Genomic DNA, 72,089 nt, shown 5'->3' with positions numbered 1-72,089 from the left:
TGATATGTGTGAAATGCTAATAATCTTTCTTTGAAATATGTTTTACATCTATTTTTTTTCTATCTGACGACCAATTCCCCAATGTAATATTTTGTGGGTTTTTTCAGAGAATGTGGAGGTTCTATATAAACACTGTAGATTTGACTGCTATGATTTCGGAGTTAGCAGGAAAGGTGTATGGAATGTGATGGTGTTTACTAAAGGATCCCTTGTTGGAAGTGTGCATGTTTTTCCAATTCCGCCGGTTTTTGCCATTTTCTATGGGCGAGACAGCGGATTTGCAAGCGGTATTCAAAAAAAAATTGACCCAAAATCGCGCTGGCGAAATTTTTTGAGCCAATTTGACGTTGCGCATGCGCACATTCGCGAGTTCGCAGCTCGCGGCTGGAGGAGCTGTTTAACCTTTCCACACTTTCGCAGATATCTCTCTTTCTAAGTCAGTTTTTGAGATTTTTTAAACGCAAGTCATCTCCAAATTGACTTCCACACCTTCCACAGTGATTTGGGATTTTTGGGGGTACAGGGGGAAAATTTGGCTAAACTTTAGTCGAGCTTTTAGCTGGCGTGGTTTTAAGTCGCGCTCTGACCATATTGCATCTTAATGAATCTCACACTAGGCGCTATTTTCCGCCCGCCGTTCTTTGAATGCCAATTTCAGACTTAAATAATCGCCGCTTCGCAAAATCACGCCGATAGTGTTAGCTTGTGTTCACATTGGTGTTTTTTTTTTGTATCTGATTGTGGCTGCAGCATCATCTGCAATAAATGCTATAAATTACATCCCATGACCTGAGACCGAATCCCTGAAAGAACTGGGTGGGGAGGTTTGAGAGATGGGTTAACGTTTTCCTAACATCTCAATGGCAGCCTTCCTAAAATAAAGTATCCAGGTGGCATGAAAACAGATGAGTGCGCTTCAGGATTCTATTTTGCCCATAGCTTGTAGGGAAGTTCATGCTTTGCTTATAGTGTACCTTTAAAAAGACTTCAAGAATTGTGAGTACTTACATGATTGATGCAATTTGGTGTTAAACTTACCTCCTCTTCCTGTGTTAACTCAAAAACTCTGGATTTCCCCTCACTTTCTGTAGTGGAGACAATGGTCACAAAACAAATAGAGAGAGGGTGGACCTCCCATGCCATTTATTTGCCTAGACTATTAGCCTAGAAAATGGCCATTACAGGTTTTTTTTTAACATTTGGCTCCAATTAACTTCAGTGGTGTTCGGATTTGGCACCCAACTTCAGTCATGTTTGATGAACCCAAACCAAACCCAGGTACATTCGGCTCATCACTACTGCTGAGAGACCATAGCAATACTGGTGTCTAGTCTTTTTCCTTCTTTTTGCCTTTTTTTAGGCACAGTTTCCAGTGTTCAGTTCCTTTTTCAGCTACTGTGCAGGACCCCTGAATTGTATTCTTTAAAAAATAAAGTGGCCTCTTTTTTTTTTTTTTTTTCAAGACCCTGTGGCTTTTAATTACGCCTCTAAATATGGGTGCTCTTTTATCAGCCGCCATTAACTGCTAATTGATCTTGATCAATAGTAAAGTCTTTGTTTCTGTGGAGTGTTGCAGGTCTCCTGTATCTATCCCAGATTATAAAGTCTAAGTTTGACGAGTACACATAATTTATTTCTCCAGCTTTGCCGTAATGGAACGTTGTTCTCATGCTAAGTGTTCTCTCTGGCGAGATCTAATCACACTTTACAATGTAAAAATGTATGTCTTATGCCAGTGACACAGCACATGCTGTCCTTCCAGCCAGGACTGGTGGAATCAGTCCCTTCACGTGACAATAATTATTTTAGACAAAGTTTGTCCAAGTTCTACCCTTGCTGGTGCCCAGTATTCGCCCTTTCCTCTTCCTTACTGCTTAACATATGTTCTCATAAAGTCGCCTGCTGAGAGGTCTGCTTTTGGTTTACAGAACTGTACATGAACCAGAGTCTGCTTGAGTGCATTCATCTGACTGTTGGGCCTGCTGGATACAGTTTCTATTTGTGCACTATATGAACATATCTCACCCACCCCATGTCCTAGCAGGGATCCTCAAACAACGGCCCTCCAGCTGTTGCAGAACTACACATCCCATGAGGCATTGTAAAACTCTGACATTCACAGACATGACTAGGCATGATGGGATCTGTAGTCCCTGAACAATTGGAGGGCCATAGTTTTTTGAACAGTTGAGTGGAGCCTAGTAAAACACTGGTCCGGTGAATTTTTCTATATTCTGGGCACAGTATTTTGTCCATAGGAAATCTTATTAAAAAAAAAAAAAAATGTTTCTATAAGCTGCTCATACCTTCCCTGCTTCTAAATCTTTTTTATTTATGTGTTGTCAGAGTTTTCTTTATGTAACTAGTCTCATCTTATTAATTTTTGGTAAGGTGAGGGTTAGCAGAGATGTTTTTTTAAAATAACAAGCATTTCATACTTAGTGCCGGTTCACACTACCGCAGCACGACTTCGGGGGCGACCTGTGAAGTCGCGTGCACCGCGACTTCGGCGCGACTTGCACGGACTTCATATAATGAATGTCAATGCAAGTCGATTCGATGTCGCCCCGAAGTAGTACAGGAACTATTTTCTAAGTCGGAGCGACTTGAGTCGCTCCTATTAGAACGGTTCCCGTAACACTGCATGGACCGCGACTTGTCAGGCTGACCAGTCGCCTGACAAGTCGCGGTAGTGTGAATGGGCACTTACCTGCCTTGTGCAGCGGTTTTGCACAGAGCAGCCCCAATCCTCCTTGTCTCGGGTCCCTTGCTGGCGCTCCTGGCTCCTCCCTCCTGCCCAGTGCCCCCAGGGCAAGTAGCTTGCAATGGGGGCACACTCGCTCCCAAGCCACGGCTCTGCGTGTCCATTCGCACACAGGGCCACAGCCCCGCCCCCTTTCTCTCCTCATTGGCTCGCTGGCTGTGATTGACAGAAGCGGGTTCTCATACACATTGTTGGATTGCGATGGGGTTTAGGTAAGTATTGGGGGAGACTGCACAGAGGAGGTTTTTTTACCTTCATGCATAGAATGCATGAAGGTAAAAAACCTTGAGTTTTAGAATCACCTAACGTTTTTGGAAGAGAGAGAAAGAGTTTAGATTTTTTATTTCTGTCTCTGACCCCACTGAGAAGATTTTACCTCACTTCCTACACCACCTGTGTACCAGAAATGAAGGTGGGGTGTTGTTGTCACAGGGTCAGAAAGGTACAGCAAAACCAACATAAGAGTTTTTTTATTTACCCCTACTTGTTCTGATAAAAATGTGTTTTTTCTTAGTCCCCTTGGAGAGATTTCCTACCACTTCCTGTCTTGGCAGGACAAGACGGCAAACCTTCCTATAGGGGACACAGACAGCAATGAAAACCTTAAATGAAAACAGATCCAGATGGTAACATTTACTGAAGTCCCATATCAGTAGAACAAATACACAGATGTTTCAGCGACAAGGCAGCCCCTTTATCAAGGTGACAAACAGAGACCTGTAAGATATGTCTTGCTTGTCTCCTTGATAAAGGGGCTGCCATGTCTCTGAAACATTGGTGTATTTGTTCTTCATGTAGCACCCTCCTTGGGTTAGGTAAGTTTGGTAGGTAAGTTTATTTTGACTCCACCGTAATCAGTAGAGCCGGGATTGATTGGTTAGGGCTGCTCAGGTTTTCATAGGCTGCTGCTCTGCTACTTCCCCCTGTATTCTGAAGAATTCCAGAACATAGCGGGAGCGGAGGGCAGGGAATGCAGTCTGAATATTTATGGGACTTCCGCAAATCCTTAGGAAGGTGTGCCTAGGAGGTGGGGGAGAGCCCATAAATAGTTTGGGCCTTAGTAGCAATGGGGATTGCAGCATGCTGGTGTGAGGCAACATTTCAGGGTCCAGCCTGGAGGGGACCTCTGCTGAGGAACCTTGCCACCCTCGGAAAAAGCCAGGGAAGAAGCCAAAGAAAGACACTGAGGTCCTAGCTAGGTTGAGCTGGGGGGGGGGGGGGGCAAAGCAAAGAGCATCCCAGGGATCCGGGGGACTTAAGAGAGTTCACAGGAGGAAAGCCGGGAAGGAAGCTGTGGGAGAGAACCCAAGTACAGCCTGAAGTGTGCCGATACAGCCAAGCAGTGGTGCAATACCATCGGGTGTTGTACAGGTGCAGCTTTTTTAGTCTAAATCCTGCACCTAATTCTAGACCTTCATTTTTTTTTTGATTGTTTTAATTTATACATTTTTTTTTTTGCAAATGTACTCAAATTGTAGTAACACGTTCACTTTTTTTTTTTTTTTTTTTCCGTACTTGCCTATGCATTTGAAATGCCTCAAAAATGCAGGAATTAGGTTTTTTTGTAGCAAAAAGGATATTTAATGGCATGTAGAAACTGGTAACAAAAGAAAAATTGGAAAATATACATAAATTCTACTTCATTGTACAAACATTAAAAAGGACACAAACGTGTGGCAATAAAATGAGGTTTGTATATTATATGACATAGCTACATGACTAGTCTACATAAAAACACTCTTTCTTCATCAGGAGCACATGTGAACATAATATGTTTCCGCAATATGGAAAGATTGTTTAGGAACAATGGTCTTTTGTAACTTTCTACTACTCCAACCTCCTAGTGAGCCAATTTCTCCATGGGGCAGGGAGAAACATATCATGGATCACCAGTCATTAAAAGCAGCACAAGGGATGCCAAAAGTACCACCAATACAAGCAGGGTATTTATACCTAAATTGACATCCAGTCCAAGAATTTCCCCAAATGAGGGAAACCCTCAGCAAGTATATATATTTTCAGATATCAAAAACATCCATTCAAAAAATCCAAATGGCCAAAGTCTCTAGAGAAGGTAGCCCACAAGGAGTGCAAAGACTTGTGATCCATGATATGTTCCTCCTTGCCCCATGGAGAAATTGGTTTACTAGGAGGTTGATGTAGAATACAGTTACCTAACACCATTGTGCTCCTGATGAAGAAAGAGTGTTTTCGAAATGCGGCAAGTTATAATGTGGACTAGTTATGTAATTAGAAGCACTATGTGATGAAATGTTATTGCCACATATGGATACGGTCACATTTGGGTCCTTTTTAATGTTTGTACAATAAAGTGGATTTTTATGTATATTTTATAATTTTTCTTATTTTACCAGTTTCTATATGCCCTTCAAAAACCTATTTTAATTTATGATATAGGATGTGGGCATATTAGCACGGCATTCCTTTCCTCTTTAAACATGTTGCATTGCAGCTGATGGTTTCTCCTTCCTTTTCCCGTACCTCTTTGTTATTATGAAAAACTATGGTGCTCAGATACAGCTGAGTTCTGATTTAGGCCAGTAAAGAAAAACATTCTTTAGAATGGATTCCGGTAAATAAATAGTTTAGTTTATTTTGATAGTTTTGCTTATTTTATGCCATCATAATTTTCTCTACACTATCCATCCCTTTTCTCTTTTTATGATTTTAAATTTGATCTTGTTGAAAGAAATATTAAATGTGGCACAAGCAATTTTTAAGGGGTCTATAGGGAGCATAAATGTGGAAGCAGTGATTTGTAAAGGGCTGTGATAACAGAGAACTTTACCAGTCTTATGATATGTATTTCCAGTTTATGACTGTCTCATGAAGCATATTCCAGTCTCCAAGATCTCCTATAGCATATCGGTCATGTATGGTCTCTGACCAGAAGCGTAACTAGAACTTTCAGGGCCCCCCTGGCCCCCTTCCCACAGATCACAGGGCCATTTTACTCCCATCGTGGGAACCTTTATTATGATCCCACAGCGAGCCACCATTCTGCCGTTTTGGGGTCCCCCCACAGTGGCAGAACACTAGAGCCCAGTCACAAGTGGGACCTTTGCGACCCTGGTAGTTCTGCCACTGGTGTCAGCAGTTTTTTTTTACATTTTTGTTGTTTTATTATTTATTATTTGTTATCATTTTGTTTTATTTTATTTTTTACAATTTTTTTATTGTTTACATATTTTTTAGGACCCCTGTTGAGGGGCTTTGGTGAAATTTTAGAGGTCCAAACAGACCCCTGATGTCTCACTTTTGAGACAGAGAAAGGGATTGAGTACAGATTCATCAGTCCCTTTCTCTGCAGCCTCAGCTGCACAGAATACATGAACAGGAATAGCTGTGTACAGCGCTTCCCGTTCACTCATAAACTGAAGCATAGTAAACACAGTTAACTATGCCTCAGTTATGAATGAATAAAAGAAAGAAAAAGAGTCAGTGATTAGTACTGATCACTGACTCTATTCATTAGACAAGGAAGGAGCTGGCGAATGACACATTTACTAGCCCCATTCCCTGCTCTCCATCTTGATAGATCACCTGGGGAAAGAGGGGGGGCTGGTGTCAGGGAAGCATACAGGGGCCCAGGGCAGCAGGAGAAGAATAGGAAGGCAGCAGGAGTGCGGTGTAGAGGAAACAATGTCTTCTATTTGGAATAAGTCCTGCGAGCGACCCTGAGGCTCTAAATTGATCAGTTATTTGCCGCAGACACTCCACTTCTCATAATAGTGTGCTTAATTGAAATAAATATATAGTGTTGCGCAAATAAAAAATTATTAAATTAATTAATTTGTGCTTAAATTATTAAAAACCCCAAATATTTATATGTGACATATTATTAAAGTGCCAATAGTGCTAATAAAGTGATAAATATAATATAATATAATATAATATAATATAATATAATATAATATAATACTCATAGAAAAGAGAAAATATAAAATATATAGATATACAAGTCCAGTGTGCAAAGTGCAAAAAGCCAATAAACAAAGTCCAAAATGTAATCCTAAAGTGATCTGTGCTCCCAGAGAGAAGTGGCCAGAGTGTCACAGTGGACAGCCAGGCGTGCACCCCCTTGTGAATGGGTGCTCAGCTCACCTCAAATCCTTAAAAAGAGCGCATAGTATGTTATCCCAAAAAGATCATCCATCCATATCCTTCAGGGCTCCTCTCATTCACAGGAGTTGCAGCGTCAATCAATGCAGTATATATGCAAACAAAAAGACTTGCAATAGTGTATGAAATCCTTAAACAATCAGCTTTTATTAAATAAAGGTGGATAAATCTCACTCACATTTGAAGGTGCAACACATGCACTTGGACAATAGCATCAAATAAATGGTGGAAATTGTGATGGTATAGTGGGAGTGCACAGCGCCGCCAGTCTCCATAGCGTGCACCGATAGCTGACAGCCTCACCTAGACAATAGTGTATCGCTCCGTCCATCCTGTCCCCTCCCCTACGCGTGACGACACAGGGATCACGTGTCTTCCTCAGGCAGATATCCCCGCTGAAGAAGTCTCTGACGCAACGCGTACGGGGAGGAGCCTGCTTGTCACTACGTTGATTCCCTGAGGCTACAGGCAATGGTTTTGATGCGCTTAAAGTCTGCACTGCTTTGAAGTGCTTTTTATGTGAGTGTATTTTATCTGTTTTTGTGAGAATAAATAGCCTATTTGAAACAGAGAGCACTAGATTTTCTTTTCTTTTCACACCGGATCCCTTACATACGTGGAGAATGTTTGGAAGCGGTGTTAGGAAGGAACATCAGGCGGCTGTGATTATCCCAAAGTGTGTTTGACTCCCAGGAGTCTGATCTCAAGGTGAGTTGCTAATCTTACACCAGTCACTAGGAGCACTTGGATTGAAGCATGCAGCACCTTTGATCACGTTCACAGAGGAAGATTTTCATTTACCTTATGTCACTTTTACATTCACTGTGAATTGAGACTATTAATATGATTATCACTTGATGTCACAGTTTATACATTTGTTTTGATATTATTTATTGTATATTATGTACTTTGATTGATTTATTCACTTGGCGCAGCAATATTATTTACAAATATATCACAGGTGTTTTTGTGTTTGGCACTAATTGTTTGCAGCCTTGTGCACATTATATTATTTTATTATATTGTTTTATTATTTTTTGGGTTGCGCTGATTATCATCACTATATTTTTGTTACATTCACTATAACTCTGTTGGCCATCATAATGAAAAAATATCAAATTGTAGCTGGGTAGCCTAAGACGTACAGGAGTAGTTAAAATTAAATTAAACTAAATAAAATAAATATTCAAGTATGTATTCCCAAAGTTGTACTAAACCAACAACAGTAAAATCAGTCTGTATATGCAGCAAAGCATGCTTGTTATACTCACTGTGGAACCTAAGGAGTTAATCCTCTATACTGTGTAAAAAAAAAGCTGCTTGATTCTATATGCACAGATTCTCTTGCATTGACCCCAAAACATGTCTGGATAAGACAGAGTTAGTGGAGTCAGTCTGCACATGCTCAGTTTGGTGTATTGCTAGGCTAGAGTGTTTTTTTTTTCTTGGGAGAGTGCATGTGATCAGCACAGGGCCAATCAGCACTGTCCATACAGAGGGTCCGGGGTCCTGCATCCTGATAGAACAGCTCAGTGCAGTATGAAAACTCCTCCTATGAGCTTTAACAAGACACTGATACAAGTCACAAGACTGCTATATACTGCTGATGAGAAAAGGTATTTAGCAGTTTAAATTTACTAAAATAAGAGCATTTCCATGCTCTGTGTACTGTGGGAGACCAGATATAGTGAATGCAGGTTCTTAAGTTCAGTAACACTTTAAAAAAACTGTCTCTTCTATTGCTCTGCAAATTCCTTTTTTTCTGCTGTGATGTGACTTCCTGTTAGAGGGTGGCTATGTTTATTCTCCATGGTCCCACTGTATGTAGCAAAGTAACCACACTCTCTTGCTTGCTCCAGAGATGTATTAGGGACTATGGGATTTGTAGCGTACATTGAAAAGTTCATATGACTGCAACTAACATGCACTGCTCATTCCAAGCTCAGCGGAAGTGAGGGGGGAAAGGAGAGGTTTGGGAGCTCACTAAGGATGTTACAAGGAGACAGAAAAACACAGTAGGAAACAATTTAATGAAACATATTTACAGGGCCATTAAGTAGTGGATGTGTATGGATATAGAGCAGTGGCGGCTGGTGCTCCATGGGCCGGGGGGGGGGGCGGCAGACAGACCACACCATACCCCCCCGGGCCACACCAGCCCGCACACTGGTCACTGGCTCACTCACCCTGATTATGTGGAGGGTGGAGGGCAGTCAGCAGCAGCGGCTTCCCCCTCGCTCAGTCTCCTGCATCTCCTCCCTCCTCCTCCTTGGCCAATGGCATGGCTTTTCCTTTCGGCCAATCCGGAAACAGGTCTCAGGACCCACTTCCTGATTGGCCAGGAGGAGAATCAGTATGATAATAGCGAATATTCGTTCGCTATTGTCACACAACTGGGTGGGCTCAGGACGCAGTGCTCTGCCCCCCGAGCCCACCCTTTTTTAAAACCTATTAGAGCCTCTGGCTCTAATCACGTGCTTAAAAAAAAACCATTGGAATCCATGCGTCCGGCGCCCTGCATGTAGATTAGGGGGCCGGATGCATGGATAGGGGGGGGCGGTGCCCCTGCGCTCCCAATGGACGCGCCTCCCCTGATATAGAGTCACTTTAATCCTTGCTGGGTGGGGGGCAGCCCTACCTCAAGGGAGAACATTTCGTTTTTTGGAGTTTAGCTTTCAAGTATAACCAAAGATAATTTTTTTTACATTTGGAGAATGAAGTGGAGAGGGGTTAGACTGCCAGTCAGGCTTTTATTGCTGTCCTTTTCCCCCATTAGGGAGATTTGTCCTCTCTATTTGTCCTGTTTATTATTATCACTGAGGAAAAAAGTGAAAGAAAATGCAAAATATTTGATTGTCAATGGAACAGGAATAGAGAGGAAACCTTCCAATGGGGAGATAGGTGACAACCAGGGATACCCCCTTATAGAGGACTTTTCTCTAATTTCCTGTTTTGGCTATGGGACAAGGAGTGAAATCTCCACAATAGGACACAGGTGGCAAAAAAAAAAAAAAGTTTTAACCTTAGTTCAATCTTAACTTTAGTCTTTATAGTGGCTCATTCACATGGGCAGAAAAAATTCTGTGTATAGATTCGCACAGTGTAGCGTTTTGTGTGCATCTAAATGCGGTCCAACCGGGTAACCTGTGTGATGCCTGAAGAAGGGGGCCTGCGCAGCTCCGAAACGTTGCACTACTCTATGATGTGATCTTTCTTCAATAAAAAAAAACATTTGGACCCGATAGAAGATCCGTGTTGTGCTGGCGAGTATTTATATTGAGTCATACAAGTTCCAGTATCCATCTGGTGGTTGCTTCAGCACCCACTACTTTTGAGAGCACATTCCAGGAACGTGTGCGATGGAAATATGACTGTGGGCAAAGAGGACCTGTCTCTGCCTATTGCTATCACAAGGGTTGTTTACACTGCTTGTGATAACAATAAAAGTAAAAGTGATAAAAAAATTAAAGGTACAATGTAGAAAAAAAATAATAATTTAACCCTCCTCTTGTGTTAAGGTCAGAACCGACCCGTTTTCAGGTTTTGAATGTCTATAAGTATCACATAAATTTGTTTATTGCATCAAGATTTTTTTACTTTGTCAGGAACCTCTATTTAACCACTTTACCACCGGAGGATTTTGCTGTCTTACGTCTGGGCCACTTTTTGCGATTCGGCGCTGTGCGAATTTAACTGACAATTGCGCGGTCATGCGACGCCGTACCCAAACGAAATTTACGTCCTTTTTTTTCCCACAAACAGAGCTTTCTTTTGGTGGTATTTGATCACCTGTGCGATTTTTACTTTTTGCGCTATAAACAAAAAAAGAGCGTTTATTTTGAAAAGATAACAATATTTTTAACATTTTTTTATATGAAATTCCCCCAAAAAAGATGTAAAAAACAATTTTTTTTTTAATTTTTGGCCAATTTTTTTTCTGCTACCTATGTTTGGTAAAAAAAAAAATCGCAATAAGCGTATTTTGATTGGTTTGCGCAAAAGTTATTGCGTTTACTAACAAAGGGAAAGATTTATGTCATTTTTGGTGTTTTTTTTTTTAACGCGTAATGGCGGCGGTCTGCGATTTTTTCTTGCGGGACTGCGACATTGCGGCGGACAGATCAGACCCTTGACTGACATTTTTGACACTTTTGGGGGTACCAGTGACATTACTGCAATAATCAGTGCTATAAATATGCACTGTTACTGTAAAAATGACACTGTCAGGGAAGGAGTTAATTTTATTGGAAAGGGAGGGGGGGAGTATGCCTGGTGCTTACTAACATGTGGGGGGGGAGGTGACTGAGTGAGCCAGGGACAGATCGGTTGTTCAGCTATGCTGAACACTCCGATCTGTCACTCCCTGTCACTGAGGAGATCCGCTCGCTCTGTTTACACAGGCGGGCGGATCTCCAAACTGGATTCCCCGAGGATCGGGGCAGAGCAGCGGCGATCGCCACCGCTCCTCCCCTGGCCCGACTCCCGCTGTGAATGAAAACAGCGGGAGCGCGCCTCCGGCGGCGCGCGAGCGCCGCCTACAGGGGAGGAGTCTAGCGATGTAGGTCTACGTCGCTAGACGATAACGAGCCACTGTGCCACAGTAGCAGCACAGTGGCTAGTGCTAAAGTGGTTAAACAATGTAATAGAAAAAGAATCCTTTTCACTAAATTATAAAATACTGTGGTGAAAATTAAGACGTTTATGGTGTTAGGGTCAATTCTGACCCAGTTATAATATAGGATTATAGGACACTAATAAGTGCCAAAACTGAAATCATAAACACTCTCTCTGCTTAGTAACACTGACAGCCAATCCCCTCTCAACCCTGTGAGCTGTAGTTAGGGAGGGGCCTATCTCTTTGCCTGCTTGTCTGCTTCTCTAAATAAAGTAAAGAAACATAGGACCAATACATTTCAGAGTTGCTGACTTTATTTTACCATTTTTTAAATTTGAAAATGAGAGGTATGCTATCAAAAGAAAGGTCTAAGGGGTCACACCAAAAATATTAAAACCAATCTTTTCAAGGATAAAGAAGCCTAACAAGGTAACCAAGTGGTAAAAAACAAATTGGATGATAAATAATTGTTCCGAGGGTATTTTATGGCTGATTTAAGACACTGGTCAAAACCGACCCGTTAACATCATGGACATCATGGATAGTAGTCACGTACAAAGGCAAATGCATGCGTCGATCTCACGTTGGTACGCAAAAACAGCAATCACACCGTGAGGTATCACCGTGAATGTCAGATCAAAAACAATACTTCTAGCACGAGTCCTCCTATGTAAATTTAAAGTGGTAATCTGTAAAGGCTTTTAAAGTGTCGCATATGACCCTATTCCATTTCAATTTCCCTCTCTTCTTGTTTTAAGAGTTCCCTTTATTGCAACTAAGAGGCCAACCCCAACCTATGAAAAACAACTGCACACCATAATTCCCCCCCCCCTCCCCCCACCAAATGATTTGGACCAATGCACAAAGCAAGGTCAATAAAGACATGAATCAGCAAGTTTGGGGTGGAGGAACTTGACTGACCGGCACAGGGTCCCGACCTCAACCCGACAGAACACCTTTGGGATGAAATAGAGCAGAGACTGGGAACCAGGCCTTCTTGTCCAACATCAGTGCTTGACCTCACAAATGCTCTCCTGGAAGAATGGTCAAATATTCCCATAGACACACTCCGAAACCTTGTGGACAGCCTTCCCAGGAGAGTTGAAGCTGTTATAGCTGCAAAGGGTGGGCCAACTCAGTATTGAACCCTATGGACTAAGACTGGGATGCCATTAAAGTTCATGTGCGCGTAAATGCAGGTGTCCCAATACTTTTGACAATATGGTGTATGTGTAATATAATGTTTATTTGCTCATTTTTTCTAAGCATTGTCAATGCAATTTATGCTATACCTGTATGATGCCCTGAGAGCTTTGTGTCTCTCCTTGCTTTGTACTTTTTGTTTTTGTTATCCCTAATAAAAAGATTGAAATTAAAAATATTGCCTATGGATAACATAATGTACGTAGTTTGTCACTGTTCCAAAGGCGTGTGCAATTTTAAAGTGTGACAGGTTTGGTATCTACTTACTCAATGTATCATCTTTTATATTTTACCAAATGATTGGGTATTATATTGTGTTTTTGTGCATTAAAAAATATATATTATAAATATAAAAAATTGTGTGTTAAAAACCAAATACAACGTGATAAAAAAATTGCAATACCCACCATTTTATTCTCTAGAGCCTGTTCTTTAAAAAATATATACACTGTTGTGGGGGGTTTTAAGTAATTTTCTAGCAAAAAATATTAAAAAAATTACATGTAAATAAAAAGGGTCAGAAAAAGGCGCCCGGTATTTTGCCTTTACTAACTGGTTTGGTGCCTGTTTTCTTTGATATAGCACCACTATCGGGTAATAAGTATTACTTTCAATGATTTCCTGTGATATTGTATGTTTGTACACTCAACCTGGTGTGTCAGAGGGGCTGAGATCCTTGAGAAGGTTGAGGCAAAGAGCAGAGGACCCATTCTATCAGGCAGGTTCAACAGAGGATAGCGCTACACTGGATAACTCCCAGGATGTTGCTAAGTGAGGCCTAATCATTGCTGCTCACCTCCTCCATCACAGGAGCGCATAGCTGCTAACATTCTGAAAAAAATTTTAGGGACCATTTTTTTTTCCGTAGGTGGAGTATTATTTTATTTGGGGTGGGGAAATCATTAGTAGGCGTGGTTTAGCAGGACTAAAACAATGCGGCGAGCAAAGCACGCCCTGGCGAAAGATGAGTGTAGTTTAAATTGCGTCTGATATTGGATGTGGCTTAAAGGGGGTGTGGTTAGAATCTGAGATGACTTATGTAGTGGAAAATGTTGTGTTATATATAGGGAATGAAGGTAGGGAAGGGGGTTGGGGGGATGGAGAAGAGGGGGGATGAGCAAAATTGGGGGGGGGGGGGTGGAGAAGAGGGGGTTGAACAGAGTTGGGGATTAGGGGGGTGAGGAGAGTTGAGGGGATGACAAGAATGGGAGGGGATAGAGAAGAGGGGGAAGTAAATAGGGTTGGTGAAGGGGGGTTTATCAGCAGAGCTGGGCAGTTTTGGGCTGCTGGGAGGGAAGACGCTAGAACAGGACAGCGGGGGGACAAGCACACAAAAGTTGCTGCATGGGACAGGCAGCAGCCAGCTTTCTTTGGTAGGGCTGTAGCTTTTCCGGTGGCAGGTGTGGGTACCTGCCTCGAGTGCCTTTCCCTGTTCACCACCGCACCCCCCTCTCATCTGTAGCACCCTCCTAGATAGGTAGGCAGAGTAGTTTTGGCCCTGTCTGTTTAACAGCAGAGCATCAGGCTAAATTGATGTGCTCCCTGCTTCTCAGGGAGCAGGATTTATTAGTTAGGCCTGCTCCATGTGTCCAGTGTGTGATTAATTTGGGCTAAGGGATTGTCCCCACTGTGTCCAATGGGGAGGCATGTTGGACAGTGGAGGAAACCCAGCCAATGACACACAGGCTTTAATACTATCCCATGGGTTTAGCACAGAGAGTGATGCATCATGGGATAGGGTATAAAAGCCAGGGGACATGAGGCAAGGGGTCTTTGGGCGGGAAGCCAGGTTCCAGAAGGAGGGTGACAGCTGTCTCCTCTTCTCCAGCAGTGGATGGTGGACACAGGCGGTCGGCCTGGTTAACCAGAGTGTATGGCTGAATCCAGAGGTCCAAGAGAAGCTGACTGGTGGAGTTGGGGGCGTCAGTGACTCTGGAAAAACAGTGTCCGTGAGTACAGAGGAACTTGCCCGGGGTCTTCCCAGGAAGGGGACCACTCCAGAGTGTAGAGTCACTGGACGGGTGTCAGCTGTACAGGAGAGAGAGAAAGAGGGTGCCAAGTTAGAACCCTGAAGATAATTACAAGTAGGAACACTTATATTACCTTCATTCAAGTGGCAGAGTGAAGCAGCGGCCTTGCTGCATCCTCAAGTCAGATGTCCTCAATACTGTGAATAGTTACTAGTTGGAGTATCCCACTCATCCCAGTTCTAAATAATACTACAAAACAACATCCCCTGGACTGATTATTGACTGAGACAAGTACTTAAAGTGATAAGTTTCTGCAAGCAGTTGCTACGGGTAACCTAGGGGAATCCAGAAAGTTTTATATCCAGCAGTCCTCTAGGGGGCAGTGCTACACTTCATTAAGCAAGAAATATGCCCCCCCCCCCCCCAATCTGCTTCTCTTCAGAAGACACTGGGCACAATCTCAGAGGCCCACCACACCCCCTCCCTGTGTCCCAGCCAATCAGACACTGCAAGCCTTGCAGGCTCGGCCTCCTGGGGGTGTTCTTTAGAAGTGACTTGCAATGAGACTGTCTGATCTAACCTGCTGGGGGAAGGATAGACCCGCAATCAATGTTGTTCTGGTCTGTCTCTTGGCACCCAGCCTAGCAGCACCTGAGCCCCGACCTCACTCACTAGCATGGCTGCCTGTGACAAAGGCGGAAATTCGGGCAATCTGTGACTGTTGGCAAGTATGTGAATGAGTTTTCATACACTGAGCTCAGAGCTACTATATCAAGGGAGATAAAGAGTATGTGAGGGGATTTGAATCAGAGAGAGAGCTCACTCCTGTGATGGTGGAGCTGAGCAGTAATGACAAGGCCTCACTTAGCAATGTTCTGGGACATGTCCTGGGAGTATTCTGGTCAGGCTTCAGGAGGTATGTAAATGGCCTACACCTATAGCAAGGGTATTATTTATCTTTAGTCAAAGCTGCACAGTTTATTTATATCTACAGATGCCCCCACAGGATCTTCTGCTAGCACTGCCACCAAGAACATGCATTCTGTGCAGAAAATACATGTATGCTCGTGTAAATGAGGCCTAAATTTGCATGAATTTTTTTTTCTCTGGAACGCAGCAACTTCTATGTGTTAAGACCATACCGCTGCTGGATAAATCAGGCCTTGGGTGTGCACAGTGAATCTTGTGTACAGTCCAGCAGATTCTCTTCTACAGAACGCCATCTATCATTTTCCCAGTACAGTGATGCGCCGGTGTTAAACAATCCTGTGTGTTTTTCTCATCTAATTCTTCTTGCTCATCCGATCGGCCGTCACGTGGGCCCTCGAGGTTCTCCTATGTGTATACAGTATGTCTTCTTGGGTTACAAGTAAAACTCTGAATTTCAGTGAATCCACCCACTAACTTATCACTTCTGTGAACCCGATATAACTAGTGAACTCTCTCTGTGCTTTGATTTTTTAATAACTTTTCAAGACTTGAAATTCATATCTGTAAACAGTAATGGTTGCCTGTCACCAGACATGCCAAACAGCCTTATTTTTCAGGATCATTGATCATTTAGGTGAGTTCATAGCCGAACACAATAGCTGGGGGTTGCGGTCCAATAACCAGCATAGCCTGCCTGAGCTCAGCTTTAAAGGAACTCTACTTACATAAATATAATCTATATACTGGATGGACTAGTGTCTTTTTTCAACCTCACTAACTAAAAAAAAAAAAAAAATACTGTATACTGTAACTGTTACATAAAACATCTTGGACTGCAATGCCAATAATATACACCTTTCCATTACAGTCTGCAGGCAGCAAGGATCCTTAACTTTTTGAGGCCCCTTTAAACAGGCTTTAATGCCTGGGAGGTAGTGTGGTTTCTTTTTCATGCAACTGTTGTGATTGGCTCTCACAGCAGTCACATGATCAGAAGCCCATTCTGCTCTCAGCATGCAACCTTAGACAGCTGTGCTCCCATAAGTGCAATGGGTAAATGTAACAAGGGGCATGTATATGTGAAGCTGTGGGACAGGGAATGCTCCAGCTGCAGATAGCTTGACTGTACAGGCAAGAGCTTCTTGGCGGGTTTGCACACATGGGTTTAGATCCTACTCTGAACATGCCCAAGCTCATCACAAGCCACTTGCCAACCACACTGTAGTTTTACTGCTATAGGGCGGGCTGGCTGCACAGTATCACGTATATACAGTATAAACATGATTCTGCATTTCCGGGTAGGGGGCGCGCACCCGCCCACTAGGCTGTGCTTTCACTGGCTCCAGCACATGCTGATCACTAGTTCCTGGCCAATGATTTATGAGAGGAACCCGCCGATTGTCAGAGCAAGTAGAGAGATTTGTGTATGTAAATGTAGCACCCTCCTAGGTAGGTGCTAGAAGATAGAGTATAGTTTTTAGGTCTTTCTGCTTACCAGACAGATTGCCAGGTAAATTTAGATTGCTCTCTGCCTACCAGAAAAAAAGGGTCTATTGGTAGGGTCTGCTCATGGTGCTCAGGTGCAGCTCAACTTGTCTGTAATATTTCACACTGGTCTAATAACAAGGCATATTGAACAGTGGGAGGAAACCTGATGAGTGAGGGCACAGGCATCGTTACAGCCCTGGTGATTGGCATAGGAAGGTGCCTCGGTGCATGCTGGGTGACTTTATAAATGCCAAGGGCACATGTGCTAGGAGTATTTGGATGGGGAGTGGGGTCCTGGAGGGAGGGGACGGCTGCCACTCCTCTGTAGAAGCTGCCATGCGGCCTCTGGTGGTCGACCTGAGGGCCTGAATGGAGGAGCTGAACCCAGAGGTCCCCCAGAGCTGACTGGGAGGGAGACACTGGAAAGCACTGATTCTACCTACAGTGAGTACATATCTGTGTCATGGGGCCTGTCATGTGAGGGCCATCCCTTTAGTGGAAGAGTCAGTGGATGAGTGTCAGTCAAAGGGATGCTAGAGAGTGTCCTGAAGATAAAGTAGTTTGCATCAAGTCTACTGCTATAGAGAGAGCAAGAGGACTTAAATTATTTCCATACAAGTGGCAGTATGCTTAAAGCAGTGTGAGTTCTTCCACAAATAACCTGGTGAGGCCAAGTGAGAGTTGTCCTTATCTACTGTGAATAGTTCAGTTGGAGTATCCCACTCTTCCCTTCTCCTATCCAAGTTCCACAATAAATACAAAACCAAATACCCCGGACTGTTTATTAAATAACAAGCAAATGGGAGTAAGGATGGATGCGTGAGAAATCCCCTAGTAACTGTCTGCAGGTAATCAAGAAGTTAACATACAGAAAGCACTATGGGGACAGTGCTACATAAACAACAACAAAGCTCTCTTCTGAGAACAGAGATGTGCCTGTTTTTGTTTCTCTGCAAAGCAGAGAGTAAAAACCGACCCATCCCTTAGTAAAAGCACCATACAGTACACACAGTAAACATAGTTAGGCCACATTTAACCTTTTCAGTGTCAGTTCATCCGCTGTCCTACTATAAGTCATTGATCACTGCCATTACTAGTATATAAAAAACAGCAAATAAAAATTCCAGTATTTATCTCATAGTTTGTACACACTATAACTTTCACGCTAACCAAATCAATATACTCTTATTGTGATTTATTTTACCAAAGACATGTAGCAGAATACATTTAGGCCTAAATGTATGAAGAAATTACATTTTTACCATGTTTTTATTAGATATGTTTTATAACGGAAAGTAAAAAATATATATTTCTTTAAAAATGTATGCTCTTTTTCGCGCAAAAAATAAAAAACCCAGTGGTAATCAAATACTACCAAACAAAATCTCTGTTCGTGGGAAAAGTGATATAAATTTAATTTGGGTACAGCATTGCATGACTGGTCAATGGCCAGTTAAAGAGGATGTAGTAACAAAGTCTGCTTTTATACAAAGAGCTTGTACTGTTGGGACACCTGTAGGAATTGTTAGCATACATTTTCAAGGCCTAATGTACTTTTACTGCTTCAGAACAATTGTGAGTTGTTAAACCATTATTTCTTCCCTGAAAAGGCCTTTTTGTATAACTGAAATGTACAGTATTTTTCAGTTTTTGTTAACCGGTTCCCAAACGGCCGCCACCTTTTTGCTGCGGCAATGTGGCTCTGCTGCGCAAATCGACGTAGACCTACCGTAGACCTACGTCGGTCACGCGCAGGCAGCTAAGGGGGTGAGCTCGGCAGCGGGGAAGCCGAAGCATGGGGCAGGCGGCTCTGATTGCCGTCTGACACCCGCGATGGCTCCCCGCTGAGAAAGAATAACGGTCAGCTGTTGTAAACACAGCTGACCGTTCTTCTCCCTGGAATGATCACAGAGCCCCTGTAAACCTATATAGGATCACATGTCTCTATGATCATTTCATAAGCCACGCCCCCTTCAGTTAGAACCACTCCCCTAGGTTAACATTTAACTCATTGATCACCCACAATGTTAACCCCTTCCCTGCCAGTGTCATTATTACAGTCACCGTGCATATTTTCAACACTGATTACTGTAGTAATGTCACTGGTCCCCCCCAAAAGTGTCAAAAATGTCAGGTAGGGGTCCGATCTGTCCGCCACAATGTCGCAGTCCCGCTAATAATCGCAGGTCGCTGCCATTACTAGTAAAAAAAAAAAAACAATAAAAATTACATAAATCTTTCCTGTAGTTAGTAGATGCGATAACTTTTGCGCAAACCAATCAAAATACTAATATTGTGATTCTTTTTTTACCAAAAATATGTAGCAGAAAACAAATTGGCCTAAAACGTTAAAAGATTTTGATTTTAATTTTTTTGGGGAAATGTTATATAGCAGGATGGGAAAAATATTGTTTTTTTTTTTTTCAGAATTGTCGCTCTGTTTTTGTTTATAGCGCAAAAAATAAAAATCACAGAGGTTATCAAATGCCACCAGAAGAAAGCTCTATTTGTGGGAAAAAAGGACATCGTTTTTATTTAGATACAGCATTGCACGATCGCACAAATGTCTGTTAAAGTAACAGAATGCCGAATCACAAAACATGGCCTGGTCATTAAGGGGGAAAATCTTCTGGTCCAGAAGTGGTTAATCTAAACTTTTTTCACCTCTGCTAGTTTACCTCTTAGCATTTTTGGTTATTCACTGGAAAAATTGAGTTGTTCTAAAACTTTTTTGTCCGGTAGTGTATATATTTCATCTGTATATTCATCTGTATATTTAGCTGTTTGCCTGGAGTTCACCTTTAAAGCGGTAGTATCATGTTTTTTTTTTACTTTTACCTACAGGTAAGCCTATAATAAGGCTTACCTGTAGGTACAATTAATATCTCCTAAACCGGCACGGTTTAGGAGATATTTGCAGTGCATGCAGCCGCTCACGAGAGTGGCGCATGCGCTCTGAAGGTCCGGGGGGACCTTCAGTTTTGCTTGCCGGGAGCTTGCCGGAAAATCACTCCCGCGCGTATGCTCGGGAGTGACGTCATCGCGGCTCCGGCCAATCACAGCGCCGGAGCCGCCGAACCCCGAAGAGACGCCGAGGGATCATGGCAGCGCCCGCAGCGATGTCCGAGTCGGGGCTTCGTTCTAAGGTAAGTAATACATAATGAGCTAGTATTACTCATTATGCCTTTGTCTTGCAGGTTTTTTTTTTTTTTTTTAGCGTTTTTGGGTTTACAACCGCTTTAACCCTTCCAAATTGTGAATTGTGAATTCCATGCCATTCTGATAACATGATCACTGTATTTATAATTAAATTAGATTGCAGGAAAATGGCTGTTGAGATTTGCATACATCGATTGTTGGCAAGAACAAGTCAGTTCCTAGGAATACACTATTTATGTACTGTCACAGCCAGCCTGCTATTTATAGAAATAATAAAGGATTTAAGGACAACAGTGTACATTGTTCTAATCGCTTTCTGTTTCTTCTGAAAAATATCTAAGATGTTACCAAGTTACAGAGCAGGATAATATTTTGAAAAATACTTGAATAACACAAGCACATAAAAAAAGAAGAAAAAGAAAAAATAATCTAGAGTTTTGGAAAAATAACTTGGAAGTAATTACCGGGGGTTTCCAACTTTGTGTGGAAGTAATGTCTAGCCCATGGGTCACTTAGCTTGACCCCGTGATTCATCATGAAATTTAGGTATACAGAACATTTTTAAAAAGTTACGAGTTCCACGAATAAGTTACAGGTTGTTATTTTTTTTTTTTTGGCATACTTTGCAGTCTATTGAAAAAAAAAATCAGAGTTATTTGTCCTTCCAAACTGCATGTATATTCATTCTGTGCAAATGCCAGCAAAATCGTACGTTGCTAGACTATTTTTTCATGGTGTATGTTCTTCAGAACAAAGTGAATTGGGAAAATACCACATTATGGGCACTAGATGGAGCTGACGATCAACGGAAACAGATATTAGTTTCCTATTATCATTAGCTCCATCTAGTGGACATAATATGGTATTTTCTTGATTTTACTATTCTTATGAAAAAAGAACCTCCAACCTGGACAGAAAATAGCCTAGTAACATTCAATTTTGTCAACATTCACACAGAACAAATACACATGCTGGGCAAACAATCTCTGCCAGTTTTTATGAATACCCCTCTAGTTGTAGTCAATAGACCCCATACACAGTGGGCATTTAAACCCAGTGCATTCGGTAGGGGCCCAGGTGCACCATTCAGCCCCGTTGTGGGCAGCCAGTCAAACTCAATGAGAGGCTGACAGTTGCTGCGGCCAGACAGGGTCAGACAGTGAACCTAGCAGTACTTAGGTTTAAGGCAGTATGCACCAAGAGAAAATGACTCATCATGAACTCAGTCTGCTTTAGTATCTGGGCAAGTACTGACCTAAATGGAAGTACAGCTAGATGCACGTTCCAACCCCCGTCCAGCCGCAGCAGCTGTCAGACGCTTATAGAGTTTAACCAGCTGTCAGCATTGGGGTTGGAAAATGCACCTGTGCTCTTTGTTCGCATCTAACTGCTGGAGCTCCATGCACTGGTGCTAAATGGCCAGTGTGCATGGGGCCTTAAAGTAAACTTGTCATGGTAGAAATACAGGGCTGCCATTGTTGACATTTCCATCTAAAAATAATAGCTACCTGCCTTCCTATAGACTCAGTAGGAAGTGAAAGGCAATCTTTCTAAAGTGAGAGAAAATCCTACTTATGCAGGTGTCCCCACCGTACTATTTCCCCTCTGTTCCTGCTCTAGTGACAATTCAAAATTTTGGATTACCCATCACTTTCATTTTAGTGACAATTGATAGCAGGACAAATAAAGTGGGTGAATCTTCCCAGTAAGGAAAAAGAAACAAAAGCAGTAAAAATGATGACAGTGGTTCTAACTATTTTATATTGGAAAACAATAAAACATATGCTCCTTTGTGCAAGAAGGAACAGGATGAGCACTGCCACAACCCTACAAAATGACCTCCAGCAGGCCACTGGTGTAAATGTCTCTGACCAAACAATCAGAAACAGACTTTATGAGGGGGGCCTGAGGGCCTGAAGCCCTCTATTGGGCCCTGTGCTCACTGCCCAGCACCGTGGAGCTCGATTGGCATTTGCTGTTGAACACCAGAACTAGCAGGTCTGCCACTGGCACCCTATGCTTTTCACAGATGAGAGCAGGTTCACTCTGAGCACATGTGACAGACATGAAAGGATCTATAGAAGCTTTGGAGAATGTTATGTTGCCTGTAACATTGTTCAGCATGACCGGTTTGGTGGTGGGTTAGTGATGGTCTGGGGAAGCATATCCATGGAGGGACACACAGACCTCTACAGGCTAGACAATGGCACTCTGACTGCCATTAGGTATTGGGATGAAATCCTTGGACCCATTGTCAGACCCTACACTGGTGCAGTGGGTCCTGGGTTCCTCCTGGTGCACCAAAATACCCGGCCTCATATGGCGAGAGTATGCAGCCAGTTCCTGGAGGATGAAGGAATTGATACCATTGAATGGCCCCCATGCTTGCCTGACCTAAATCCAATTGACCACCTCTGGAACATTATGTTTTGGTCTATGCGATGCCGCCAGGTTGCACCTCAGTCTGTGTAGGAATTCAGTGATGCCCTGGTCTAGATCTGGGAGGAAATACCCCAGGACACTATCCGTCGTCTCATTAGGAGAATGCCCCGATGTTGTCAGGCATGCATACAAGCACATGGGAGCAATATAAACTATTTAGTATCATTTGGAGTTGCTGCAATGAAATTCAGCTATATGGATTAGCCTGCTGCATCATTTTTTCACTTTGATTTTTGGGGTATCTTTGTATTCAGCCCTCTGTAGGTTGATAATTTTCATTTCCATCAAACGATGTGGCATCCTTTCTTTCCTAACACATTACCCAGTCCATATCAGTATAGATATCCAGCATGATATTTTTCCCCATTGAGATCTGATGTGTTTTAAAATTGTTCCTTTATTTTTTTGAGCAGTGTGTGTGTGTGTGTATATATATATATATATATAGTTAGCAATGCTCTTGCCGTCCAATCAGATGCCAGTGGCTCATTTTGTACTCCTATTTAGGAAATGACAGGAAGTCTCTGTTTCACATCCTTTAATTTTCATAGATGTGCCAATATATTTCCATCTGTATGGAAGAATACAAGTGTTTGTTTTATCAGCTGGTTTAATATCCTGGATACCAAGACACTTATCCAAAAGGTCATCAGATGTGGGAGGAAGACATGCAATGGTAATAAGACCAAATGCTTGAGATTTGTCGTTTGGATGAGCGCTCGGCTATATGGAAGTGCAGCACTATGAGACAATAATGGAAATATTTCATTCTGGCGAGCAGTCACTATTTTTAGCTCACAAGAGAAAAGCAAATGATCTTTCCATTAATCCGAAAGAACAGCATTCAACTTTTTATTAGCGGTGACCTATTCAGTGACGCAGGCTGGACCGTAGCTTGCGGATTCGCTTTCAGGTCAGACCACTGACCTCAGACTAAGGTGAAGACAGTGATGAAAAAAAATTAAGACCCCCCACCCCATAGTTGCAATCAATCAAAAAATAAATAGTGTGCTTTATTTCCAATACATTTGCATTTCTTTTTAGGGAGCACTCTTTGGAGGATTGCTTTTCAGCGAGCTTAACATAGCTGGTAGGTGATACGTCTCCTCACTCCATGTTTTGTCACCAGTGACAATAATACAGTGATTACTGATAATACAATACAATGTCACTGTACTAATGATACTGTCTGGGAAGAGGTTAACATCTAGGGTGATCAAGGGGTTAAATATGTGCTTAGCTATGTGTACAGTGTGCTGCTTTTACTAAGAGATTTCTCAGTTTCTCATCCCTTTGCAGGCACTGACATATTGCTCCCTCTGTACAGAACTTTGTGTTTACCAATACAAGAGCTGGGGTCTGTGATTGCACCACCGATCAGCAGGCCCCGATGTACTGCCGAAAACTCCAACCTGCCGAAATCTCCAACCACGTTATTTCCAGGGAGTGTACACCGGGAATAATTGGAGATTTCGAGCACTTGGTGTTTTCACACAACACCGGCAGCCTTTACACCTGAGTACATGGTATAATTAGTGCAGATTCTTACTCCGCCCGGTAGTTGTCGCCGCCTTGGAGGCGGCCATGTTTTTGGTTACTAGTGGGCCGTGTAAGTATCTGCACTAATTATACCATGTACTCGGGTGTATAGGCTGCCGGTGTCGTGTGAAGACCCCAAGTGGTGGAAATCTCCAATTATTCCCGGTCTACACTCACCGGAAATAATGTGGTTGGAGATTTCGGCAGGTCGGAGTTTTCGGCAGGACACCGGCCATGAATCATTGGCCGGAACTTGCTGACAAGTGCAATCACAGCAGATGCCAGGCAGGCACCTTAAAAGCAGAAGTAGGCAGTGACGTACGGGTATGTCACTTTGGCTACAGTGGCCACCCCTCCGCTGTACATTGTAACCGGACAGTTGCTAAGTGATTAAAGCAGAACTAACGTTCCACTGTACCTCACTATGAGCAAGCAGGCTTCTTATTGCAGAAGAGAGATGCCATCCATGGGGGTAGAGTTTTCTTTGAGTAGAGACTATTTAACCATTGAAAGTGTATTTCAGCCCAAAATGTTGATTTATTGCGGTTTATTTGTCCTTAGATGTGTTGGCTGCATTCCTTTTTTCTTTTTATTAATGAATGTGCGTTACAGTAACAAATTCGACAAATGCTCAACATGAGCACCATAGCAATAAAGTACATTTAAACTGACATGTATCAATGTTATTTGAAAATGTATATACAGTACAGCTTGCTTGGATCACAAAATAAAAGATGTAAAGCATACAATAAGTCTCCATTCACACTAGTCCGACTTGTCAGACAACTTGGTCAGCCTGACAAGTCACGCACCATTGCGTCCCATAGTGTAGTACAGGAACGGTTCTAATAGGAGCGACACAAGTTACTCCGACTTAGAAAAAGGGTCCTGTACTAGTTCGGGTCGTCCTGGAGCGACTTGCATCGACATTCATTTTCTGAAGTCCGTGCAAGTCGTGCCGAAGTCACAGGTCTCCTCCTAAGTCGGATCGCCGTAGTGTGAATCGAGTCTAAGTCACCGTTATTTATTATTATTATTTATATTTTTTTTAAGCTGATTTCATTGAGAGAAGCCTGTTACATTTGCTCCATCTCACACACATTTTGCCTTTTTCCTGACACTAGATAATTGTTATCTTTGGTTTGTTTGGACATCTAAAAAGGATGAAAGACTCTTAATAGAGCTGTTGCAGCCATGTTCAACTTACAGAAATTCCCAGCAAATTTTGAAAGGGATTTAAATCCTCCAGTTGGCCTGGAACACCTTGAATACAATTTTAAATCTGCTGCCTGGCAATAGGATCTGCATGCTAGTGAGCCTCAGCCGAGCCCCTCCAGGGTGAGGATGATACTTCCATTGCCTCATCGCTGTCCAGGATGACATCAGTTTTATGTGGCCTTGAATTATTTACAGGTGGCTAATAGTGCTTATACAACACATAGAAAGCCATATACTAAAGTATAATATAAGGTGAAGTGATGTTATCATACATTAGAAATGCCGAATAAGAAAAATATCACGTATTATGCAATTGTCGAGAAAATTAAGTGCACGTTCAATTTTATTTTGTCGTTCTTCACTGTGAAAACCATATTAGCTGGCACGGCTCTTCCATATGGCTTTCATTGCCTCATGCTTCCTCTCTCCAACTGCTAGCAATGGGAACATCAGAACCCTCTTAATCTCAGTTTCAAAGATGGGAGCCATATGGTTTTACAGCCTCATTTACTTTAATTATGTTTACAATTAAAGTGTGCTATCTCTACATTCACAGGGACATTCTGTAGTACAGTGTATTCAAAATTTAATTGAACTTGCTGGATCGATTTATCTTAATCCAACACGTGCTGCCCTGAAGATCACAATCAATTTTATGAACCGCCATGACTTGCAGAGGTGCCCGGTTTTTTAAAAAAAAGACTCTGTCAGCAAAAAATAAATACAAATCTGCAGGTAAAAAGTACAATCACTAAAAGCAGTCTCCAAATCCCTACCGGTATGCCCAAATTCTGGGCCATTAACCCACGCTCCTTCTCAATAAACTCCACTCCCTTGGCCTCCTAAATTCTACTCTATCCTGATTCCCCTCCTACCTATCACATGGCTCCTCTAGTGTTACCTACAACTCTGTCTCCTCCTCTCCATTTCCCCCAAGGCTCTGTTCTTGGACGCCTTCTCCTCTCTATCTTCACCTCCTTCCTTGGTCACTTGGATAACCTCCCATGACTTCCAATACCATCTCTACGTCGGTGACACCCAAATCTTTCTCGTTACTCCTCACCTCACTCTTTCAGTATCCTCTCGCGTTACTAACTTACAAAAATATCATATCAGCATGGATGTCACACCACTTCCTTAGACTAATTCTCTCTAAAACCGAGCTGATAATATTCCCCCCGCCCATGCCCCCTCCATGTTTTTTTCATCAAGATCAATAATGCAACCATCAATCCCTCCCCTCATGCCAGAGTACTAGGAGTAATCCTAGGCTTTGACCTGTCCTTTCAGCCCCAAATCCAATCGTTGTCAAAAGCTCATAGATTTCACCTCCATAACATCTCTAAAATATGCCCCTTTTTAACTAATGAAACCACCAAGCTACTCATTCACTCCCTTGTTATCTCTCATTAACTCTCTTCTCATAGGTCTACCTCTCTGCAGGCTATCCCCTCTTCAATCTATCATCAATGCTACTGCCAAACTCATTTACCTTACCAACCGCTTAGTGTCTGCCACCCCTCTCTGCTAATCCAGCTGGCTTCTGATTGCACATTAAATTAAATTCAAAATACTAACAACAACATACAAAGCCATTCAAAGCTCCGCTCCTCCCAAAACCTCCTACTCTGAAGCTCCCTTGTCTCCTCTTCCCATGCTGGTTTCCAGGACTTCTTCAGAGCCTCTCCCATCCTATGAAACTCTCTTTCTCAATCTGTCCGGCTATCTCCTACTCTGGCTACCTTTAGGGAAGCCTATTTCACCTCCAACTAATGTTTTATCCCTTCCATCAGCTCATCCCCCATAGTTAAAACCTTTTGTACAACTTGCCCCACCCTATTAGATTGTAAGCTGTTAAAGGCAGGACCCTTTTAACCCTCTTGTATTTTATTTTATTGTCACTGTACTGTCCCCCCTTTGATATTGTAAAGAGCTGCGTAAACTGTTGGCGCTATAGAAAAAATCCTGAATAATAATAGTAATAATAATAATAGTAATTGACAGGTAGATCACTGGCACTTCCAGGTAGTTGAAGGTGCAGGAAGTGGGAAAGGGGAAGACACCTTTTTTTCTGTAGGAGGAATTATTAATTTATTTATTTGTTTTTCTGATAAAGTCTCACTTCAATTTTAATACATTTTTTATTTTTTTGTGTTTTGTGCTCTGTCCAAGGCTAGCTGTAGGGTCAAACTTGACACCCTTACATCCACCATGGCCATCCAAAAACGCAGCTAGCATGGAGACGACTTGTTTGATAGATGGCACTGTTCTCCGCCTCCCGCCTCCGTCTCATAAGGAATACAGGGGAAAGGGAGGAATGTCAACTAAAATGTTTCAGGCCAGTGGGCAAGCGCTTAGAGACATAGAAAAGTAACATATATCAAAGCAGCTGTCTCCTTGCTAGCTGCGTTTTCAGGTGACCATGGAGGAAGTAAGGGTGTCCTGCCCCACCTCTCAGCTAGAAAACCGAGAATAATACCTGTACTTTGTCCTCTGGGAACAGAACAAAAAAGTGAGACTTCTTTAACCTCTACTGACAAAGCTATGAGTATTCATTGTTGACCCTCTTCAGTGGTAATTGCCTGGTCATATCTGGCTAAAGTACTTTTACATACAAGTGGTAACGTCAGAAAAAAATCAGGAATCCTGATTTGTAGACTGATTTCGGGTAACAGCAAAGCCAGTGAATCAGCCTAATAGCCAGGCAATTAGCATTTTCAGAAGGAGGGTGTCAGCAATGGCAGTCTCCGTGTTTGTTTGAGCACAGGTTTTCTTCAATGGGGTGCTATTACCCTGACAAATAAAAATGATGTGCAGTTTAGCATGCAGTTAGCAATAAAGTTGCATTCCTTTACTTTTATACACGTTCTCACAGAATTTGCATACATGCAAATTAACTAATCTTATATACTTAAAAGTATAAGTGTCAGCTATGATTGCTTAGGTCTTTAAACCAAACCTCCTAGCTATCCAAGAATGTAAAAGCAAAAAAGAGAGGGTGCACCAGCCTAGCATATTATCTTAATAAACCATTTATTCGCAAAAAAATAACGGATATACAGTATATACAGTATCTCACAAAAGTGAGTACACCCCTCACATTTTTGTAAATATTTTATTATATCTTTTCATGTGACAACACTGAAGAAATGACACTTTTCTACAATATAAAGTAGTGAGTGTACAGCTTGTATAACAGTGTAAATTTGCTGTCCCCTCAAAATAACCCAGCACACAGTCATTAATGTTTAAACCATTGGCAACAAAAGTGAGTACACCCCTAAGTGACAATGTCCAAATTGGGACCAAAGTGTCAATATTTTGTGTGCCCACCATTATTTTCCAACACTGCTCAAACACTCTTGGGCATGGAGTTCACCAGAGCTTCACAAGTTGCCACTGGAGTCCTCTTCCACTCCTCCACGATGACATCACGGAGCTGGTGGATGTTAGAGACCTTGCGCCGCTCCTCCACCTTCCGTTTGAGGATGCCCCACAGAGGCTCAACAGGGTTTAGGACTGGAGAAATGCTTGGCTAGTCAATCACCTTTACCCTCAGCTTCTTTAGCAAGACAGTGGTCGTCTTGAAGGTGTGTTTGGGGTTGTTATCATGTTGGAATATTGCCCTGCGGCCCAGTCTCCGAAGGGATGGGATCATGCTTTGCTTCAGTATGTCAAAGTACATGTTGACATTCATGGTTCCCTCAATGAACTGTAGCTCCCCAGTGCTGGCAGCACTCATGCAGCCCCAGACCATGACACTCCCACCACCATGCTTGACTGTAGGCAAGTCACACTAGTCTTTGTACTCCTCACCTGGTTGCCGCCACACATGCTTGACACCATCTGAACCAGTGCTTTAAGTGGCCTAAAAGAGGTGCCGGTACTCTATTATAGCCTATAAATTTTGTCCCCCCCCCCCACATCAGGGTCCCCACAGAGCACCCCCCCCCTGGCCTGGGCTAGGACTCCGGAGCAGGGAGACTCACGGGTGGTGACTGGTCTGGCTCTGGAGTGGGAAATATTCTTGGGGGGGGGGCAATTGAGGGCGCAGATGTCCAAAATGAGCGTACTGGTACGCTAAGGCGCACGGAGAGGCGGTGGTATGCTCAAGAGCCATATTTGGAAGTGGCGGTACTGAGTACCAGTGCATACCGGCCCACTTAAAGCACTGATCTGAACCAAATAGGTTTATCTTGCACAGGACATGGTTCCAGTAATCCATGTCCTTAGTCTGCTTGTCTTCAGCAAATTGTTTGTGGGCTTTCTTGTGCATCATCTTTAGAAGAGGCTTCTTTCTGGGACGACAGTCATGCAGACCAATTTGATGCAGTGTGCAGCGTATGGTCTGAGCACTGATAGGCTGACCTCCCACTCCTTCAACCTCTGCAGCAATGCTGACAGCACTCATACGTCTATTTCCCAAAGTCAACCTCTGGATATGATGCTGAGCACGTGCACTCAACTTCTTTGGTTGACCATGGCGAGGCCTGTTCTGAGTTGAACCTGTCCTGTTAAACCGCTGTATGGTCTTGGTCACTGTGCTGCAGCTCAGTTTCATTGTCTTGGCAATCTTCTTATAGCCTAGGCCATCTTTTTGTAGAGCAATAATTCTTTATTTTCAAATCCTCAGAGAGTTCTTTGCCATGAGGTGCCATGTTAAACTTCCAGTGACCAGATTGAGAGAGTTAGAGCAATAACCCCAAATTTAACACACCTGCTCCCCATTCACACCTGAGACCTTGTAACACTAATGAGTCACATGATACCGGGGAGGGAAAATGGCTAATTGGGCCCAATCTGGACATTTTCACTTTGGGGTGTACTCACTTTTGCTGCCAGTGGTTTAGATATTAATAGCTATGTGTTGAGTTATTTTGAGGGGACAGCAAATTTACACTGTTATACAAGCTGTACACTCACTACTTTACATTGTAGCAAAGTGTAATTTCTTCAGAGTTGTCACATGAAAATACATAATAAAATATTTACAAAAATGGGAGGGGTGTACTTACTTTTGTGATATATTGTATACTCACAGACAACTGTGAACCACAAGCTCATCAAAATCATCCTAGACAATATTACTTGATCCACTGTACATGCTCCTTGGTTGGGAAAGACTCCACCTGGATCTTTTTGGCTTACGCCTTTCAAGGGGTATCCCCTATTTGTCTTTTTTTGGGGGGCTCCGATAACTAGGGGATACTCCTTTTTCATGATGAGGGTCTGACATAAAGATCAAGGGGTACCGTACACAAAAAAACAAAACAACTTATGTTGACCCATACCAAGCCATCATCTAAGCATACATCTTGACAGGCCTGAAAAGGGAGGGGGGAGTTGAGCATTCGCCACCTTATCATACTGAACCGTACTAGGTCACATAGTCTCAAGATGGAGATGGTACCTTCCCTGGGTGGACTTTCCTGGCAAAGCACCTTGTCTCCATGTTGATGAGGAGATGGGCCTCTTCCCCTCAACCTTGGCCTGGTGATTGTTGGGGTTTGCAAGGCTTTTTGGAATCTGGAAGCCCCAAAGGGCTCTTCCGGATGCTGCACACCCTCCCACACACACACATTTGAATGATAAAAAGTAAACAGTTAATAAACACACATACACTTTCTGACAAGGCATTTATTTAAAAAATATCGAAAGATGTAAATCCAATGTCAATTTCGGCCACCAGCAACCCAGGTCCTTGTTAAACATATTGAACCACCGGCCCGTCAAAAAAAACAAAAGAATTTGGCACTTCTGATCCCGTTGTTCACTTACCACAAATATCAGCTCCTGGGCCCTCAGCTAAATGTAAACAAAAGGGTGTGTTACATCAGGTGATATCATAGTGACATAACCAGGAATCCCCCATGATGTCACTGACCCCATATGGACAAAGCGATTCACTGCAATATGCAAGTCAGCAGCATTGCTCGTGTGAAATGATTCTTTTTGCTACTTTTTAGTTACTTTTGTTTTCAACTTCACTCAGCTGTGAGAATACTACTTGGTGATCAGTTTGTTACATTTAAAAAATGCACAAACCTCCCACACATTTTATTTGATGATAAATTTATTTTGACGGTACCAATACCTGGTTTAATGATCATCTGTGTATCACTGTGCTTGATTGGCCAGCAAACTCGCCTGACCTAAACCCCATAGAGAATCTGTGGGGTATTGTCAAGAGAAAGATGAGAGACACCTGACCCAACAATGCAGATGAGCTGAAAACCACTATCAAAGCAACCTGGGCTTCCATAACACCTCAGCAGTGCCACAGGCTGATCGTCTCCTTGCCACGCCGCATTGACGCAGTAATATATCGTAAAGGAGCCCCAACCAAGTATTGAGTGCATACTATACTGTACATGGACATACTTTTCACTAAGCCAACATTTCTGTATTAAAAATCCTTTTTTTTTTAATTATTTTTTTATAGGTTTTATGTAATATTCAAATTTTCTGAGATACTGAATTTTGGGATTACACTAGCTGTAAGCCATGATCATCAAAATTAAAAGAAAGAAATTCTTTAAATATATCTCTGTGTGTAATGCATCTATATAAAATATATGAATTTCACTCTTTAAATTGAATTTAACTTTTTGATGATATTGCAATCTTATGAGATGCACATATATTTATGTGACAGCTTGTCTCCCAATGGCTCCCACAGATCTGATCCCCTGAGCGGCTCTCACTGAGTGCAGGATGGGGACAAAGGAGATGCAGATGCCTGGGGTGCAGTGCGGATGCTGACACCCCCACTGAATAATCTCACTGCAAGTGAGAGAGGCAAGCAAAAGTAAGACATGTGAAAGATGGTGGAGCGTTATGGGGGGGGGGGGGTAGTGGAGGGGAGTTGCATGCAAAGGTCAGAGCTGAAGAGGGGTGGAAGTGAGATGTGGATGGGGGGTGCAGAGGTAAGCAGCTATGGAAGAAGGCTGAACTCTGCACTGTGTATGCAGCGCACCCCTGAAATCTGTACATATGACACCCAAAACTCTGCACTCTGTGTGTAATACCCCTCTCCCTCGCACTCCCAGTATTTAATGCCCTCCTACTGTTAGTGACATTTGACCACACCCACTATTTAATAAAGTTTGAATGTGGGGGGGGGGGGGCGAGGTTGGGCATTGTGGTTGAGTTCCTGCACCTTTTTTTCTGAGAAAATAAGACCTGACCAAAAAATTTTTTGGGTATAGCGTTGCATGACTGCGCAATTACCAGTTAAAGTAAGGCATTGCCAAATAGCAAAAAAATGGCCTGGTCATGAAGGGGGTGTCCTCCGGAGCTCAAGTGGTTAAAGAATAAAAAGTTAAGGTGTCCCCTCAAAAGAAGAATTCATGACTACACATCTAAGACCAGCTGGTAACAAAGTATCACACTCTGTATATGTCTTCTGCTTGTTATGATGCAGATTTTTCACCAAATCCTCCAAATAAACAAGAAACAAGAAAGCATAATAAAACATTCTGGCCGAGGTTTATTTATTGTATTTGTTGAAGAGGATGATTCTGAGAATTCAGCTTTCCTAGAAAAGTTCATCATGATTTTAAGTCTTGTAAAAGCTCTCAAAGGACAATTATCACCTTATCACAAAATTATACCAGTTAAAAAAAAGACAAATTGATACATGATGCTAAAAACTGGTTCTGATCCACAGCCCTTTTGTATTTCACATACGGAGTCAGATTTTTGGTATAACATCCCAAATACTTTTCATTTACTTGGATACACAGGCAGAAGCTTACTTTTTTTTACTAGTTTGAAGGTAATTTTTTTTTTTTGTTTCAATAGATTTTTATTGAAAAAGAATATATTAACATACAACCGTAGAACCATGTACATAGGATAATAATACGGCAATTGAGGCATAACAGGACCTTAATACAAAACAACGTCAATTCTGCATAAAAATTCCATCAGTAAATTGGATGAGAATGGTGAATACTATACATTGCAACTGTACATATATACTTAACATGGGAATATAGTCTAGGTCATCATGTGATTATAAAGAACTTATTAAGCCATAGAACTCACATTCCAAAATCAGGAACTACATGTCATAGTGACATCCTCAGAGAAGGTCTTGCTGGATAGAGTTGATCGCCTAAACCCTCACCCCTATTGGGTGCATACTGTGAGGGATCAGACCAGAGCTTATCACTAACAGGTGTACAGGTGTTGCCACTATCCATACACTGGACCCTAATCCAGGGACTGTAGTATGAGAGCAGAGGCGGGGGAAGGGGGGTGGGGGGAGGGGGAATAGGGGCCATTATCACCATGCTTGGGTAAATACTAAGGTATTGGATGCATTAAACACTTTTATCAGAGTTTTCAAAATAACTATAACATGTTAGAGGATTGGTTCAGCCATAGTTGCCAATGTTTCAAGAAGGAGGATGCTCTGCCATTCTTAAATGCCAACATTTTTTCCATCTCACATTGGAGAGATACTCTGTTTTTAATAGCTGGTAAATAGTAGAGTGGAGTAGTAGAGTGCCAGTTAGCTGCGATTGCAATTCTGGTAGCAAATAAGATATGCGCCACGATTGTTCTGAAACTGGGAGGATAGTCCTCTAGCCCAAGGCTGAATAATGCCAGGGCCGGTGAGGGATTGAGCGGGACCCCCACTAGCCGAGACATCCACTCAAAGATTTCCGTCCAAAGTGGTTGAATCACCGGGCAACTCCAGAAGATATGGAGCAAGTTTCCCCTGGCCAGGCATTCACGCCAGCACAAGGGGGAGCACTTAGGGTCTATGGCATGAAGCCTTGTAGGAGTCATATAGTACCTATGGAGAAGTTTCTGGGAGTTATCCCAATGATCCACACATGCTGAGGACGCATAGTTGGTTTTAAAAGCTGCTAACCACTGAGCAACTGAGTATGTTTGGTGCAAGGCCTCCTCCCACTTCAGAACATTAGGGGGTTTACGGAAAGGCTGTTGGTAGTTGCAAAATTGATAGCAGAGCGAGATCCCTCTCGCACAGTGCGTCAATTTATTTAAGAGAAAGTGCCAAAGTTTCTTCGGTATAAGGGTATTGGAAGAGGTGTGAGCACGCTCAAAAGCATCTATTTGGTACTTGGTCAATAAGTCTATAGCTGATTCTGGGTGGATGGGACTCCTGTCAAAGTAAAAGCCTCGTTTCCTCCATTGAAGGGTTGACACCCCTGGTACTAGGAGATCGTATGCTGCCAATGGAGTGGCGAGGCTTACACATTCCTCTTCGGAAAAGTTAGTTTTCATAAGTTTTGTCCAGGCTAAGACAGTAGCTTGAATAGTAGGGGAGTCGGGGATCCTTAAATCAATCCGTATGGTAGCTGCGCAAAATAGTGCATAGAGATTGTGACCTGGGTGATTTTACACTCTATTTGATTCCATAGAATATCCTCTTGGGCTGTCAACCAGTAGCGCGTCTGGGATAGCCACGCTGCATTGTAGTAAGCTTGAGCGCTCGGAAGACCTACCCCCCCTAGAAGACGGGGCTTGTATAGAGTAGATAGGGCTATTCTAGGTAGCTTGCCATTCCAAATGAACTTCCTTAGCATAGAGGTTAGTTTATTGAAGAAGACTGGTGGTATATGGATCGGCAGGGTCCTAAAATAGTACAGAATCTTCGGGAGAATTTGAATTCTGTATGCAGCAATTCTCCCCAACCAGGAAAGTTATACCGTCCTGATGAGGGAGAACTCCTCTTCAATTTGGGTCAAGAGAGGTACCATATTGCATTCATATAGTCCAGAGACCGGAGAAGTGAGTTGGATACCCAAGTATGTAATAGAAGGTGCGTCCCAGTTACACGGAATTACCGATTTAAGCTTGACTAGGTCGGATGTCGGGATAGAGATCGGAAGAGCGAAACATTTGCTCGTGTTAACCTTATAATATGAAACCCGTCCAAACCATTGAATAAGGGATTGGAGCTCTGTCAGTGACGTAAGGGGATTTGTCATAGTCATAATGATATCGTCCGCAAATAGTCCTAGTTTATGCTCTTTTGGTCCTATTTTTATACCTTGAAGGTTAGGATCATTCCTAATTGCCTCTGCCAACGGTTCAATCGCTAGGGAGAAAATGATAGGTGACAGGGGGCATCCCTGGCGAGTGCCGTTAGTGAGATCAAATGGGTCAGATAGAATACCATCCGTTAGTACCTTCACCGAGGGATTAGAGTATAGGTCCATGATTGCAGAATAGATAAAACCGCTAAATCCAAAAATAGTCAGAGTCTTATCAAGGTACCCCCAATGAACCCTATCAAAGGCCTTTTCGGCGTCCAAAGCCAAGAAAACCGTTGGGGCCCGTGTTCCTTCAGCAACTGTCAGAAGATCTATCATGCGACGAGTCCCTTCGGGGGCCTGTCTGCCCTTTACAAAGCCGACTTGGTCCAGCCCTAAAAGGTAGGATGTGCAATATAGGAGCCTATTTGCCTGTATTTTCGCATATATCTTCAAGTCTACATTAAGTAGAGAAATAGGTCTAAAATTTAGGGGTGAGTCCGTTGATTTTCCAGGTTTGGGTATGGTGACCACTGTGGCTTGGAGCATTTCTTTTGGGAATTTACCTAGTTTGGGTGCCACATTGGACATTTGAACTAAATGAGGGGTTAAGATGGGAGCTAGTAATTGATAGTATTCCGAGGAAAAACCGTCTGTGCCTGGGGATTTATGTAGAGGCAGGGCTTTTATGACCTCCAGGACTTCCTCAGGAGAAATGGGAGCATTCAATTTTTTTAAAGAGTCTTCGTCAATGGAAGGGAGGTTCAGGGAGCGCAGGAAGGAATCTATGTTGGTAGCAGTCGCATTATAAGTGTCAGGGTCATCTTTCAGATTATATAAGGAGCTGTAATAATCTTTAAAGACATTAGCCACATCTTTCGGATTACTAAAAGTTGCGCCTGTGGCATGGTGCTTAATGAGTGGTATGTGCGACTTAAGGCGTTTCTTTTTGAGTTGGGAAGCTAGGAGTTTACCTGCTCTATTACTTTGGGAGTATCAGGATACTTTAAGTATACTCGTTTAAAATAGGTATTGTAGTCACGTAGAAGGGTAGTCTTCAAGTCATTTCTAAGGTCAGTAAGTCTCTGTAGGATATCTGTCTGCGGGGAGTTATTCTTTTTATGTCGCTGTTCCAGCACTGCTATTTGGGATTGGAGGTGGGTTATGTGTGCAGCTTTCTTGAAGGTAATTTTTGAAATACCGACTTCCTGACTTTTTCACATAAAGACATTTTTTGCTTCAACTGGTCAGTGGACACAGAGGTGCGTGGAGGAGCAGATACCGGAGTTTGGTCATTACTGTGGGACATTTTTCTTTTGGCAATATATTATAAAATTGCTTCCTTGAAGAGTCCTCCTGCCGGTGTTGTGTTTATAGATCCCTTGTGGATAGCTAGCTATGCTTCTTTAAACGTAATTGCGTCCACCATTATGTATAAACTTCATCTAAAACATAACCAAAGAAATTCCCATCTCAACTCACCAACCAGCCTGCAACCAACCAAATTATCATGTCTAACAATATGCGTTAAAAATAGGTGTTTAGCCTGCACACATTTGCAAATACATGTGTAAGCTACAGAGCTCCGTCTAGGCACCCCAGTATTTTCTGTAGTCTTAACTCTACATTTTAAGAGCCTCCACAGTGGAAGCACATGCATTATAATGGATAGGCAGAGGGCAGGTGAGCCTGGAGGAAGTCAACCCCTCCTTAAAGACACAGGGTCTTCATCTCCTTGAAAGCTAATGCGTCTCTTGTTTTCTCCTCCAATGGTCTATCAGTGATCCCATGGGTTTATTAGCAGTTTTCTTTGGCTTATGACTGATGGCATCTCCTATTGCTGTAGTAATTCTTTTCGGTCCAAATATAAATTCTGACAAATTTTTGGTTTTTCAGAGTTTCCAATATATCTGAATCTCTGAATTAAATAGTAACGAATTTAATTGAAATTTGTTAATTTTGTATATTTGTTTTCTAACTAATTCCAAATTCTCAGAATGATTCGGTTCGGTCGAAAAATGATCGACTGATTCTAATTCTGTGTGAAGAATAGTTGGTTGGAGTGGGCCAGGAAACTGGTCGCCACGTCCTTAACAACGGATACCTCATCAGCTGTCAGATGAAATGTAATTAAAAGAATGCCAGCAATGAAAAATGCAGAAAGAATCCAGAATCCAAACAAAGTAGTGTGCAGGTGTTGAAAGTTCACCCCCATAAATTAAGTACTCCAACGTCAAACAAGTAAGCCTACTCCAGCTGAATTGCTCTTTCGCCTTGTTAGTGGACCCATAAACTAATACAGGTCAATCAAGTATACTGCAATCACATCAATGGTGCAATGATCCTTGGCTTATGTCATCAGCTTGGATGGTATCTAGATGTAAACAACCTCAACTGACTCCATCCTCAAAATGGAAGAATAAAACGGCCACTGAAGCCGTGGTGTCCCCCACTGTGTCCTTCTTCCAGGTTCCTGGCTACCCTTAATGCCAATCACAATCTCACGCATGCGCTGTAGACTGCGATCGGCAATCAGAGTAGCGGCCTGGGCTGTTCCCATTGCATCCTGGGATTAATGACGCTCATCTCCCAGGATGCAATGCAAAGGAGGAAGTGACGTAGGGGGCCACAAGGAGGAAGAGGAAGGAAGGTAAGTTTATTTTCATAGGATTTGGGCTGCTCTGTGCAAAAACACTGTACGGAGCAGGTAAGTATATATATTTTTTTTAAGAGCCTTTAAAGTAGAACTATGGGCAAATTTTTTTTTTCTATATTGGATAGAGTAAGGAAGGGTTATAACTCCTGTCAAATTTGTTTTAGCCATCTGTGTCCCATTTCAGAGATGTACCGTTTTCCTGTCCCATAACCATGGAAGTAAGACGAAATCTGTAAACTTTAAGAGAATTCCTTGGGGACCCCCAGGTCACCAGAATTAGTGTCCTGATTGAAAGATTTCCCCTCTATTACTTTTCTGGGGACAACCCAAAATGTGGGATTTTATTTTACTTTCACTTGCAATGATAATGATAAACAGAACAAATAGAGGATGAGTCAACTAACAGGGGCACTCCACTCTATCCAAAACTAAAAAAAAAAAAAGTTGCCTTTAGTTATACTTTACTATTATTTTAAGGTTCTGGTGTACTTTATGTTTTTTTTTTTTGTTCTAGTCCTGACTATAATAAAGAACTGCATAGAGAAATGAATTATCTTATATGTTGTGATTTATTGTGATGCGCATTTCTATATAATTGTCCTCTGGTTGTACTACCCTCAGACTACGTAGAATGGAGACTTATTATGAGTATAGAAGGTCAAACCATGGTGCACACGGCCTAGACCACAACTAAACGCTAACACATGACTTCTGTGAGCAACAACATGATCAGCAAGTGATTTACGTTCATCCAAACACCCCGGGAACACGCTCAGCAATATTGTTGTTTTTGAAGTCGAAAAATGAAAACATCTCATTTACAGCAGATTTTCCGATTCAGCGTTTCTTGACTCATCACCTCTGAATCATGTGGATAAATCTACCAGGAGATGTGCTGAAGCATTGTTATTTGGTGAAGAAGTTTCAGCTGACCTTGGATATATTTACCTATAGTACAAAAACTGAGCCACAGCCAGCTGTTTAGGATCTTTAAAGCCCAAATCCAGGAAATAGAAAAATCCTTCCTTGCTGTGGGGCAGCGCACCTCTGCTCCAAGGGTTAATGGCTTGTTTAGTCTAGGGGAGAGTAAATAAAGCAAACCCTCCAATCCTAGATGGTGCCAGTTTTGGGGAAACGCGTCGGTAGGAAAGAGTGTGTGTGACGTCACCAGGTGCTGGTGTACTTTATGTTTTTTTTTTTTTGTTCTAGTCCTGACTATAATAAAGAACTGCATAGAGAAATGAATTATCTTATATGTTGTGATTTATTGTGATGCGCATTTCTATATAATTGTCCTCTGGTTGTACTACCCTCAGACTACGTAGAATGGAGACTTATTATGAGTATAGAAGGTCAAACCATGGTGCACACGGCCTAGACCACAACTAAACGCTAACACATGACTTCTGTGAGCAACAACATATTCAGCAAGTGATTTACGTTCATCCAAACACCCCGGGAACACGCTCAGCAATATTGTTGTTTTTGAAGTCGAAAAATGAAAACATCTCATTTACAGCAGATTTTCCGATTCAGCGTTTCTTGACTCATCACCTCTGAATCATGTGGATAAATCTACCAGGAGATGTGCTGAAGCATTGTTATTTGGTGAAGAAGTTTCAGCTGACCTTGGATATATTTACCTATAGTACAAAAACTGAGCCACAGCCAGCTGTTTAGGATCTTTAAAGCCCAAATCCAGGAAATAGAAAAATCCTTCCTTGCTGTGGGGCAGCGCACCTCTGCTCCAAGGGTTAATGGCTTGTTTAGTCTAGGGGAGAGTAAATAAAACAAACCCTCCAATCCTAGATGGTGCCAGTTTTGGGGAAACGCGTCGGTAGGAAAGAGTGTGTGTGACGTCACCAGGTGCTGGTGGAGTGTGAGACACCGCGCCCAGTACTGTGATCGCAGACAGTCAGGCAGACACTCAAACAAGTTGGAAAGCCAGGATTGAAGACAGGAGTTTAGTTACAGGATAGCCAGGGTCATAACAGGTGGGCAGTGAGGTACCGAATCAGGAGCAGAGCCAAGGTTGGGAACGAGCCGTGTCAGGAATAACAAGAGTCTGTGTGACGTCACCAGGTGCTGGTGGAGTGTGAGACACCGCGCCCATAGCATTTGTGTCACATACCTAAAGGGAGACTGAAATGATGAGGTCAGCTTCTCTTGTATCTCAAGCTCAGGACCCATTGAGAGGGAAACAGAGCATTCAGAGGGACAGGAGGAACAGGAGTGCCTGTAGGTGTAGACCCGGGGACTTGCAGCGGGAGATGGGATTCAGAGGAGACAGGAGAACCATCAGATCAGGAGCAGTAGCCATACATCATAGTTCAGTTGAGGTAACGAAGCACTCCACTTGCACTGCAGGAACGGAGCACGTGGCAGGTCTGGGCTTTCAGCAGCCTTGCAGCAGGAACGCACAGCAGGTCACAGTACTGTGATCGCAGACAGCCAGGCAGACACTCAAACAAGTTGGAAAGCCAAGATTGAAGACATGAGTTTAGTTACAGGATAGCCAGGGTCATAACAGGCGGGCAGCGAGGTACCAAATCAGGAGCAGAGCCAAGGTCAGGAACGAGTCGGGTCAGGAATAACAAGAGTGTGTGTGATGTCACCAGGTGCTGGTGGAGTGTGAGACACTGTGGCCATAGCATTTGTGTCACATACCTGAAGGGAGACTGAAATGACGAGCTCAGCCTCTCTTGTATCTCCAACTCAGGACCCATTGAGAGGGAAACAGAGGTTGCCGAGGGACAGGAGGAACATGAGTGCCTGTAGGTGTAGACCTGGGGACTTGCAGTGGGAGATGGGATTCAGAGGAGACAGGAGAACCATCAGATCAGGAGCAGTAGCCATAAACCATAGTTCAGTAGAGGTTAAAGAAGCACTCCACTTGCACTGCAGGAACGGAGCATGTGGCAGGTCTGGGCGTTCAGCAGCCTTGCAGCAGGAACGCACAGCAAGTCACAGTACTGTGATCGCAGACAGCCAGGCAGACACTCAAACAAGTTGGAAAGCCAGGATTGAAGACAGGAGTTTAGTTACAGGATAGCCAGGGTCATAACAAGTCGGGCAGCGAGGTACCGAATCAGGAGCAGAGCCAAGGTTGGGAACGAGCCAGGTCAGGAATAATGACAGGACAAGCAGGATACGAAATCAGGTCAGGAGTAAGCCGAGTCAGCAACAGAGGAATCACACTAGAAGTACACAGGACACAGGGAACATCTGAAGACCAGTCAACATTAGAGCACAGACAGAGGCATCCTTAAATAGTCTGTCTGGCATCAACATACATCGTGCGCGCGCCTGTTCGTGTACGCGCATTTCTCTGCGCATGCGCACTACTGATAGCCCTTCTGCGAAGATTCTTGCGCATATGTGCATTTCTGTTAGCCAGACGTCTCACAGGAATTCCCTGAAAGTTTGTTTGAAGCTCAATTGTTATTACTTTGATGTAAGTGAACATGATTGTTTTTTAATAAAATTTTAAGCTGTATTGAACTTTGAGATTCTCCCTGCTTGTCTTATATGAAAACTTCTGATGAGCAACTGAAGGAGGACTGAGAGACATTTCATGTCATTTGTTTATACGGAGCAAACATTCCTGGATGCTTATGTGGTATTGATGATTTGCATTGTTGGATGGATTGCAGGCTTGTATGATCCCTGTAATTCGGGATCCACAATGTGGGGTAAGAGGCCAACTTTTTTAAGGAGCACATTTGAGCACTCTGCACTTTCAAAATCTACTGCACATCAAGCACCTTTTTTCACAGAATATGTAGCAAATGGACTATTAATTATTGCACAGGATTGCATATTTTTGGGATTAGGACTTGTATTTTGTGAACTGTTTGCACTTTTTATTTTAGCACTATATATGCACTTTATAAATTGTTAAAGTGATATGTGTGGTTTATGAAATGTTTTCACATTTGTTTTTTACATACGTTTTTCCTATTAAATTTGAACAATATCTAGTATTTAGAGGGACAGCGTACTATTTGTTTGTAAGACGTTCATCCAAACACCCCAGGAACACGCTCAGCAATATTGTTATTTTGGAAGTCTCAGAGAAAAATGAAAACCCATTTACAGCAGATTTTCCAATTCAGCATTTCTTGACTCATCACCTCTAAATCATGTGAATAAATCTACCAGAAGATGTGCTGAAGCATTGTTATTTGGTGAAGACGTTTCAGCTGACTTTGGATAAGTTTACCTATAGTACAAAAACAGAGCCACAGCCTGTTTAGGATCTTTAAAGCCCAACTCCAGGAAATATGAAAAGATATGTAACCACTTCAGCCCCGGAAGGTTTTGCCCCCTAATGACCAGGCCATTTTTTGCGATACGGCACAGCATTATTATAACTGACAATTGCGCCGTCGTGCAAAGCTGTACCCTAATAAAATTGATGTCCCCCCCCCCACAAATAGAGCTTTCTTTTGGTGGTTTTGGATCACCTGTGTGATTTTTATTTTTTGCCTTTAAACAAAAAAATAAGCGACAATTCTGAAAAAAAAAACAAAAAAAATAAAAGCAATATTTTACACTTTCTGCTATATAACATTCCCCAAAAAAATATTTAAAAATCAAATGTTTTCATCCTTTTAGGCCAATATGTATTCTGCTACATATTTTTGGTAAAAAAAAATCCCAATAAGTATACTTTGATTGGTTTGTGCAAAAGTTATTGCGTTCGCAAACGAGGGAAAAGATTTATGTAATTTTTATTTATTTTATTTTTTTTACTAGTAATGGTGGCAATCTGTGATTTTTAGCGGGACTGCGACATTGCAGTGGACAGATCGGACCCCTAACTGACATTTTTGACAGTTTTGGGGGGACCAGTGAGGTTACTACAGTAATCAGTGCTCAAAATTTGCACTGTTACAGTAATAATGACACTGGCAGGGAATGGGGTTAACCCAGGGGTGATCAAAGGGTTAAGTGTGAGCCGAGGGGGTGCTTTCTAACTGTATGGGGGAGGAGGATCATAGGCGCTCTGTGTTCATTCCAGAGCCGGAGAACACGAACCTGGATGGAAGACCAGGTGAAGATGGAAGCCCACTCAACGGTGACAGCGCGGCGCTGGAGGGCTTCCTTTTGGGTAAGTCTCGCATAATGTGCTAGTATGCAATGCATACTAGCACATTATGATATTGTCTTGCAGGGGATTTTTTGTTTCTTGCAGGGGATTTTTTGTTTCTTTAACTGCGGTTAACTACCACTTTAGGCAGTGTAACTATCTGAATTGTATGTGACTTAAGCCTTATACAGCAGGGCTGGAGTGTAAAAGGAAGAAGCAGCACAACAAGCCAATTAGTTGATGTGCTGACAAAAAGCATGCTGATAGAAGGAAAAAACAAAGTGACAGAGAGGTGAGCTAATCACTGTGTTGCATCTTACTTAACTGTTAGGTCACAGGCTAGGGGTGTGGGCAAACGAAACCCTTGATTTTTTTCTTTCAATAAATTTTTATTGATTTTAGAGCATATAAATGAACAATACAATCACGAAGAGAATGTAATCATAGTCAATAAACTACACAAAACAAAACAAAACAATACAAAACAATACAATAAGAGAAATAAAAAAAAACAAAAAAAAACATGGGTATGCAGAAACTCGATACAGAACTTGAACAGGTATCGTATAAACGTGGTCAAAAGTACAAGTAGTAGCTCATAAACAATATTGCCTAACTGTTAGTCCAGATACTGTCTCAGTAGGGCAAGTGCTGCCGAGCAGCAAACGAGCAGTAAACAAGGAACAAGGAAACAAAGCATCAACCTCAAGTGGCAGGAATATAGTATCGGCTATGGGTCCATATGTGCCAGTCTTTATGGAACTTAGCTCCTCGTGCAACTGAGTAAGCGTAGGCTTTTTCCAAAGAGTATTGGAGATTAACCAGCTTTACCACCTCCAGATGAGATGGGGCCACCGGTTGTTTCCAGTGTCTTGCAATGGATGTTCTAGCTGCAGTGAGAACATGGCAATATACCATTCTCATATCTAGAGGGATACCATCCATCCCCAGAGAGAGAAGGGCCATTGCCGGATTGGGTTTGCGGAGGATCCCAGTGATGTCGGATAGAACTTCAAATACCTTTCTCCAGTAGCTTGTCAATCCCAAGCAGGACCAGAAAATATGTAGTAGTGTGCCTGGTTGGTCACAGTTGCGCCAACATAGTGGGCTATGGGTTGGGTATATTTTAGAAAGCCTATAAGGCGGGAGATACCATCTGGTAATAATCTTTTGCGTCTGTTCCCAATGATTGACGCATTGGGAAGTATTGTAGGAGGACCGGATAGCTATTTGCCATTGCTTATCAGAGAATGTCAGTTGAAGTTCCTCCTCCCACTTAACCATGTGTGGAGTCTTCACAAAGTTAGTTTTGCACCCAAACATATTATAAAATAAGGATATACCTTTAGTGGGGACTGTCGGGTCCGTAAAAAATTTCCATACGGATACAGGGATGGAAGGGGCTGGCGGGGGAAATTTGCGTAGGAAGCTGGATATACTATTATACGTGTATGCAGCTTTGGCGGGCAAGGCAAACTCCTGTTGGAGCTCCTTGAATGGACGTAGGGATCGTCCTTGGTACAGTTGGGAAATCTGTAATATACCCGCGGACAAGAATTGGGCAACGGAAGAAAACGGAATCAGCACATTGAGTACCGCCATCGGGAAAGGAATTGTCAAGGTAGGAGTAACATGTGAGAAGTGGGTACACAGGAGTCTCCAGGACTGGATAGAAGCTCTAATCGTGGGGGGCAGGGAGGACAGGGTCAAGGGCCTCCATATGTCGGCTAGCAAGAGAAGGCTAAGGTCTGCCACGTTGGACAATGCAGCCTCCACTGGGATCCAGGGGAGAGATTGGGGGTTGGAAAACCAGTTACGGAGTGGTGCTAGCCTGGTTGCGTGATAGTAGTCTACAATATCTGGCATACCCAAGCCTCCTACTTGCTTATGACGTAGCATATGGGAGCATTTACATCTTGCTCTTCTTTTCTGCCATACAAACGCTCTTAGTAGTTTAGATAGCGGGTCCAAGAACTTTTTGGGAATGGATATGGGAAGCGTACGGAAAATGTAAAGAATTTTCGGAAGACATACCATTTTAAAGGCGGCTATTCTGCCAGCCCAAGAGAGCTCGGAGGGCCTAAGCGTGATTACGTCTTTGGAGATGGATGCTGACAGGGGTTTTAGGTTGGAGGGAAGGAGGGTAGACAGCGGGAACGAGATCTGGATGCCTAGGTAAGGCAGGGACTGGGAGGTCCACGTGTAAGGTAGTGTAGTCTGGAGATGGTGGAGGGTAGAGGAGTGAACATTCATATTAAGGATAACAGATTTACCAAAATTTACCTTGTAATACGACACTGCACTAAAATTTTGCAATATTTGATGTGCTGCAGGGAGGGACACGACAAGGTTCGTCAGGCTTAAGATGACGTCATCCGCAAATAATGTAATAACATGGCTATTATGACCCAGTTTAAAACCAGATACCAATGGATCTGTTCGGAGTGACTCAGCCAGGGGTTCAATCAATAAGTTAAAAATAAGGGGTGATAATGGGCATCCCTGCCTCGTCCCATTAGTAATGGAAAACGATTTGGACAGCGTCCCTGCCGAGAGCACTTTGGCCGATGGTGTGGAGTAGAGGGCTAAAATTGATGAAACGATAGGACCTGCGAACCCAAATTTATGTAGGACCGCCCGCATGTATTCCCAGTGCACTCGGTCAAACGCCTTCTCTGCATCTATGGATAGAAGCAGAGAAGGCGTTTTGTGTTTTTCAGCGTGGTGTAACAAGTTTATAACACGCCTCGTAGCATCAGGTGCCTGACGTCCCCTGACGAACCCCATCTGATCGCCCCCGAGCAGTGAAGGCAGAAATTGTGCCAGGCGGTTAGCTACGAGCTTGGCATAAAGTTTAACATCATTGTTTAAAAGCGAAATTGGTCTAAAGTTGGCAGGGGTAGTGGGGGGTTTACCAGGTTTGGGGAGGGTGGTGATGTTGGCCTGTAACATCTCGCTTGGGAAGTGTCCTCGAGCTGTTGCTTCAGCGAAAACATTAAGTAGGTGCGGGGAAAGTATTTCTTGTAGGGATCGTAGGTATTCATTGGTTAAACCATCGGGGCCCGGCGATTTGTTCATGGGAAGGGAACGAAACGTCTTGGTAAGTTCCTGTAATGTAAAGGGACTATTTAGATAGGAAAGAGCTTCACTCGAGATAGTTGGCAATTGCAGGCACTGGAGAAACGCCTGAATGCCCTCATTTGTGGGTTGGGGGGTGGAGGGGTCTGAGCTAAGATTGTATAAGGTGGCATAGTAGTCAGCAAATGCGTCTGCTATTTTTTGGGGGTGTGTTAATTTTTGATCATTGTGCGGATGGAAGATGTGATCTATTTTGGTCCTAGTCCGTTTGGCCTTAAGTCTGGAGGCCAAAAATTTCCCAGCCTTGTTGTGTGACGTATAGTATCGTAAATGAAGGCGTGCCAGCATGATATCATGTTTTTCTGTCAGGAGCCTACGTAGATCCAGTCTAAGGGAGGAAAGTCGGGTAGCATTAGTGGCAGAGGGAGCCTTTTTGTTGGAATCATCTAGGTCCTTTATTTGGGTAGTCAGTTCAGTGAAGCGAAGTTGAAATTTCTTCTTCAACCTGGAGCCCATTTGAATAAGTAGGCCTCTAGCAAACGCTTTATGAGCGTTCCATAGAGTGAAGGGGTCCATGTCAGGAGTGGCATTGATACTGAAAAATTCTCGCAGTCGGGTTTGTAAATGTGTGAGGGAGTCTGGGTCTGAAAGAATAGAATTATTACACCTCCAAATGAATGTGGTCGGGGAAACAGGTTTGAATGACAAGGACATATGAATGGCAGCGTGATCCGACCAAGTAATGGGGGAGATAGACGTATGTAGGACATGGGGGACAGTTGAGGTGTCTACCAGAAACATATCAATCCTTGTGTAAGAATTATGGACGGCCGAGAAGAAGGAATAGTCCCTCTCCTCAGCGTGTTGGTAGCGCCACACGTCGTGGAGTCCCTCGGAGTGGATAAGGGATGCAAGGGATGGCGTGGATGGACTCCTCTTAGAGGACGAGTCCACGGCGTGGTCCGCCACCAAATTGAAGTCTCCACACACGATTAGTCTGCCCGTTTTGATTTTGTTGACCTTACAGCAAAGCTTGCGCATGAACCTCAATTGGTGTACATTGGGAGCATAGGCATTAACCAAGGTATACATACAACCATCTATGGTACAGTTAATGATTAGATATCGCCCCTCGATGTCCTGCACCACTTTGGAGTAGGTGAAGGACACCGAGTCGCGGACAGCCACCATTACCCCCCTCTTCTTCTCAGAGGCCGAAGCCTGGAAAATGTGTGGGAAGTTCTGGTGCGTACATTTGGGAATATGTCCCTGTTTGAAGTGCGTCTCCTGTATAGCCAGAATATCTACTTTGTGTGTCTGAGCCTCCCTCCACATGGAGAAGCGCTTCACCGGGTGATTCAAACCCTTAACATTAAGGGACAGCAAATTTAAAGACATCATAGCATTAGCATGGGAACCAAAATATTGTGTACATCACTGCAGTGGGAAAAAGAGATCTCAATAGCGTGTAGAAAGGCTAGCAGCTGAGGTGTAAACTCACGGTACCATGTTGACTCAGCGAACGCATATGTCCGACATTGTCCATGTAACAGCAGGCAAGGAAGAGTAGAATGTCCAACTTGGTGGTGGAAAGTAGCCGCATCCGAACGATGCAATTGGAGGTTGATCCATGGGTCGGTAAAGAGTCCTGTTCTGTAAAACGACAAGTGACAGGAAAAAAAAGAGAAAAAGAGAAAAAACACAACAAACAAAACACATAGGAGATAAAAAGGCATGACCCTGACGGGTCAAAGGCGCAGCAATAACTGCGATGGCGGTGGGGTAAGGAGCACGGTGGTGAGTGCTACTAAAGGCAGGAGGGTCAGGCGCACCCGGCTAATGTTCACATAGCCATCCTCACTTGTTATGGCGTGAGGACTTGGAGGGTCCGGGGACAACATGCCATTCCTGTTGAAGGCGAGAAGGTGGGGGTCCCGCAGTTGGGCGTTGCTGGTCCGTCGGTTCAGGGATGGCATTCCACTGTCGGAGGAGGCGGATGCCTTGGTCCACGGAGACTATGTGAGAAGTAGAGCCTTGGTGGGTCACACAGAGCTTCGCTGGGTACTTCCACTTATACATGATCTTGTTGTTCCGCAATGCTTTCGTGATGGAGTTGAGGTTCCTTCGGAGTTGGAGGGTATATTGGGAATAGTCTGGCATGACTTGTAATGGTATTGCTTGCTCAGGGAGGCGATCTTTGCGACGGAAGGCTTCTAGAATCCGTTCCTTTGCCTGGAAGAAATGGATCCGCAACAAAACGTCACGTGGAATCTCTTGTGGAAGGAATGAGGGCTTAGGGATCCGATGGATGCGATCTATTGTGAGATCTGCATTGGAAAGATCAGGCACTGCTTTTTGGAATAAGTCCTTTACATATAAGGGCAATTGGGCTGGAAGAACTGATTCTGGTATGCCCCTGATCTTCAGATTGTTGCGTCTCGAACGGTCCTCGAGATCTGCAAGTTTTGCCTGTATGTGACGGATGTCCTCCTGATGGGAGGTGTGGGCATCCACCATAGTATTGTAAGAGACGGTAAATTCTTCCATTCTTGTTTCAACAGCATTGACTCTATCCCCCATGCCATGCAATTCTTTATGGCAATAAGATATGGAGGCAAGGATATTTGTTTGCATAGAGGTGTGAAGCATGGAAAGCATGACCTTTAAACTGGTGTCAGATACAGGCTGCCCAGTTGTAACTAGGTTGGCAAAAGGATCAGGAGGAGGGGTGTAGGCCCAAGGTGTACAGGGCGCAGTGCTGGGGTTGCTCACCTCCATGGATGCCAGATCGAGAGGCGGTGGGCTGTCTTCCCTTCTGGGCCTGGACTTGGCCGGGCTTTGGGTGGAAGGAGTCGAGGGAGAGGAGTCTGTGGACCTCTCAGACCTCATCAGCGCGGGTATCTCCGTTCGTGCGGCGGGATCGCTCCGGGTGACGTCATCCGCCAGCGACTCTGCCCCTAGAGGGCGAGGCGGCTGGTGATTCGAGCGGTCTCCGGCGCCATGTTGCCGAAGACCGTGAGTCGCCGGGAGGAAAAAGTCCGAGAGTTTCCGGACGGTGGGTGCCGCCGTTCGTCTCCTAGCCATCGTGGCTGTGTGGAGCAGGTGTTCCCCTACCAGGATCGGGGTAGTTGTTGTCCGTGAGGACGCTGTGATGGGCCGTAGATATAGTAGAAGCCGGATGCCGCCTGGAGCTCTCAACCTATGCGGCCATCTTGCTCGGCGGTCGCCACGCCCCCCCGAAACCCTTGATTTTAACGTGAACTGTTATATAGGACAATTCAGTTTGTTGCAGGCTGGCTGGTAAGTGAACAGGGAATTTTTCTTTGTTTTTGTTTGACATGCGTCTTCCTTCAATGTGCTCCTAGCTATGAGGACCAGTTATTGGTTGGGGCAGTTGCTGTTTGTTTGTACTAAGGGTTGTGTCCAGAACAACCTGGGCTCAAAGGAAGTGTGTGGAGTTGGAATAATGATGGCCATCAGACTGAGGACATGTAGCAGTGGAAAGTAGTCTCTGAATTAAAGATGAATATTGTAGCAAAAGCTAGTATATCGCTTACCTCTGAAGGAGTCACTGTTTATCACGTCCCCTGTTCCCAGTGCCCACAACTCTGTATGCAGCGCCATGCTCTCCGACACACCTGGGCTGAAGAGTGAAAATTTATTGCAACAATACACAATAAGACACAGTGGGGTTTATTTACTAAAACTGGAGAGTGCAAAATCTGGTGCAGCTGTGTATAATAGCCAATCAGCTTTTAACTTCAGCCTGTTCGATTAAGCTTTGACAAAAAAAAAATCTGGAAGCTGATTGGTTTCTATGCAGAGTTGTCCAAGATTTTGCACTCTCCAGTTTTAGTAAATCAGCCCCAGTGATACAAAAGTAAAAAAAAATTGAAATCGGCAACAAACACTACAACAAATGTTAACACTCATGATTAAACGTGTGGACCTGCGAATGTCTCTTTATTCCTATACTAGGGGAAGGTCTTGTCTAAGGGGCGATACTAGGACAATGAACCAGCAGTGATTGTCAAACCCTCCCCTACTGGCCAGTTCATTGGGCCCCAAATTTGGCTTTGGAGCGCTCAATATTAAGTTCCTCCAAACCCAAGAATAGGTGCCAGCACGGTGCCTTGAGTGGGCAGTGCTGTTTCTTTAAACAGAGTGTAGTAGGATTTGACTCCTAAGGTCTCCTGCTCTTCATCCAGGGCTCAGCGATCTCAGCTGCAGTGACATCCTCTCTACAACCAGGCAGTGACCCCAAGCTCAACAGTGATGATCCCACAGACCAGGAGATGTCTGCTACTCAGCCTCTCATCTTCCCCGATGCTGTGGCCAATTGTCCTGTTAGCAGTCTGCTGCTACATGGTCTATGTCCCATAATGTCCTCCTTACAACTGGCCCTAGCCCAGGAACAGTCCTTCCTTTTCCTCACTCCAGAGCTCTGGTAATGATGGGGTATGAAGCTCCTCACTCCAGGGCTCTGGTAATGCTGGGATATGAAGCTCCAGGACTAGGGTTGAGCGAACCCGGACTGTATTGTTCGGGATCGTACCGCACTTTTGGGTATTCGGTACCCGGACACAGACCCAAACATTTCACTGTATGTTCGGGTACTGTCCGTTGTTCGGTAATGTTATTTGATGTTTTGGCGTGGTTTTAATGGCGTGGTTTCAACAGGTGCAAGGCAGCCAATCAGCAAGCTTTTAACTAGTGTGCCCTTAGAAGCCATCACAGCCATGCCTACTAATGGCATGGCTGTGATTGGCCAGTGCAGCATGTGACCCAGAGTCTAAATAAGCTGGAGTCACATAGCGCCGCGCGTCACTCTGCTCAAACTATACTAGGGAGAGGTTCCTGCTGCTGCTGCTGAGGGAGATATAGGAGATTATTGTAGGGTCAGGCTGGAGATTGCTTTGAGGGAAAGAATAGGAAGAATCTTAATTAATCAGACGGCGATCTACATTGATTGTATTGTGTGGGGGTGCAGTGACTTACAGCTTTTAGACAGACACTGCTTTTCTAACCTGCTCTTCAAAAAGCACCAATGTGAGGGGAAAATAATTATTTTTCAGTATTTAGGGGAAAAAAAATATTTTTCAGTTTTTCATTCAAATGAGTTTTTTTTATTCAATAGCGGAATAGAACAACAACAGTATCCAACCTGTTAGGCGTGCGGTGTGTAGCGGCCATTTCATGCAAGCTCAGTGCATATGTGTCTGCTTAATCTGCATTTAAAAAAGAAAAAAACTTTTTTCCTTCATATTTTACTGTGACTTACAGCGTTTAGACACCGCATTTCAAATCTGCTATTCAACAAGCACCAATTAATGGGACAATTATTTTTAAGATTTTCATTCATACGTTACAGTGCGATACACCCATTGAATACTGTTGTTGTATTCCGCTTTGCAATAAAAACCCATTTAGGGGGGAAAAAAAATCGTAGCCTAGTCTGCATATGGTACAGTGAGATACACCCATTGCATACTGTTGTATTCCGCTTATCAATAAAAACCCATTTAGGGGAAAAAAATAATTTGCGGCCTAGTCTGCATATGGTACAGTGAGATACACCCTTTGCATACTGTTGTTGTATTCTTGCTTTGCAATAAAAACCCATTTAGGGGATAAAAAGTTAATTGCGGCCTAGTCTGCATATGGTACAGTGGGATACACTCATTGCATACTGTTGTATTCCGCTTTGCAATAAAAACCCATTTAGGGGATAAAAAGTTAATTGCGGCCTAGTCTGCATATGGTACAGTGAGACACACCCATTGCATACTGTTGTATTCCGCTTTGCAATAAAAACCCATTTAGGGGATAAAAAGTTAATTGCGGCCTAGTCTGCATATGGTACAGTGAGATACACCCATTGCATACTGTTGTATTCCGCTTTGCAATAAAAACCCATTTAGGGGATAAAAAGTTAATTGCGGCCTAGTCTGCATATGGTACAGTGAGATACACCCATTGCATACTGTTGTATTCCGCTTTGCAATAAAAAACAATTTAGGGGATAAAAAGCTAATTGTGGCCTAGTCTGCATATGTTACAGTGAGATACACCCATTGCATACTGTTGTATTCCACTTTGCAATAAAAACCCATTTAGGGGATAAAAAGTTAATTGCGGCCTTATCTGCATATGGTACAGTGAGATACACCCATTGCATACTGTTGTATTCCGCTTATCAATAAAAACCCATTTAGGGGAAAAAAATAATTTGCGGCCTAGTCTGCATATGGTACAGTGAGATACACCCTTTGCATACTGTTGTTGTATTCTTGCTTTGCAATAAAAACCCATTTAGGGGATAAAAAGTTAATTGCGGCCTAGTCTGCATATGGTACAGTGGGATACACCCATTGCATACTGTTGTATTCCGCTTTGCAATAAAAACCCATTTAGGGGATAAAAAGTTAATTGCGGCCTAGTCTGCATATGGTACAGTGAGACACACCCATTGCATACTGTTGTATTCCGCTTTCAATAAAAACCCATTTAGGGGATAAAAAGTTAATTGCGGCCTAGTCTGCATATGGTACAGTGAGATACACCCATCGCATACTGTTGTATTCCGCTTTGCAATAAAAACCCATTTAGGGGATAAAAAGTTAATTGCGGCCTAGTCTGCATATGGTACAGTGAGATACACCCATTGCATACTGTTGTATTCCGCTTTGCAATAAAAAACAATTTAGGGGATAAAAAGCTAATTGTGGCCTAGTCTGCATATGTTACAGTGAGATACACCCATTGCATACTGTTGTATTCCACTTTGCAATAAAAACCCATTTAGGGGATAAAAAATTAATTGCGGCCTTATCTGCATATGGTACAGTGAGATACACCCATTGCATACTGTTGTATTCTTGCTTTGCAATAAAAACCCATTTAGGGGATAAAAAGTTAATTGTGGTCTAGTCTGCATATGTTACAGTGAGATACACCCATTGCATACTGTTGTATTCCGCTTTGCAATAAAAACCCATTTAGGGGAAAAAAAATAAATTGCAGCCTAGTCTGCATATGTTACAGTGAGATACACCCATTGCATACTGTTGTATTCCGCTTTGCAATAAAAACCCATTTAGGGGATAAAAAGTTCATTGCGGCCTAGTCTGCATATGGTACAGTGAGATACACCCATTGCATACTGTTGTATTCCGCTTTGCAATAAAAAACAATTTAGGGGATAAAAAGCTAATTGCGGCCTAGTCTGCATATGTTACAGTGAGATACACCCATTGCATACTGTTGTATTCCACTTTGCATCCTTTCTATACTGTTGTTCTATTCCACTATTCAATAAACACCCATTTAGGGAAAAAATATTAAATTGCGGCCTAGTCTGTATCTGTACGTGTGAGATACACTCTTTAGATACTGTTGTTCTATTCTGCTATTCAATAAACACCCATTTAGTGAAAAAATATTCAATTGCGGCCTAGTCTGCATATGTTACAGCGCAACAAGGCACACAGGTCTCGCATAGGGGCCCAGTTATTGGTGGTGAAGTGGTGCTGTTCCGCAGAGCGACTCATGCGTGCGTGCTGCAGCTGAAACTCCACTATGGCCTGCTGCTGATCGGACAGTCTGGCCAGCATGTGCAAGGTAGAGTTCCAACTTGTGGGCACGTCACATATGAGGCAGTGAGCGGGAAGGCCGAAGTTATGCTGCTGCACTGACGGGCTAGTAAGAGCAGGGTGAGAATGCTGAAAGTGCGCACAGACGGCCCGCACTTTCTGCAGCAGCTCTGACATATCGGGGTAATTTCTAAGGAACCTCTGCACCACGAAATTCAGCACATGTGCCAGGCAAGGGATGTGTGTCAAACCGGCTAGGCCCAGAGCTGCTACGAGATTTCGCCCATTATCGCACACCACCAGGCCGGGCTTGAGGCTCACTGGCACCAACCACTCATCGGTCTGCTGTTCAATGCCCCTCCAAAACTCCTGCGCGGTGTGTGTTTTTTCTCTCAAACAGGCAAGTTTTAAAACTGCCTGCTGTCGTTTACCCCTGGCTGTGCTGAAGTTGGTGGTGAAGGTGTTACGCTAACCGGATGAGGAGGCGGTAAAGGATGAGGAAGCGGAGTAGGAGGAGTTAGGAACAGGAGGCAAACTGAAGCGCACTGCAATCCTCGGTGTTGGAAGGACATGCGCCAAACTGCTATCCGCCTCAGGCCCAGCCGCCACTGCAGTTACCCAGTGTGCTGTTAGGGAGATATAACGTCCCTGACCATGCTTACTGGTCCACGTATCCGTAGCTAGGTGGACCTTGCCACAGATGGCATTGCGCAGTGCACACCTGATTTTGTCACCCACTTGGTTGTGCAGAGAAGGGATGGCTTGCCTGGAAAAGTAGTGGCGGCTGGGCACGACGTACGACGTAAGGCTTTTAAAACTCTGTGTCTCCACCAGACGGAATGACAGTATTTCAAAGGCCAGGAATTTTGAAATGCTGGCATTCAGGGCAAGGGATCGCAGGTGGGTAGGTACTTCCTCTTCCGCTCCAGTGTTTGGGAGATAGAAAGCTGAACGCTTCCACGGAACATTGTGGAGATGGTTGTTGGTGACCGAAGTGGTGGTGTTGCTGGCAGATCCTCTGTTTGCGGGGTGGCAGGTGCCGGGCTCACTACAGAGGTGGATGAAGAGGCCGAGACTGCAGCAGAAGAGGAAGCAGTAGGAGCCAGAGACCTTTCTTGGTTTTTGAGGTGTCTACTCCACTGCAGCTCGTGCTTTGCACTTTAGATACCTGGTCTTGCAGGTTGTGCTCAGGTTGAGAAGGTTTATGCCTCGCTTCAGGCTCTGATTGCACAGCGTGCAAACCACTCGTGTTCTGTCATCATCACATTGTCTGAAGAACTGCCACGCTAGGGAACTCCTTTGAGCTGGCTTTGGTGTGCTCGGTCCCTTGCTGCGTTGGGCAGTAGCAGGCGTAGTGTCTAGAGCACGGCCTCTCCGCTTTTGCACCCTGCTCCCTCTTCTGCTGTGCTGGTGGCTCTGTGCGACCACCGCCTCTTCCTCCAAACTACTCAGGTCACCTGCATGATGTTCATTCCATGTGGGGTCGAGGACTTCATCGTCATCGTCCTCCACATCATCTTCCACGCAGTCTTCACCCCTGCAACCCTTGCTGGTCTCCACAATTCGGAATTCCGCAGCAGTTGGCACTTGTGTTTCGTCATCATCTGAGACGTGCTGCGATGGTCCTCCCATGTACTCATCTTGAGACATAAGTGGTTGGGCATCGGTGCACTCAATCTCTTCCACTTCTGGGGCAGGGCTAGGTGGATGGCCCTGGGAAACCATGCTAACAGAGTCATCAATAAGAAGACTGCTGCATGACTTGGGGCTCAGAATGCTTGGCCTGATTTGCAAGGGGGTGAGGTGAAAGATTGATGGACATCGGCTGCAGGTGCCAACTCTGACCTTTCAGCAGAAGACAATGTGAAGGAACTAGAGGCACTGTGAGCAACCCAATCTACTATCGCCTGTACTTGTTCTGGCCTCAACATTTGTAGAGGCGCATTAGGCCCTGCCAAATACTGCTGTAAGGTTCTGTCGCCTACTCGCAGCTGAGAAAGGTGTTTCACTTGTGCGTGTAGCTGCCACAGATCGACCATGTCCTCTCCTTGCAACAGGAGCTCCACCAGCAGCACCACGACCCAGCACTAACATGGTGGAGCAGTATGTGTGCACACGCCCTACACGTACTAAATGACGGGTCTGCCCCCTTCAACTTCTGGGTCTCCAAATTTGGCACATGGCCTGAGCTTGCCCTTTACGCCTTGGAGGTCTGGCCTGCCCTTCAGCCAGTGTATTATCTGAACGTGTATTTAGAACGGCTGGGGGCGTTATCACAGAAAAGCGCAGCCGCCTGTCCAGAGCCAATGTGGACAAGCTCACATTCATTAAAATGAACCAGGCATGGATCCCACAGGACTTGTCCGTACCTTGTGCAGAATAGACATGTATACTGGCCTTACCCAGCCATTGTTGTATTTGATCTTTCTAACTCTTTTGGGGTGCACCCTAATTTAAAAAGAAATAAAATTAAAAACAAAAACCAGTGTTGGCTACCTCGTCCTCCTCCACCGTCGCTTCCACCTACACCACCACATCCACCACCACCTCAACCTCCTACTCCATATGGGCCTCATCCTCCTCCTCCTCCACCACCGCCGGCGCTTCCACCTACTCCGCCAATCTCACCGCCACTTCAACCTCCTACTCCATATGGGCCTCGTCCTCCTCCTACATCATTCAAGATTATTATTTTTTATTTTTCTGTTTTTTATGTTATTTTAAGTTATTTCCCTATCCACATTTGTTTGCAGAGCACTTGCCATGCTCTTAAGATGACGTTGCTGCCATTTGCAGGCCTCTAGCCCTTTTCATGTTTGTTTTGAGCCATTTTAGTGCTCAAAAGTTCGGGTCACAATTGACTTCAATGGGGTTCGGGATCGGGGTAAAGTTCGGGTTAAAGAGGAAGTAAACCCTCCTCTGCAAGTTGTACCTATAGGTAAGCCTATGATAAGGCTTACCTATAGGTACTGTAAATATCTCCTAAACTTGCGATGCATACTAGCTCATTATGTATTTCTCTTTCAGGTTGTAGAAAAAAAAAAAATTGTACCGAGTTTACAACCTCTTTAAGTCCGGGTCACGAACCCGGACTTTTTTTTCAAGTTCGGCCGGACTCGCAGAACCCGGACATCCAGGTGTTCGCTCAACTCTATCCAGGACCAATCTGGAGTGCTGTCTTAGTGTCCCTATGGACTATATTCCCATAAGTCACAGTTCCTCCTCAGCAGGCTCTGTCATCACCAGAATCCACAGCAGTCTATCTACTCTTCCTCTTTGTGTTCCTAGGTGGTGTGCAGGACTTGCTTGGCCTACACACACAACCCAGCATCAGCCAATGTGCTGCCTTTCTTTTCCTTCGCCTATCACACAGGCATTCCTGTTCCTGGCAGCTTGAGATGGGGAAAAGGAGATGTGACTAAGCCCTATTGGGTGAAACACGTCAAAGGGGCGGTTCTGAGTCAGGGAGGGTCATTTTAGCACTTGTAGTTGTTTCATCCAATAAACATGGATACCAGTGATGACACCAGTCTATTACTGCACCACGTTCTTGAGCGTGGATGGCTCATTTTGAATTCCAGCATCGCACCGGCATTTGAGTAGCAGTGGGCAGAAGCAGCTTAGAGTGGAGAGGAATGTGTCAATGTTATCCAGTAGTGCCCTCGTAATTGAACTGTTAAAACCCGTGACTCTCATAGCACAGCTGTCAAGAGGAAGCAAGAGAAGGGAAAATGTTGGATGTAATACCTGAAAACTTGACTGACTTTCCCAGAGACATTAAGGCCTCATGCACACTGGGCATAAAAAAGCTACTTATACAGGAGTTTGGCGTTTTTTCTTTCAGCAACTCTATGTCAGCCTATGTGTCTATGCACATTTGGGGGTTTACAGGAATATTTGTAGAAGAACGTTTACAGGTAGAAAAAAACAAAAGCAAAGTGCGCTTTTAAGTGCAGGTTTTCGGGCAGAAAAAAAAACACTTGATGTGGCTAAACGTGCCTAAGTGAGGTAAAGCAAGCATTTTTACGACTACTTTTTTTCTAGTATGCAAACGCATGTAAACACGCCTACAGAGGTGTACAATATGCTCCATAGAAGCGTTTTTCAGTTTCTTTCTCTTTTTTTTTTTTTGCTTCCTTATTCTGCTAGCAGTTCTGCCTTTTTTTTATCAGCTGCCTAATGTGCATGGACCCTAAAGGAGCTAAATGCTTAACATTGGTCTAAAGCATAAACATGTTTTACCTTAAGGTTAGGTTCACACTGGAATTAAAAGCAGGTGTTTGAGAGGAGTTAAAAATGCCCCTCAAACACCTATACAAATGTTACAATGTACAGCACACAGTGCTGTTCACACTATCAAAACATTAAGGGTTAGCTTTGCGTCACTTCAAGATTTAAGCTTCATGTCGAGTCAGGAGGTGTTTGAAGTCTTTCAATGCCTCCCATTCAAGTCTACAGTAATGCTTCCCAAACGCTCTGGCAGAAAGTTGCGTTTGCGGGGCGTTAAGATTAGTTTATTTCCTGTAATGGAATAGGCATTTGTGGAGCGGTTTTTAAGGCTCATCAAGTGCTTCACAACTGCCTATAGGGCGTTTGGGGAGCATTTTAAATCTCGTCATAAATGCTTGTAAAACGCCAGTCTAACGCCCATACTAACGCTCATTAATGCGAGTCTAAAGAGAGGCCCAGAGTAAAGGAGAGAAGAGACATGGACGGAGGGCCGGCATTACAGGGGTTAAAGGGGTTTGGGACAAGGAGGGGTTTTCAGCCCAGTACGATAGAAAATATAAGTCCTGGGACTTTTAATTGGTGTTTTGGCCAGGAAGGGGTGGAGCTACAGGGAGAGGTCAAGCTAGAGGCCTCAGGAAGTCTTCAGTCTGAGGAAAGCTGCATTGGAGAATATTTTCCACCCTCCCTCCCATTTTCTTGTATTTTCTGACTGTTGGTTGGGCGGTCCACCGCCCTTGTTTTTGGTTTTGTTTTAACAGAGGCTTTCTTCTTTTGGGGTGGTTCTTTGTCATGGCAGCAAGCGGGGTACAAGGCCCTGGTAGGTTAGTATGGTGCAAACTTATACTTAGTAGGGACCCGTCTGAGGTACGGCTCCCAGATAGTGCAAACTTATACTTGGTAGGGACCAGTCTGAGGTACGGCTCCCAGATAGTGCAAACTTATACTTGGTAGGGACCCGTCTGAAGTACGGCTCCCAGATAGTGCAAACTTATACTTGGTAGGGACCCGTCTGAAGTACGGCTCCCAGATAGTGCAAACTTATACTTGGTAGGGACCCGTCTGAGGTACGGCTCTCTGATGGTGCAAACTTATACTTGGTAGGGACCCGTCTGAAGTACAGCTCCCAGATAGTGCAAACTTATACTTGGTAGGGACCCGTCTGAGGTACGGCTCCCAGATAGTGCAAACTTATACTTGGTAGGGACCCGTCTGAAGTACGGCTCCCAGATAGTGCAAACTTATACTTGGTAGGGACCCGTCTGAGGTACGGCTCTCTGATGGTGCAAACTTATACTTGGTAGGGACCCGTCTGAGGTACGACTCCCTGATGGTGCAAACTTATACTTGGTAGGGACCCGTCTGAGGTACGGCTTCCAGTAGTTGGTATTTTGGTACCTGCGACAGGTTGTCTCCGAGTGCTGTGCTCGCTCTTTTTTTGTTTATATCGCAAAAAATAAAAATCGAACAGGTGATCAAACACCACCAAAAGAAAGCTCTATTTGTGGGAAAAAAAGGACGTCAATTTTATTTGGGTACAGCGTCGCACGACCGCACAATTGTCCGTTAAAATAACGCAGTGCCGAAACGCAAAATAGGGCCTGGTCAGGAATGGGGGAAATCCTTCCGGTCTTGAAGTGGTTAAACTGACAACAGCTGTGAAATCAGTTTTCAAATAAATTAATGATAAAGTGACTGCTCTATTAGATTCCATCTAAGGCTCCGGTCACATATTGGCTTTCCAGAAAAAAAAAAGTACAAGAACTTCTTTTGGGCGACAGGCGTCCCGCGATTCTGTTTGTGCAATTTTTTTCCGTGATTCGTCGGGAGGCAATCGCAGCAAAATTGCGCTGCGTTTGGGGTGCCATTGGAAGTGATGGAAATCACGCGGGCGTCCCACCATTTTCTGTGATTCGGAATCGCAGGCAGAATCATGGCGATCCTGCCCATGACCTGGGACGCCAATATGTGAACGAAGCCTAAAGGTTCTGACAATCCCCCCAAATGGAACAAACTATCATCTCATGTTCTGCCAGAAAGGTAAATTTACTTCATTTTGAAAAACGCTTGAAGTTCTAGGTCAACAGGAATGACTTGTGTACATTGTGTGAAGCAAGGATCAGCAAGGGCAAATGACGTCTTTGTGGTGAGATTGTATACATTCTCTCTTATGGGAAATGTCATTAGAAACAAATGACTAATATTCTGTGTTTTAATACATGATGATTTATTGCTAACAGGAATGATTTACTGATCCCGCTGCTGCATCTTGTGCAGTCTTCGCTTCAATGTAAGTAAAGCTAAATTAATTAGAGGAAAAGAACGGTATGCTGTTAATGATGGCAATACAGGGCTTTAGGAAATGATGGATTTATTTTGGTAATTCCATCCTTTACAGAAGTCATCATGTTAATTATTAACCACTTCAAGGACCGGAAGGATTTACCCCCTTAATGACCAGGTCATTTTTTGCGATACGGCACTGCAACACTTTATCCGGTTGCCGACCGCCGCACGACTATATACTGCGGCGGTCAGCCCCAGCCAGGCAGAGTGACGTATCGGTACGTCACTCGCCTGTCACTGACTTGCGAGCCTATCGCGGGCGGGCGCGCGCCCGCCGAGGCGCGCGCCCGCCGCGGCTCGTTCACAGGCAAGTCAGTGCGTGTGACCGGCGGACTCGATGTCCGCCAGTCACACTGCGATCGCTCCTGTGAAGGGAGAAAGACAGAGCAGCTTGTGTAAACAAGCTGCCTGTCAGTTCTCCCTGTGTAAAAGTGAAGATCTGTCCGTTCTACTATGTAGAACGGTGGATCTTTGCTTTTACACCAATAGGAATGTCCCTACACAGTTAGAAGCACGCCCCTAGGACACACTTAACCCCTCCCTGTCCAATAAAGTTAACCCCTTCCCTGCCAGTGTCATTTTTGCAGTAACAGTGCATATGTATAGCACTGATTACTGCAGTAATGTCACTGGTAACCCCAAAAGTGTCAAAAATGTCAGTCAAGGGTCCGATCTGTCCGCCGCAATGTCGCAGTACCGAAAAAAAAATCGCAGATCGCCGCCATTACGCGTTAAAAAAAAAAACACCAAAAATGACAGAAATCTTTCCCTTTGTTAGTAAACGCGATAACTTTTGCGCAAACCAATCAAAATACGCTTTTTGCGATTTTTTTTACCAAACATAGGTAGCATAAAACAAATAGGCCGAAAAATGTTAAAAAATTTTGATTTTTACTTTTTTTTTTGGGGAATTTCATATAAAAAAATGTGAAAAATATTGTTATTTTTGCAAAATTTACGCTCTTTTTTTGTTTATAGCGCGTGATCAAAAAATCGCACAGGTGATCAAATACCACCAAAAGAAAGCTCTGTTTGTGGGAAAAAAAGGACGTCAAATTCGTTTAGGTACAGCGTCGCACGACCGCGCAATTGTCCGTTAAAGTCACGCAGTAAAAAATCGCAAAAAAAACCCTGGTCCTTTAGCAGCCAAATCCTCCGGGGCTTAAGTGGTTAACTGACAATTGCGCGGTCGCGCTACGCTGTACCCTAATACAAATTGATGTCCTTTTTTTCCCCACAAATAGAGCTTTTTTTTGTTGGTATTTGATCACCTCTGTGATTTTTATTTATTGCGCTATAAACAAAGAAAGAGCGACGATTCTGAAAAAAAAAAATAAAATATATATATATATATATATATATATATATATATATATATATATATATTTTTTTTTACTTTCTGCTATATAACATTCCCAATAAAAAATGTAAAAATCTAATTTTTTTCATAATTTTAGGCCAAGTTGTATTCTGCTACATATTTATGGGGAAAAAAATCCCAATAGGTGTATATTGATTGGTTTGTGCAAAATCGAAAATCGGACGTTGTGTTGACGGACGATAAAAATTTTATAGCCTGCACATCAGGATTTTTTCGGCCGAAAAGTCAGAGTCGGCTGTCGAAAGCACCATACTAACAATCCGAAAATTGGCAGAATTCCCTTCAGATTTTCTTATCGTGTGTACGAGCCTTTAGGCTTTGATAATAAAACCTGGATGCTGATTAGTTTCTATGCAGAGTTGCACCTGATTTTGCATGCTCCAGTTTTGGTAAATCCCCCCCACTGACAGGTGTCTACAGCATACATCACAGTACACAAAAGGGAACCAGCTGTAGCAGTCATTTATGAAAGTGAACATTGCACATCACCTATATAAGCCATCTTCCCATTTGTACCTCCACCTCTTGGGAGCAGCAAAGTGTTGGGACCGAGTTCCCTATATACTTAATCTGTAGCACTCTGCTCTATTCAAACTGAGATTCACATGGTGAAGCATACTGTTCAAACTGTCAGTTGAGGTTAACAAGGTGCCTTCTGTAGTATACCAGTCTCCCTTTTAATTTGCCACTCCATACCCAGTCAGTGGCGTACCGTCAGGGGTCGCAATTGCAACCTGGCCCCTGAGCTCCCTGTCACATTAGGTTTTTGCACCATGGTTGGACCAATTATAGGATCCAATCCCCGGAGCTCAGCCTGCAGCAGCTGGATACAGGGGATCAGTTCTTCCAGTTGCCCCCCCCCCGCCACACGATCACCCTCTCTGTACTGATTGTTGGTATGCAGTGGCGGAGCTAGACTTTTAAAACAGGGGTGGCAAAGGGGTGGCAAAGGGGTGGCAAGGTATTATTTTGGGGGGTCAATATACAAAGTTTTCAATTACACTAAAAAAAAGTTATTTTCCACAAAATGTATATAGATTAAATTAAAGTTGTTTATTTTCCCTTTCTGTCCTGTCACACAAAACTAACTTATATTACCTCTCTGTTGCTCTCTCCCAGTGCTCTCACAGTCTTCAGTGCCTAGCCTCATGCATGCACCAGAGCAGAAGAAGGCTGGCCGGGTCAGCCTAGAGGCTGGCCGAACCCCCTCCTCCAGTTCCACCAAATAAAAATGCAAGCCTCGCAAGCTGTGGCCAAATATTGGCTGCTGGCAGAGCCGGTGGGGAAGGGCTCTTTTAATGCTCCCTATCTCCTGTGGGTACCCCACCCCCGGCAGCACACACCTGAGCTCTTCATGTGTGTTTGGGTCTTTAACAGCTGGTGTTAGACTGTGTGCGAGCACCCTCGGGCCCGAAAACTATGAGTATGCATATTGCGGGCAGCAGAGCAGCTTTTTTAAAGGACAGCGGATAGGCCACCCCTGGATGACACACAAAACTGCTGAAAAAAAATATTGGGCGGCAAATCCAATGAACCCAGCCAGACCCATGGTAGGACTGGCACTGCATGAAATGCACATACATACATCTTACATTTCAGTCCCATTACATACAGTACATTGTATTCTAGCAATCTTTACATTCTCTTCCTGCTTTTGTTCTGGAAATGTTACTTGTGTACTTTGACCTTTTAACCACTTGAGCCCCGGAGGATTTTCCTGCTAAACGACCAGGGGGTATTTTGCGATTCGGCACTGCGTGAATTTAACAGACAATTGCGCGGTCGTGCGACGCTGTATCTAAACGAATTTGGCGTCCTTTTTTTCCCACAAACAGAGCTTTCTTTTGGTGGTATTTGATCACCTGTGCGATTTTTACTTTTTGCGCTATAAACAAAAAAAGAGCGTACATTTTGCAAAAATAACAATATTTCCTGTCTGTCTCCATGGCAGCCTACGTGTGGGTTAACCCCGCCTCCACTCCAAGGGTATAGGACCCCCCTCCCATAAATTTCAGCTCTCAGGTACAGCAGGTGTTCATTTTTTGTCCTCCTCCAAGGACCTACACTTCTGATGTCTTACTACGTCCAGCTTACCTTAGGATACTTTGGATGGTGTCTGCATGTCCAGAGCCCAGCCACGGGCGGGTGAGTGACATTTAAAATCCCCTGCTCTCTGCGGTTGACTGAAGCTTGATTGGCATTCTCTGACATGGGTCTGAAGATTCGCATTGCTTCCCTTCATGGCAGCGGTATTTGTTATTTATGTACACTTTGTTTGTCTCTTTTTCTATCACTGTACAATTTGTTTGTTTGGCCCAATGGCGCTGGAACGCTTCCTGCGTTCCAGCAAACCCTTCCTGCGTTCCAACAAACCCTTCCTCTTCCTCCTCTGCTTCTAGCGTCCAATCGGTAGACGCTTCGTGGTCCCGCGCATGCGCAGTGCGCCGCGAGCGAAGTCGAGGCTTGGTTCGCACATGCGCATTAGCGATCGCGGCCGCATCACCGCTGACGTCATTCCGGCGGGAGATTTAAACAGCTGACGATTCCCCTGTACTTTGGGAATGTACTGTGGGCGTTGCGGCAGCTTCCCAGTGTCTCTGGATTCCTTGCTACAGGTATGTGCAATGGAAACTTGACTGCAGAGGGGGGGGGGGGGCGGAGGGTTGTCACCTCACAATGTATCACTGACATGGTGTCTGATATGTATTACCTTTCTTTATCAGTCTGGTTGTTTGGCCTGAAGTATGGATCCTGCGTCACCGCCCTCCTGTGGCCAGCCCTCTCACAACAGGTGGGTGCTGGCATTTTTCAGAGGGGGGGGCGGGGAGGGCTTGCTGGTCCCTAGGTCATGGCTAAATCCAGTGTCTCCCCGATTTTCTCTTTTTTCCATCAGCTCTCCCAGGCCTGATTTACCACAAGAAAGAGACCCTGTCAGACCTCGTGGGAGTTCATCCTCCAGATCTAAACGCCGTGAATCTCCATCAGGGAGTAGGCAACAAGGGAGACGCTCCAATTCCTCCCCCAGACACCATACACGATACCAGAGTCACCGCACACACCAGAGAGCCTGTTGGGGTTGTGGGGCGCATGTCCCGGAGGACAAGTCCCTATGTGAGCCATGTTTTGCTCATGCAGCCGGTGAGAGGGGGCAAAAGGATCAAAGATTGGAATCTCTAGTGAAGAGAATAGTACAACAGTCCCTGAAAGAATGGGGTACAGTCCCACCACTTGGTCCCACCACATCCAGTTCTCCAGGGGAAGTGCAGGAAGATCAAGGCCCCTCTCAACCGAGTATTACTTCTGCAAAGTCATCTGTCAGTGATTCGGAAGAAGAAGGGGCTGTAGGCGGCTTTGAGTTCGCCCTAGTTTCACCCCTGATCAGAGCCATTAAAGAAGCTCTCAGATGGGAGGATCCTGTGTCTCCTCAGAAAAAGCAGCGGAAGTTCTTCAAGCACCTTGGTAAGGAGCGTATCAACTTCCCTTCCCTCTCTGAATTACAAGAGGTGATTACTGAAGAATGGAGTAAAGGGGATAGTAAGTCTTCCTTATCCTCCAAACTTGGGAAATTATATCCCTTTAAACCTGAAGATGTCGCCCGTCTGGAATCTGCTCCTCTTGTGGATGCGGCAGTTACAAGATTAGCAAAGCATGTCACTTTGCCACTAGATGACGCGGTCTCTTTCAAAGACCCTTTGGATAGGAAGATAGATCTGGACCTAAAGAGGATCTTTGTGACGGCCGGCGCGGCCTGCAAACCTGTGATGGCATTAGCAACAATGTCTAAAGCCATGGAAGTCTGGGTTTCCGATATAGAATCCAAACTTGGAAGTCTCTCGGAAGAAGCCGTAGAAAGTTCCCCTATTCACGAACTCAAGCTGGCTTCAGTGTTTTTAGGAGAAGCATCTATTGATGTTCTGCGTCTTCTGTCCAGATCGATGCTATCCTCAGTAACAGCAAAGAGGGCCTTGTGGCTTCGCCCGTGGATTGCAGATCCAGCTTCTAAACAGGCATGGTGTAAGATCCCTTTTGAGGGTACTTCCCTTTTTGGAAACAAACTAGACAGCGCCATTGCCAAGGCTACTGGCGGAAAGTCAGGTTTCCTCCCGCAAGACAGACGACTATTTGGTCAGAAGAAGCCTCAACCTAGGAGGCAATACACGGAGAGATCAAGAGATGCACGCTCTTACAAGCCTAATAGAGATTTCCGAAGAAACTGGAGAGGTGGTCAATCCTCTACTCGGAGGTCATCAAAAAATCCAGCGCCTGCTGGACAAGATTCCACTAAATCTTTTTGAGATTGGGCCCGTCCAGGCATGTCAGGTGGGGGCACGTCTTCTCCATTTTCAGCATGTCTGGGCGGCCTCAATCACGGACTTTTGGACCGTCAGGACGGTCTCTACAGGCCACAGATGGTCATTTCTGGCAGATCCAGTTCCAAGATTCATCTCAACTCATTTACCCTGTCTAGAAGAGAGAAGAGAAGTCTTGCTCGCCTATGTAGACGCTTTGGTGGCTCAAGGAGCGGTAGCTCCGGTTCCGGAACAAGAAAAATTTCAAGGGGTTTACTCACCCCTCTTCTTAGTCCAGAAGAAGAACGGGGCCTGGAGACCTGTTATAGATCTCACATACCTGAACAAGTTCATAAAGAACGAAAAATTCAAGATGGAAACACTCTCAACTATTCAAAGGGCAGTACTGCCGGGAGATTGGCTCGCCTCAATAGATTTAAAGGATGCGTATTTTCATGTACCTGTGGCAACCGACTTCCACAAATATCTTCGCTTCTGTGTTCGGAATCAGCATCTGCAATTCATTTGCCTACCCTTCGGCCTGTCTACCTCACCCAGAGTATTCACCAAAGTTCTTCTAGCAGTGGTAGCCTTCATAAGATTGAAAGGTATACGTCTACATCATTACTTAGACAATCTTCTGCTTCTGTCTCAAGAAAAGGATCAGTTATTGGCACACAGAGATCAGGTCATATCGACCCTCAAAGAGTTTGGCTGGCTGCTAAACCTACAAAGAGTCAGCTGGAGCCTACTCAGCGCCTAGTCTATCTTGGGGCGCAATTCGACACCGTCGAGAATTCAATCTCTCTCCCATTAGAGAAGATACCGGTAGTGAGGGAGAGAATCCTTCCGGCTCTTTCCTCTCCTCGGCTGAAAGCCTCTCAGTGCCTCAAAATCATTGGCACCATGGTGTCCACGGCTCCAATGGTCAAATGGGCTCTCTGGCATATGAGGCCCTTCCAAAAAGGGTTCCTACAACAATGGAACACAGAAGAGAAAGATCAGTACATTCATATCTCCTCCAGCATGAGATACAGTCTTCTTTGGTGGCTGCAACGCAGGAATCTGCTCAACTGTCATTCTCTGGTTCCAGTCTCATGGACTATAATCACAACAGACGCCAGCAACTCAGGTTGGGGGGCTCATTGTCTGACAGAGATGACACAGGGGAGATGGTCTTTTCAGAGACACACTCCAGTCTCCAATATACTGGAACTCCGAGCAGCCTACCAGGGTCTTCGATCTTTCCAACACCTGCTAGAGGGGAAATCTGTAATGATTCGGATGGACAACACCACGGCAGTGTCTTATGTGAAGAGACAAGGTGGGACACGGAGTCTCTCTCTGCTACGAGAATTAGACCCGATCATGTCCTGGGCCCAGACTCACCTAGTAAACATCTCGGCAGTTTACATCCCAGGTTTACAGAATGTTCAAGCGGATTTTCTGTCCAGGGTCCAGTTGAACCACAACGAATGGTCGCTCCATGTGGAGTCGTTCAAATGGATTCTGTCGTTGGGAGTATCTCCCGAAGTCGATCTGTTCGCCTCCCCTTGCAACCACAAGTTGGGGAAGTATGTCACGAGGGGCAAGTGTCCTCAAGCTTACGGGACAGATGCACTAACCGACAGGTGGGAGTTCAGCAGGGCTTATGCCTTTCCTCCAGTACCCATCATTCTCAAATTCCTGCAAAGACTTCAAGCGGAAGATGTGGAGATAGTGATGGTGGCGCCTTTCTGGCCGAACAGGCCATGGTTTCCGCTACTCCTACAACTGAGTTACCGGGACCCGGTCCCTCTTCCCCTCAGACCAGACTTGCTTCTTCAGGGAACATCAGTGCACCCCTGTCCTGCAATTCTCCGGTTGACGGTCTGGTTCTTGAGAGGGAAAGGTTGGAATCGCTCGGCTGCCCATCTACAGCCATTTCCACCTTGATGAATGCTAGACGACCAAGTACTAATAAAGTATACTGTAGAATCTGGGCAAGATTCATGGAGTCTGCATATCCTGAAGGTATGTCTTCCTCAGTCCCTGGGATTCAAGAAATACTAAGTTTTCTTCAGGCTGGTCTGGATATGCCCCTTTCAGTGGCAACTCTTAGAGTTCAAGTTTCGGCCTTATCGGCCTTCTCCGGGGTCATGTGGGCCCAACACCCACTAATCCAACAATTTTTCAAAGGAGCAATCAGGCTCAATCCTCAGAGAAGACCTAGGTTCCCGAAATGGGATCTACCTCTTGTCCTAAATGCCCTCTCCAAATCGGGCATAGATTCCTCTTCTTCTATCAAGGACCTGACCATCCGAACTGTCTTCCTGGTAGCCATTACCTCGGCTAAAAGGGTCTCTGAATTAAGTTCTCTCGGATGTAAAGAACCATTCTTGACTTTTTTTCCGGATCGGGTAGTACTGATACCCAGGCTGAATTCAAATCCGAAAGTCACCTCAGTGTTTCACCAGAATCAGGAGATTGTCCTGCCTACTTTCCGTTCATCTAATGAGTCCAATCCTCATCCGTTGGATGTAGGAGAATCCTTAAAAGCCTATCTTCAAGCAACTGCACCATTCAGGCAGTCTGACAACCTCTTTGTCCTGTTCTGGGGAAAGAACAGAGGTAAACCTGCTTCATCTAGGACTATCGCTTCATGGATAGTGGCAGCTATCCAACAGGCCTATAGAGCTGAGGGGCTGGCTCCTCCGGAGGCGGTGACGGCGCACTCTACAAGGAGTATCTCTACTTCCTGGGCGGCTTCGCGGCACGTGGCTCCAGATGTGATTTGCAGAGCGGCTTCGTGGTCATCAGTCAATACTTTTATGACCCACTATTGTGTAGAGCCTGCTTCTCTGTCCTCAGTTAATTTTGGTTTGACTGTTTTGTCTGCAAATAGCATGAATTAAAATTTTCTTTGCTAAAGCATTCCCACCCGTGTGGAGTGAGCTAGTTATTTCCCACACGTAGGCTGCCATGGAGACAGACAGGAAAACGGAAAATTCCTATCATACTTACCGTAATTTTCCTTTCCTGATAGTCTCCATGGCAGCCGGAGTACCCACCCTCTCGTCTTGGATTCGGCTAAGATATGGAACACCTGCTGTACCTGAGAGCTGAAATTTATGGGAGGGGGGTCCTATACCCTTGGAGTGGAGGCGGGGTTAACCCACACGTAGGCTGCCATGGAGACTATCAGGAAAGGAAAATTACGGTAAGTATGATAGGAATTTTCCGTTTTTTCACATTTTTTTATATGAAATTCCCCAAAAAAAAAATGTAAAAATCAAAATTTTTTTAAATTTTCGGCCATTTTGTTTTATCCTACCCATGTTTGGTAAAAAAAATCGCAAAAAGCGTATTTTGATTGGTTTGAGCAAAAGTTATCGCGTTTACTAACAAAGGGAAAGATTTCTGTCATTTTTGGTGGTTTTTTTTTTTTAACGTGTAATGGCGGCGATCTGCGATCTGCGGTACTGCGACATTGGGGCGGACAGATCGGACCCTTGACTGACATTTTTGACACTTTTGGGGTTACCAGTGACATTTCTACAGTAATCAGTGCTATATATATGCACTGTTACTGTAAAAATACACTGGTAGTGAAGGGGTTAACTTTATTTGGGAGGGAGGGGCTGTGTGTGTCCCTAGGGGCGTGCTTTCTACTGTGATTGGCTGTGGCTTGAGCTGTAAGGACACTGATCAACGGATCTACATAGTAGATCCATGTGATCAGTGTTTTTACAGCGAGCAGAATGACAGGTGGCTTGTTTACACAAGCTGCCTGACATTCTCCCTCTCCCCCGCCGATCGCCGAGTGACCGGCGGACATCGGGTCCGCTGGTCACACGTGCGGGGGGGGGGGGTCGGTGACCGCGCGGGAGCGGGAGCGCGCCTCCGCGGGCGTGCGCTCGCTCCCCAGAGCCTCACAGGCGAGCGACGTAGACCTACGTCACTCTGCCTGTGAGGGGCTGACTGCCGCAGTAAATATACTGTGAGCAGTCGGCAAGCGGTTAATAATAAGGGGCTGGGCAGGATGAATGAGGGCAGTGTGAAGTTTGTCAGTGTAGCATACATACCACATGACTCATTTGCATAGCTGAGGGGTAGCACTAGCAACATCTCTACTGTGAATAAGGGGGGCTTTTGATTTTTGGCATTTAGCTATTAGGAAATTTGGACCTTTGGCAGTACACAATTAAAGTAAAGGTGTGCAAGTTTATTCCCGGCTTGTTATGATTCTGTATGTAGATTTTACCCAAAACAGGGAGTTTACATACAGTATAAAGAGACACTTCCATAATTTGGGAACCTCCCCCCTATTTGAGAGCAATCTTCTCAACTATTTTGTGGAATCTCCATTACTTTTGGCCTACAGCTGCTGCCCTCACTTCTGCTTATAGGTTGCCACAATGCCAGCCATATAGCCACCAGAGAGCCATAAGTCATACAACTTTTATCTGGTAGATTAGACATGGAACTAATTTGGATATTAAAAGCATAGGCATGTTTTGGCGGGTACAACTAGTTTTTACTGCAAATTACTTACATACTGTATGTACAACACTGACTCACATTATTAACTAGATCTCTTAGAACTCACCAGCAAAGTCTTTCCTTCTTACAATTCTGTGGTAAGTGGGTTCTTGTACTGTGCTGCCTCCTGCCTGGAAAGCTGCTCCGGTCTCTAACCCATGCGACGCTCTTGCTCTGGCTCCGGCTCTGCCCCACAAGCCCGCCCATCCACGCTGCTCCAAACCAATGCCGGTATACACTGGCATTGCCGCTCGGCCAGTCAGCAGCATAGGGAGGTACAATGACAGTTAGACACTCTGCAGCCGAGACAGAGACGGCGGCACGGCCGCCGGACCAGTGTAATTTGTAGGGCCGGTGGCCCTGCAAACAGTGTAATGTTTTCAGCGGGGTGGCAACAGGGGTGGCAAGGACTTCGTCTGGGGTGGCAATTGCCACCCCAGCTAGCCCTCTGGCTCCGCCACTGTTGGTATGTGCCTACTGCTGCCAACCCTTCTCTACGCCATCTGCCCCCCCAGCTCTGCCGGCTTTCCCCCTCCCCTCTCCAGCTGGCTGCTGGAAGGAATCTTTTCAGGATGGAGAGTGGGAAAGGGCCAGTAAATATGTAAATTATACGCCTCTTCCTTTTCTTAATGGGCAGTGTAAGTGATCGGCACTGATCACTCACTGTGTTCTCAACTGAAGCATAATAAACACTGTTTACTATGATTCAGTTTATTAATGAACAGGAAGGCTATGCAGAGCTCTTCTTGTTCATTCATTCTGTGCAACTGAGACTACAGAAAGGAACCGGGGAATATGTTTTCTCAGTCACTTTCTGTGTCTAAAAAGTGAGACTTAAGGGTCTGTTTAGATCCGTGATATCTCATCAAAGCCCCCCCCCCCCCTCTTCCCCCATCCCAACCCCAGAAGCATTGTGAAAAAATGTAAAAATTGCAACAACAAAAAAATAGTAAAAACAATTACAAATGTAAAAAAAATAAAAAAATGCTACAAATAAAAAAATGTAAAAAAATTATAAAAAGGGTTCATAAATGAGCGGTTTGTGCAGTTGAAGCTGCCTGTTAGTCTATGGGGATGCAGGAGATGAATGAATACCGCCACAGGTCCTAATTTGACAGGTGTGCAGGTGTGGGTGAGTGGCCCTGAATGCGCACTGTCTGTGTTTGGGGCCGTACACATGCACCCACACGCCTGTCAAATTAGGACCTGCAGCAGTGGTGGAACTGCAAGGGCTGGACTTGTGACTGGACCCTGGAGTTCCGCCACCTTGGGGGGCCCCAAGACAGTAGGAAGGGGGCCCGCTGCAGGACTGTAATAAAGGGCATTGCAGTTGTAGTTAAGGACCCCAGGATCAGTGGGAAGGACCCAAGCCAGGGGTCAGAGGGGCCCTTTGTGTTTTTTTGCACTGGGACCCTGAAGGTTC

Source organism: Pelophylax lessonae (assembly GCF_965119305.1).
Source record: "Pelophylax lessonae genome assembly, chromosome: 2".
Taxonomy (NCBI): Eukaryota; Metazoa; Chordata; class Amphibia; order Anura; family Ranidae; genus Pelophylax; species Pelophylax lessonae.
Note: the sequence above shows the minus strand (reverse complement) of the source record.